Source organism: Rhinopithecus roxellana, chromosome 2 (genome assembly GCF_007565055.1).
Source record: "Rhinopithecus roxellana isolate Shanxi Qingling chromosome 2, ASM756505v1, whole genome shotgun sequence".
In the NCBI taxonomy this organism is placed as follows: Eukaryota; Metazoa; Chordata; class Mammalia; order Primates; family Cercopithecidae; genus Rhinopithecus; species Rhinopithecus roxellana.
The window spans coordinates 34,509,656-34,581,744 of NC_044550.1; the positions used below are offsets into that span (position 1 = coordinate 34,509,656).

The following is a 72,089-nucleotide window of genomic DNA, read 5'->3' on the forward strand; positions in this document are numbered from 1 at the left end:
TCGCCTTTTGAGATATCTTTTCAGGTTTTTGCATCTCTGAAGGCTGATGGCTCCACTGCTCCTGCTAACTGGCTCTCTGGCCACACCCGGAAGTGGACTCAGCAGGCTCAAGGACACTTTCCACACTGCTAGGGTTGCATCCTCAACCAATCAGTGGCACCCATTTCCTGGCCCCGCAAACTGTCCTTGAAAATCCCTAACCTCCAAATTTTCAGGGAAACCTGCTTTGAGTAATAAACCTCCAGTCTCCTGTTAGGCAGGCTCTGCGTGAATTAAACTCTTTCTCTATTGCAATTCCCCTGTCTTCATAAATTGGCTGTATCTGAGCAGTGGGCAACATGAACCCACTGGCTGGTTACAATAGTACAATGAAAACCTGTATACCCATCATCCAGATTTAACCATTGTTAAGATTTTGCCTTTTTCTCTCTTTCATTCTGTGGCTTTTTCCCTCTATTTCAATTGGACTGTATCTGGGTTTTTTTCATGGATAATTTATCATCTGTTGTTTTTAATTGAACAATTTTCATATTTCATCCCTAAATACAAGCATGTAAGAACAAAGTCATTGTCTGCATAACTACAATATCATCATCACATCTAGTAAAATACCATTGATTTAATATCATAAAATATATTGTCAAGGGCCAAGGGAAAACTTCCCCTTTGCTTTCTGAAGTTTCACTGAAAATCACTGACCAGAGATAGATTAATAAAAGAAAGGGCATACACATTTATTTGATCATAGTTTTATGTGACACAGGAACCTTCAGAATGAAGACCCAAAGATATAGAGGAAATTGTCCATTTTAATGCTTATGTTCGACAAAGTATGGAATGCTGTGTAGAAACATGGTTGGACAAAAAGGGAAAATCCAATGCTAATAGACTGAGTGGGAAAACCCAGCAAGGCCTGTGTGTTCATATTCTTGACCTCTCTGAGAATACATTCCTTCCTTCTGAGTATGGGGCCAGACCCCCTCTGGAATAGAGGTCTTATGACTACAGTCAAACAAAGTTGGTCACACAGTTTCTTAATGACCAGTTTTTACAAAGAAAAGTTGGGGGGAGCGTTAAGTAACATTTTAGGTTTTATGACTGACTTTGGAGAAAAGGGGTTCTGGTTTCTATGACCTTCTTTGGGGAACAGGGATTCTCATTTCTGTAACTAGCCTCAAGGAAGAATGGACTGAGGACAGGAGAGCAGGAAAAGGTCAGATAAATACTTTTCCTTCTGAGGCTGCTTCTGAGGTCTTCATTTGGGGGTATTGTTTTCTAATCCCAATAATATTATATTCAATTAGATCATATTCAAACACCTCAATTGTCCCACAGATTTTTTTCAACGTTTTATTTTCTTTTTTGATCCAAGATCCAAACAGCTTCATGCATTATATTTGCTTGTACAGTCTCTTAAATTCCTTTTCATTTAGATTAGAACATTCCCCCTGCTTTTCCACCTCATTCCTCATCACATTTTCTTTTAAACATCTAAGGGCAGGCTGGGTGTGGTGGCTCACACCTGTAATCCCAGTATTTTGGGAGGCTGAGATGGTGAATTGCTTGAGCTCAGGAGTTCAAGACCAGCCTGGACAACATGACAAAACTCCATCTCTATGAAAAATACAAAAATTAGCCATGTGTGGTGGTGTATGCCTGTAGTACCAGCTACTTGGGAGGCTGAGATGGGGTGATTATTTGAGTCTGGGAGGTCAAAGCTGCAGTGAGCTGTGATCATGCCACTGCACTCCAGCCTGGGTGACAGAGTGAGACCTTGACTCAAAAACAAGCAACCAAAAATCCCAAAAAACATCTAGCACAGTTATCTTGTAGAATATAGCACAATCTAGATTTTACTGATTTTTTAAAATCATAGTTCGTTTCAGATTTATGTTTATTTAAACTTGAAGCTATTAAACGTTGCTACCGTGAGCCAAAAATCTTGGAGCTAAACTGCATTATAAACTTTCTTTCTTTCTTTCTTTCTTTTCCTTTGTTTTTTTTTTTTTGTTTGTTTGTTTTTGTTTTTTTTTTTTTTGAGACGGAGTCTTGCTCTGTCGCCAGGCTGGCTTGCAGTGGCGCGGTCTTGGCTCACTGCAACTTCTACCTCCTGGGTTCAAGCGATTCTCCTGCCTCAGCCTCCCAAGTAGCTGGGATTATAGGTAAGCACCACCATGCCCAGCTAATTTTTGCATTTTTAGGAGAGATGTGGTTTCACAATGTTGGCCAGGCTGGTCTTGAACTCCTGACTTCGTGATCCACTCGCCTCGGCCTCCTAAAGTACTGGGATTACAGGCGTGAGCCACCGCGCCCAGACCATTATAAACGTTCAATTAGACTAAATGAAATTATCTAGAACCAAGGTGGGCAAACTGCTGCTTCCCATGGGCCAAATGTGACCCAAACAAATCTTGTGAATAACGTTCTATTGGATCTCAGCTACGCCATTTCTATGTAAAGTATGTAAAAGATACGGCTGCTTTCTACTTTCCTGCTACGAAGGCAGATTTGAATAGGTATAACAGAGACTATGTGGCCTGTAAAGCCTAAATTATTTACTATATGGCCTGCCAAAAAACAAAATTACAACATATTCAGTTTAAAGATCTAATTTGTTTTATTTGTGATTCTAGAATCACATAAAACCTCATTCTGTAAAATAGAATAAGTGCTCCAATGAGCTAAGCAGAGGAGCTTGGCTTTATGGACAGAAAAGGGCTGAAGAAAGCAGAAACAGAGCGAAAAGTGGAATGGTCATTTCAACGTTACTTTCCTTGTAAAGGTTAAAGTTTAGGGGATTTCTTTATCATGCAGCTAAAACTGACCTATTTGGAAAATTGGCTATTATCTCTTTCTCTTTCCTGATTTCTCAGATAAACATGTTGGTTTCAGCTTGGTAGCTTGGAACTTCAGCATGAATGACTGCATTTTGTTTTGGTCTATTGGGCCTAGTGCAAAAGCTCAGTCCAAACCAATGGCCTTCTATAAATTGTATTTAATAGGCCTTTAATAGAATATGTTTGCTGATTTCTGATCTAGAACAATAAATACAAATATTACTTTCTCCTTTGACATTTAGTCAAAGCATCATTCAAATACCATCAGATAAATCACACAGATACCCTCGATGGTTCTAACAGCTGAGAAGTAGGAAGAACTGCATTTATCAAGACCATTGATCTTGAGTTTTAAAATTTCTTCCCTTCAAAAACTCCTCTAATGGTCTTATATTGCCCACTTGGATTTAATCCAAACTCTTCAGGATGAAATTCAAGGAAATAATCTTCATAACCTGATCCTAGGCACCATTTTCTGTGTCACGTTGGTTCTCCTACATTCTAGTTCAGTGGTTGTCACATGTAAACCTGTAACTAAAACAAAACAACAGCCACAACAACAACACAAAACAAAGAACCACTCATGGAGCGTGTTTGAAATGCAGATTATCAAATCCTACTCCTGAGACTCCTGCCTCACTCTCATAATACCTTCGCTCGAGCCTGATCTCATGGAACTGTATACATATTTATTATCATTTATCTCTGTACATTATTGTAACTTATTGCCTGCCAACTTCATGGAGTCCAGTGAATTCCTTGAGGGCAAGAAAAGTCTCAGCCATTTTTGCATGCAAGGCACAGTACCTTGCACATGATTAAGTTGAAATGAACATTGAATTATATGCGTGAATGAATAAAAGAATTATTTGAAATAGGTTTTGTTTGAAATAGATTTTATGTGAAACTATTCACATACATTTTATTACATTGTACATGTTACTAACTGAACTAGATAAGCTCTTTTACATTTGTTATACAAAATATATTTAGTCCTAAAAAAGATTTAGTGTCAAAAGACACCATTAAAATAGTGAAAAGAGAAATCACAGACTATGAAAATCTATCCCTGATTACATGTATCTGACAAAGGATTCATAATAAGGATGTATTAAGAGTTCCTACAATTCAATAAGAAAAAGATAAACCACCTAATTAACATAATAAGCAGATTTAAACATGCACTTCACAAAAGAGGACATCCATATGGCCCACAAAAATATTAAAAGGCACTTGACATCCTCAGCCATTAGGGAAATGCAAATTAAACCCATGATAAGATATCACTACAAATCCACTAGAATGATAGAGTTGGCAGGAATGTGGAGCAACTGGAACCCTCATGCATTGCTAGTGGGAGTATAAATGGGCATAACTCTTTTAGAAAACTGGCAATATCTATGAATTCTAACACACATCTACTCTATAATCCAGTAATCCCACTTCTAGGTATACACCAAAGAGCAATGAAAACATTTGTTCTTTAAGATACATGTAAAATAATTTGCATAACAGCTTCATAATAACCCCAAAATGGAAACAACCCAAAAGTCTATCAACAGGAGAATGGATAAATAAATTTGGAATAGTCATACAAATGGAATACTACACAGCAATGAAAAGAATAAATTTTGAATATATACAACAACAGGAATGAATCTCACGAGTATGTTGAGTAAAAGAAGCCAGAAATAGCGAGGCGTGGTGGCTCAAGCCTGCAATTCCAGCACTTTGTGAGGCTGAAGTGGGTGGATCACTTGAGGTCAGGAGTTCAAGATCAGTCTGCCCAACATGGTGAAACCCCTTCTGTACTAAAAATATTTTTAAAATTAGCTGCGTGTGGTAGTGCACGACTGTAATCCCAGGTACTTTGGAGGCTGAGGCAGGAGAATCGCTTGAAGCCAGGAGGTGGAGGTTGCTGTGAGCCAAGATCATGCCACTGCACTCTAGCCTAGGTGACAGAGTGAAACTCTGTCTCAAAAAACAACTACTACAACAACAAAAAACAAAACAAAACAAACAAGCAAACAAAACCCAACCCAACAGCAACAAAAAAAAAAGAAGCCAGAAATGAGTACATACTGTGTGATTGCATTTTAGGAAGACAAATGTCAGAATAATTATTACTTTTGGGGAGGTATTGACTAAGAAGGGACTGAAAGAAACCTTTGAGGATGCTGGAAATATTTTATATTTTGATTTGGGTGATTTCCCAGTGGATACACACATAAAAATTTATCAAGTCATATACTTAAGATTGGTGCACTTTATTATACATATGTTAAATTTCAATTAAGAAAGTTAAGAAAAATGGGCCAGGTGTAGTGGTTCACACCTGTAATCCCAGGACTTTGGGAGGCTGAAGTGGGAGGATCACTTGAGCCCAGGAGTTTGAGATTAGCTTGAGCAACATAGCAAGACCCCATCTCTAAAATAAAAAAAATACATGTATTAAAAGAAAGTTAAAAAGAATCTGGGACCTCTCACATCACATCTCTATGTTACCAACTGAAGGGCTCTGGATGGCATAACCCTAGGACTTGTTGATCACTGAAATCAACTTCTCCCCAGTCAGTGTCGGTTTATCTGTAAATAAGGATTATAATAGCACTTTCTTCATCTGGTTGCTGTAAAGATAAATAAATAAACACAGAACAACAAACTCAGAACAGTGCTTTGGACATAGTGATATGTAAGTATTAGTTATTGTTATGACTTGCCCATGCTAAAATTTATATAGTACCATAAAATATAGCTAGCTGGTAGTTATATTTTTAAACAATTTTTTTTTTTTTTTTGAGACAGAGTCTCGCTCTATCGTCCAGGCTGGCGTGCGGTGGCACAAGCTCGGCTCACTGTAGTCTCCACCTCCCAGGTTGAGGCCATTCTCCTGCCTCAGCCTCTCGAGTAGCTGGGACTACAGGCGCCCGCCACCTCGCCTGGCTAGTTTTTTGTATTTTTGTTAGTAGAGAAGGGGTTTCACCATGTTAGCCAGGATGGTCTCGATCTCCTGACCTCGTGATCCGCCCGTCTCGGCCTCCCAAAGTGCTGGGATGACAGGCTTGAGCCACCGCGCCTGGCCAACAATTTTTAACCTAATGGCCAACCAACATTTTTTTTAACATGGTATGGCTTCCCCCTGCAACGTGATTTTCTTTTCTTTCCTCTTCTTTTTTATTTGTTTGTTTTTTTAGAGACAGGGTCTCGCTCTGTTGCCCAGGCTGGTGTATGCAGTGGCACAATCATAGCTCATTGCAGGCTTGCACTCCTGGGCTCAAGCAATCCTCCTGCCTCAGCCTCTGGAGTAGCTAGAACTACAAGTGTGGGCCACCACCCTGCCTGACTACTTTTTAAATTTTTTGGTAGAGATAGAGCCTTGCTATGTTGCCCAGGCTAGTCTTAAACTCCTGGCCTCAAGTTATCCTTCTGCCTTGGTCTCCCAAAGTGCTGAAATTATAGGCATGAGCCACAGTGCCCAGTGATTTTCTTTTTTAAAAAAGTATATATACATGCTTTCATATATATATAAAATATCAAATAAAAAAAGTTAAAAGAGCATTACTCATAATCCACTACTTTTAAATTTCAACAAAATAGCACCTATAAAACTATCAAATGGAACCAAAAAAGCAAGCCAACTAAACAAATTTCACCTCTTTTTAGACTTTGTATAAGTATCACTTCTCAGCCTTTTGGCTAAGATCAAGTGTAAAATAATAAGTAAATGGGTTGTTGGGGGCAGTGGCTTTTGTGCCTGTAATCCCAGCATTTTGGGAGGGCGAGGCATTGTTTGAGACATTGTTGGAATTGTTTGAGCTCAGTAGTTTGAGACCAGCCTGGGCAACATGGTGAGAACTTGTCTCTACAAAATATGTAAATAAATTAGGCAGGTGTGGTGGTGCATGCCTATAGTCTCAGCTACTCGGGAGGCTGAGGCAGAGGAATTGCTTAAGCCTGGGAGATTGAGGTTGCAGTGAGCCATGATCATACCACTGCACTCCAGCCTGGGCAACAGAGTGAGACCCTGTCTCATAAAACTAAAACTAAAACTAAAATAATAAAATAATAGGTAAATGTCCCTCACTTTCCCCTTTACTCTTCAGAAGTAACTACTCTTACCAGATAAATCTGTGTTTGAATTTAGTTTTCAGAAAAGAAACATTCTGCTCTGTGTACATACTGTTGATCTGAAGATGATAAATAGCAGGCAATCAGTACACACAAGCTAAGGACAAATTAAATATAGGTCTCTAATGGAGAAGACTCTTTGTGATGTATTCTTTTCTTGATTGAGTCACAAGTGCTCCTTTATCCTTTGCCTAAACCAACACCTTTAGCATCACTGCTGCTGGCACCAAGATATTTGGTAAAAAGAAGTACTAGGGGGTGCACAACCACAGACTCACAGCTGGGGCTTTGTCTTTTCTCAAATAAACATAATCTAAACAATGAGACACTGTCTGAGGGTCAAGGGGGTGGGAGGAAGAACAGGAGGAGGAGGAAGAGGAGGGGTTAGTCAAATTCTCCTTTTGGACTACGTAGTTGCTAGATTTATAAAGCTCCCCCCTTTACTGTTTTTTCTTTCTTTTCTTGAACAGCTTCTAAGTAACACTTGAGGCTCCTCCTTCTAGTGTGACTTTACATTGAGGATCCAGTGAACCCCAAAGCAAGGAAACTTGCCCAAGGCCTCTTTCTGCAGCTGGGGGTGGGAAGAGTTAGAGGGTTTCTGGAGCCTGCGGGCCTATCAAGGGTCCCAGTTTTTCTCTTTGAGAATTATTTGATTCTTTCATCTAATGCTCATAAATAATGTTTCTAGGCTATTTAGATTGGATTTTGGGTGTGCTTACGATCTCATGTATCTTCTGAAATTTTGAGATACATGATTAAAGTTTTTACTTTTATTTGATTTTTTTACTTTTACTTTATTTTGATGTCTTCTTCCCCATCTTTATTCATCATACCTCTGTTCCAGGCCCTTGTACTAGCATTCTATCTTATCCCTTTCTCAAATCCCTTCATTGGTTTCATTCATTTATTCAACAAATACGTTGTCAAATACTTGCTATTGCCAGGTACTGCTCTAGGTTTGGGGATAAGCAGTGAACAAGAACAGGTTCCTGGCATAATGGGTCTTATATTCTAATTGAAAACAGAAGATAAACAAGCATATTCATGACAAAAAAATCATGTCATGGAGTAAAAAGCATCATGAAGAAAATGACAGTAGTGCAAATGGATGAAGAATGCTATGCTAGGGTTAGGGGAGTTATTTTAAGTACATTGGTGCAGTAAGGCTTTTCCAGGGGGGTGACATTCCTTTTAACTCCTTTACTTTCTTCTCAAGTCTTTCAAGGTGTTGGTGACTTGTTTCTGAGCCTGTCATCTTATACTACCCTTCTTACCTATACCTTATGTCAACACATCCCGCACTGCCTCCCTTTGCATGCCCATCCTACTTTCTTATGCTAGCCCACACTCTGGACTTCTTCCTGATGATCCCATATTCTCTCCCAAATCACTTCCAAAGTTTCTTTAAACAACTTAGCCTGGCCACAGAAAAATTTGCATGTGGGTCCTTAGCACATCCTTTTCAGTGATTTTTAATATTATTCATCTTCCTTGGAAATTACTATTTTAGAAATAATTCTACTATAACCCAGAGGTTTTCAGACTTCTGGTATTCAGGGGATAACATACCCTACAAGAGTATATTAAAAGGCTGTAAGGCCTTTTAAGGGTCTTTTAAAGGCTTTGAGACCAGTCCCTCTCCCAGCTCCTTCAACTCAGCCATGAAAATGCAGCTTACACTTATAAAAAATCAATTCAATAGAGCTTTGCCTTAATACACAGCCATTGTTGTGGCTATGAAATACCCACTTTATTCTGAGTAACGTACATTGAAATCTGGAGTGGAAATGACCCTTAAAAAAAAAATCCCATCTATTTTTAGTGTGACTCACATTTTGAATGAAACCCAGATCACTTGTTGTTTATTCTCTACCATTTGGAACTCTACCTTCTTTTCTGGGTTTCTTCCAGACGACATGGAACAGAGATTTGCACATAGTCTTCCATTAAATAAATAAATCCAATAGTGGAGTGGGTCCTGGGAGTTTCATTAAACTACATGCAAAGGCTGAATTTCTGCATTTCTTGGCCAGGCCTTTGGGACTGTACACCATCTATAGTGTGTGACCAGGCTTAGCACAATACCTGGACTATAATTGTGAGTGAATGTATCAGTAGATAAAAAGGGAAGGGCAATATCTGATAATCAAATATTCACAAGCTCTTCAAAACAATTTGATTCTGTTACATACATCATTTGGAAACTGTCTATGTCAGCTTTTAAGGCGCTTTTAATAATGCAAAGTAGTTTTTATTAGAACAGTAAACAGGAAACTATATTATCTACACAGACTCAGTGGCCTACAAAAAGAGGGCTTTGCACTCTAATTAAGAACAAAGCACCCAATTACATCAGATTGAACTTCAGAATCACCTCTTTGTTTTTGTTTCATCTTGTAATGCTGAACAAGGAATCAGAGGGAGTGGGTTAGGCAAAGGAGCTATTTGAGGATTTAATTAAAGAATTGCGTCTCATGTCTGCTTTAGCGGCTGCTCAGGTTAAACAGAAGGATGGTAGCAATGAGGAGGTTGAGAAGCTAGGTGCCAGTTTTGCAGGCTGTGAGATTTCATTCTGTCAGTTTGCCAAGAAATGAGCTGTCAGGCTCTGTCTACTTCACAGCTTCTCCCCTGGGTCTGTGCCTTCTGATTCTAGCTTCAGGCTTAGCCTCACCCAGACTCTATGGCGCATCTAGCCTCATCGTTTGAGAACTTGTTAGAAATGCAGAATCTCAAGCCCCACCCAAACTTTCTGAGTCAGAATCTACATTTTAGCAAGATCACATGTCTGCATATTAAGCTTTGACGAGCATGATTCCATGGGGCTATAGCCCAGCACAAAACAGCATGATTATCAAACCTTAGTGAGCTTCAAAACCATTGACAATATAAGAAAATTAAAATACCTGGTCTCCTACTCCAGGGATTTTGATCCAGAGAGTCTAAGATGGGGCCTTGGAATCTGCCCTTTCTTGGGTATATGCTGCTGGTCTAGTTCCAACAGTCGGGTTTCTGCATGCTTTTGTGTCTTTACCCTGGTTCTATTACTTGGCACCATTGTGTCTTGTTCTCTGCTTAAAAAACTGTTTCCAGTGTTGGTTTCAGAATTTCCCTACATAAAGATCTTAGTACAGTAATCTAGTTTGATAAAAGAAGCTTGAAGCTGTTTTTGTCTAACGCTTATTTATTTATTTACTTCACTCTATCACCCAGGTCTCACTCTGTCACCCAGGCTGTCACCCAGGTCTCACTATTTATTTGTATGTTTGTTTATTTATTTATTTATTTATTTCACTCTGTCACCCAGGTCTCACTCTGTCACCCAGGCTGTCACCCAGGTCTCACTATTTATTTATTTATTTATTTATTTATTTATTTCACTCTGTCACCCAAGTCTCACTGTCACCCAGGCTGGAATGCAGTAGGACAATCTTGGCTCACTGCAACCTCCACCTCCTAGGTTCAAGGAATCTTCCCACCTTGGCCTCCCAAGTACTTAGAAATGCAGGTGCACACCACCACAGCAGGCTAATTTTGTATTTTTTTTTTTTTTTGTAGAGACAGGGTTTCACCATGTTGCCCAGGCTGGTCTCACAGTCCAGGACTCAAGCAATCCTCTAGCCTCAGCCTCCCAAAGTGGTGAGTTTGTGGACCACTGCACCTGGCCTTGAGTAAAAGTCTTAATGGAATGTATCCATTAGGGAGAGTAATTTCCCAGTGGAACTGGGGGTGCTAGAATAGATGCCTGGAAGCCAAAAAGCAATTAATGTCTGCCACACTAGTTAGGTGGGTAAAGTCTTGCTACCCAATGGTGCACTTCTATTGCTTTTCAGATTTTATGGAAATGCCTTTGCAAAAATTATAACAGTGAGAAAATTATGACAGTGAGAGAAATCTGACCCAACTAACTTTATCTTGCCTTTAGCCTTCAGACTTCTCTTGGTCATTCCTGGGCGTGGGCCAGGCTAACTGAGGGAGAAATTTAGTTTATTATTTAACCTAAAGCAAGGATGATAATAGCCCTTCCTCAAACTACCCCCTCCTTATCTGGGGACAAAACTGCCTTTGTAAAAGTAATGGAAGGCCACAATATTAGGATTATGAGAGGGATCTGATTCTGCTAAGATGTAGGCATAGTTAAATGAGAATCAGCCATTGTTCTGGAGGTCACAAGATTTATAACTTCCTCAATTACTCCTATAAAGCATCACTCTTATAGAACCTAAGATGGCCTTTGAGACGTCTTTTCAGACTTTTGCATTTCTGAGGATCGGATGATTCTACCTGAACCTGCAACTCTTAACTGGTCACATGGCCCCCACCCGGAAGAAGACTCAGCACACAAGTACTGTTTTCCACACCCTTATGGTTGCATCCCCAACCAATCAGCAGCACTGATTCCCTAGCCACTTGCCTGCCAAATATTATCCTTAAAAACCCAAATTTGGGGGAAGGCTGATTTGAGTAATAATGAAACTCAACTCTCCCATTTAGCTGACACTATGTGTATTAAACTCTTTCTCTATTGCAATTCACCTGTCTTGATAAATTGGCTCTATCAGAGTAGCAGACAAAATAAACCCATTGGGCAGCTATAAATTTGGGGGCTTGTCCATGATAGCCTTTGTAGGTACTTGCCTGTGGTTCAGCAGCACCTCCCTGGCAATGGTTCAGAGGCCAGCCCAAATAGCCACTTAGTTTTCTTGGACTAAGGACTACCTCTGGCACCATCTCTTCTAGTAGGGTGCCGTTTACCCATAATGCATGGATTTAATTGCAATGGAGAACTAGTTCCTGAAAGACATCCAGTATTTCAGGTGCTGCCAACATCCCCTTCCTTCTCCTGATCTGTTGACCTCGCTAGAGACACTGTTGCGCCATCATGGGGACTATCCAGCTCTCCCTAGATTGTCGGAATAGTCTCGGTTTCAGGAGATCTCTCCCCTGTTGGATGGAGAAGAGGAGACCTGTTTGGAGGAATGCTCTTCTGGTTTGAGGAATGAATCTGGTCTGGAATCTTGGTTTGAAAATTCTTCTGTTTGTCTTTACTTCACTGTGTGTGTTTATATATATGCAGAAAATTTCTAAAGGAATGGCTGGTGGAAGTCCAGCCAACTCGCCTGTTTTGTCTGACCAGTCACATTCAGTAAGCCCTGGAGGAGTGTTAGTAGGAGCTCAGCAGGTCTAACTTAGGGTGACTGTCTGCCCTTCCATCCTGCCCTGAGACCACCTGTTAAAATTCCCAGCCAGAGGTGATCCCTCCCCATCTTGAGTGGATCAAAGGGCACAAATTTAAGCCTTGTCAGGTCCATACTTGGGCGCTGAGTGGGATATCTAGTGTCCGTGCTGTGTTCTATCATATGTATTTCACTCTGGGCAGAATGGGAAATGTTAATTTGGTTCCCCCATGTAGCCTGTGGGGTGGCAACTTGCAAAACTGAGAAGCCTTTGCCTGTGGTTCCATGAAATGACAAAGGACAATTTTTTATTTTTTTTGAGACAGAGTCTCACTCTGTCACCCAGGCTGGAGTGCAGTGGTACAATCTCAGCTCACTGCAACATCTGCCTTTCAGGTTCAAGTGATTCTCCTGCCTCAGCCTCCTTAGTAGCTGAGATTACAGGCACCTGCCATTACGCTCAGCTAATTTTTGAGTTTTTAGTAGAGACAGGGTGTCTACATGTTGGCCAGGCTGGTCTCAAACTCCCAACCTTCAGTGATCCACCTGTCTTGGCCTCCCAAAGTGCTGGGATTATAGACATGAGCTACCATGCCTGGCCCGGATGATTTTCTTTCGTAATGCGGCCCCCATAGTTACGGTGCAGTAAGCAGGATCATCAAAAGCCATTTCACTCCTCTGGAAGTTACAGAGAGAGGAAACCCAGAAACCTGACAAGCTGGCAAAAGGGTAAGAGTTTCTTATCAGCCAGGCTTCCGGTCTCTCCGTTTGTGTAAACTGGTTGAGTGAATGGTGAAAGTTACTGTTTTTCTCCTCTGCAAAGTTATGATTAATAGGAAAAAGGATTTCTGTGACTAGTCATTTCATTTTTTCTGTGTTATTCTGTCATGGAGAGGGGTACCATAGTGTAGAATATGGGCTTAGAACCCCTATAAGCCTGCTGTTGGAGCCAGCCCTGCAGACTGGTCAGTTACAAACTTTGCTGTGGATCTCCAAAACAAACAAAAAAAACCAGATGAGGTTTTCCTTTCACCTTGTTTTACGTCCTTGAGAACCTGACTTCGTGACCATGTAGGGGTACCCTCTCTTGGTCTCTGCCATCCAGAGGGTGGGAATTTTTGGTTTTATAACATGTAGCAATTCTAAAAGGACACATGATAATGTCATGGCTAGCCTTAAAAATACCCTTGAACAGTTAAAATCTTTGCAAACTCAAGAGTACCTGCTCTAGATTGCTTCTGGGAAAAATAATAGCAACTGCCTCATGGCTGTAGCTCAGTAACTAAGGTTTTGCCCTTTTACTACAGCAGCCTGGGTTCAATTCTCAGATCGGGAAATAAGCCCTTTCTGGTTTGATATTTGTGTGACTTTTGCCATGTGTTGATTCTTTTCCCTTCCATGAACAACTTCTAACTTCCTGTCTTGAATTTTCTTTTCTCAGAGCCACCTTTGGAGGGATTCTAATTCTTGTGAAAACTACTTGCCACCTCTTTAAGAATACCTTCCGACACCCATGGTGAAGTCATAACCCTAGTTAAGGCTTATCAGTTTCACATGGGAGGTTACTTTTGGTAAAAAAATACAAGTATTGGCTGTTTGTCCTGGCTAGAATCTAATGATGAGAGATTTAAAAGTGTTTTCTATTGAGAGTCCTAGAGTTGAAAATTGGCTTAATAAAGGCTAATATTTGGGCTACATGTGTCTAGATATTGTTTGAAAGCACCTGCTCTCCCTCTATAAAAACTTCTCAGTCAACAGAATTCTGATTGTTTGTCGTTTACTCCTGTCTGTACCCCCTTCCTCTTATATCTAATCTTTTTGAATACATATATATATATATATCTTTTTTTTTTTTTGAGATGGAGTGTCGCTCTGTCACCAAGGTTGGAGTGCAGTGGTGCAATCTCAGCTCACTGCAACCTCTGCCTCCCAGGTTCAAGCAATTCTCTTGCCTTAGCCTCCTGAGTAGCTGAGACTACAGGTGTGTGCCACCACACCTAGCTAATTTTTTGTATTTTTAGTAGAGACAGGGTTTCACCGTGTTAGCCAGGATGGCCTTGATCTCCTGATCTTGTGATCCACCTGCTTCAGCCTCCCAAAGTGCTGGAATTACAGGTGTGAGCCACCATGCCCAGCCATCTTTTTGAATTTTGGGGGGAACTAGAAATTACTTTGAATTATAAAAAATTTAACCTAGATATGTAATAGCTAGATAAGAGCCATACTTTTTTAAATGGCTAATGGTAATTGCTTACAATGAATAATTATTACTATAGGGTGATACTCCTTTCTTTGCATATTTAAATAAGAAAAGTATGCTGTTACACAGCAAAAAGGTATAGAATAGAAAATGGGCTGATTACAGAGTGGGTTAATTGGTACTGGATTGTCCAGCAGCCTTGGGAAAATGTCCTTATCATAAAATTCACTATGGAAGTATTGCAGTCTCATCCTATAGTATTTCCCTGTTTTAGGGACCCAGGATTCAGTGAAAAATGAGATCCTTGAATTTGAGGATCTATTTTGCCTTACAGCTATGCCTGCTTATTAGGCCCTAGGAACTGCATGCTTTCCTATCCCTGTTCCTTAAGAGTCTCCACCCTAAAGCCAAAATCCAATGAAGAAATTTACATCTCTAAGGAAATCTCCATATGTTAGACTGTCTACTTTTCCTGGATATCTTGAGTAAACTTTGCCCACACAATTTTCCCTTGGTTTAAATAAAATATTAATTCACTATTTTGTTTCACATAAGAATTATCCCTTTAAAAATATAAATTTGGAACTGCCTGGCTGACAATGATTAGGGCAGCGAACAGGTAATCAAGAGACTGATGGTTTAAAATTAAGACAAAAAAAGTAGAAACTTTAAAATCTCATAACTTATAGGCAGTATGGACACATGCGCTTCTGTCTGTGTATCTATATGTGTCATGTGAGTGATGTTTCACTGCAAAAACATAAAAGAACTCTAAGTAATTAGCTTTAAAAAATAAACACTTAGGGCCGGGCACGGTGGCTGATGCCTGTAATCCCAGCACTTTGGGAGGTGGAGGTTGGCAGATCACGAGGTCAGGAGTTCAAGACCAGCCTGGCCAACATGGTCAAACCCCATCTCTACTAAAAATACAAAAATTAGCCAGGCATGGTGGTGCATGCCTGTAATCCCAGCTACTTGGGAGGCTGAGGCAGGAGAACCGCTTGAACCCAGGAGGTGGAGGTTGCAGTGAGCCAAGACGGTGCCTACTGCACTCCAGCTTGGGTGACAGAGTGAGATGCTGTCTCAAAAATAAATAAATAAATAAATAAAAATAAAAAATAAAATAAAAAGCACAAATCAGATGTGTTGTCAAAAAAAATCTTTAATGTGTTTTTGTTCATGTGACTCTAATAATCCTTTAAAAATACAGTTTTTAAAAAGTCTTCAAAATTTAGACATTTGTTCATTAGTTCTGTCCTGTGTCCCAGTCTCTACACCTGGTACATAATTAAAATTGCTTTCACTAAAAACAAAAGTCATGTGTTCTTAATAAAGAGGCATGGAAACTGGGCATGATGGCTCATGCCTGTAATCCTGACACTTTGGGAGGCAAAGGCAAGAGGATCACTTGAACCCAGGAGTTCAAGACCAGCCTGAGTAACACAGTGAGACCATGTTTCTACAAAATAACACAAAATTAGCCAGGCCTGGTGGCTCAGGCCTATAGCCCCAGCTACTCAGGAGGCTGAGGCAGGAGGATCGCTTGAGCCAGGGTGGTCAAGGCTGCAGTGAACTATGATCAGGTCACTGTTCTGCAGCCTGAGCAATAGAATGAGACCCGTCTCTCTCTCTCTCTCTCTCACACACACACACACACACACACACACACACACACACACACATACCACCACCACCACCAACAACCACGACAAAACAAAAATAAAAAGACATGGAAATGTGATTATTTATTTTTTAATTTTTCATCAGCTAGGCTGGAGTGCAGTGGCACTGTCTTGGTTCACTGCAACCTCCACCTCCCAAGTTCAAGTGATTCTTGTGCCTCAGTCTCCTGAGTAGCTGGAATTACAGGCACATGCCACCATGCTCAGCTAATTTTTGTATTTTTAGTAGAGGCAGGGTTTCACCATAATCCCCAGGCTGTTCTCAAACTCCTGACATCAGGTAATCTACTCACCTTAGCCTTCAAAAGTGCTGGGATTACAGGCTTGAGACACCGCGCCTGGCCAAAATGTGATTTTTTTTTTTTAACAAAAAAAATTTTGACTAGTTTAAAGGGTTTAAGGATTAAGTTTTAAAAAGATAAAACTAAATTTTTTAAATGTATTATAAGAGGCTTATAATAATTGATCTCATAAAAATATTCTGTCAGTGTGAGCAAAGTGGCAAAAATTTAAAGGGGCTTATTTAATTTTTCTATAAATTAAACATTAATATAAAAAACACACAGATGTGGGGCCAGAATCTGCACTCCTGTGTCTAAATAACAGAATTTTCATTAAGCATTAATCTCCTCCTTAATAAAATAATTATAAAGGATTACAAGGATTTATAGATACCTTATGGTCAAACTAATTAAAATTAGATTTGTTTATATGATTTTTATTTAAAAATAGCTTTAATATTAATGATACACAAATCCAAAAATGAAATTTGGTTTACTCTTTTTAAAAAAATTTTTTGTGTAATATTGAGCAACAGTGAAAATTTTTATTTGCCTTGTAGATAAACTGCAGGAAAAAAAGGAGAGAAGAAAATAGAGAGAGGCCGGGCGCGGTGGCTCAAGCCTGTAATCCCAGCACTTTGGGAGGCCGAGACGGGCGGATCACGAGGTCAGGAGATCGAGACCATCCTGGCTAATACGGTGAAACCCCGTCTCTACTAAAAAAAAAAAAAAAAAAAAATACAAAAAACCAGCCGGGCGACGAGGCGGGCGCCTGTAGTCCCAGCTACTCGGGAGGCTGAGACAGGAGAATGGCGTCAACCCGGGAGGCGGAGCTTGCCAAGTGAGCTGAGAGCCGGCCACTGCACTCCAGCCTGGGCGGCAGAGCAAGACTCCGTCTCAAAAAAAAAAAAAAAAAAAAAAGAAAATAGAGAGAGATTCACTTGGCTTCATACTGTCTTCATTGTGTCTTGTTTGGAAACCTGAGCTTCCTATTAAAGATTCTTGCCTTTAAAAGTTTTTTGAGCCAGGTGTGGTGCCTCATGCCTTTAATCCTTGCACTTTGGGAGGCTAAGGTAGGCAGATTGCCTGAGCTCAGGAGTTTGAGAGCAGTCTGGCCAATATGGTAAAATCCTGTCTTTACTAAAACACATACACACACACACACACACACACACACACACACACACACACACACACACGGATTAGCTGGGTGTGGTGGCCTGCACCTGTAATCCCAGCTACTTGGGAGGTGGAGACAAGGTGGAGGTTGCAGTGAGCTGAGATTGTGCCATTCCCCTCCAGCCTGGGTGACAGAGCAATACTCTGCTTCCAAAAATAAATAAATAAATAAATAAATAAATAAATAAATAAATAAATAAATAAATAGTTTTTCAGTTATCACTTTGACTAAATAAATGACCTATGATCTTATTTTGTGATATATAGTGTTTTAAACATTTAGTATTTGATGACTTTTCCAAAATCAAATAACAAATTAAGGCTTTTTTTTTTTTTTTTTTTTGAGACGGAGTCTTGCTCTGCCGCCCAGGCTGGAGTGCAGTGGCCGGATCTCAGCTCACTGCAAGCTCCGCCTCCCGGGTTCACGCCATTCTCCTGTCTCAGCCTCCCGAGTAGCTGGGACTACAGGCGCCCGCCTCGTCGCCCGGCTAGTTTTTTGTATTTTTTAGTAGAGACGGGGTTTCACCGTATTAGCCAGGATGGTCTAGATCTCCTGACCTTGTGATCCGCCCGTCTCGGCCTCCCAAAGTGCTGGGATTACAGGCTTGAGCCACCGCGCCCGGCCAAGGCTTTTTTTTTTTTAACCTCATTAACCTTTTAAATATTAGGTCCCCTCAAGTCCAAAAGAGACATTTGGCTTATTGTATATCAAAATCATATAGAAAGCATTGCCACATACAAAATAGTGTTTAACTTTCTTTAAATTATGTTGATATAAATGTATTATTCCAAATTTGTATAATTCCTATAATTCTGATATGTCTCAGTATATGTTATCAGCAATAATTATGATTGTTATACTAAACTGTTGTGCGTCACAGAGATGGCCAGATATTTTTGAGGATTACATCTTTTCTTTTCCTTTCTTTCTTTCTTTTTTTTTTTTTTTTTTTTTGAGACAGAGTTTTGCTCTAGTTGCCCAGGCTGGAGTGCAATGGCACGATCTCAGCTCACCACAACCTCCGCCTCCCAGGTTCAAGTGATTCTCCTGCCTCAGCCTCCCAAGTAGCTGGGATTACAGGCATGCACCACCACGCCCAGCTAATTTTTTTTATTTTTAGTAGAGACAGGGTTTCTCCATGTTGGTCAGGCTGGTCATGAACTCCTGACCTCAGGTGATCTGCCCACCTCAGCCTTCAAAAGTGCTGGGAATAGAGGCATGAACCACTGTGCCTGGCCCGTGGATTACATTTTTAACTGTGGCTGTTCTAATACAATTGTTGTCTTGTTTTGATGCTTTTGAATGGCAGTCGATAATCAGTTTTAAGACTCTGAAGGGTGCTCTTGAATGCAGGTTTCTGATAATGTTAGGACTTGAGCCATTAAAATTTAAAAAAGCAAAAGTGAAAACTTCCAGGACTTTTGTTGAGAGCTGATGTGTTCATGAGGACTGCTGGTCCTGTATCAGGCAGAACAGGAACTAATTACATGGACTGAATTTAAAAAAATTAAAATAATCTTTTTATGACTTTTTTTGTTTAAAACATTGCTAACTCTTTTGTTTTTCAGAGCCCCCAAAACCCCTTTATTGAACTATTTACAGAATATATCCTTATGAACAAAATTTAAAGCTTATTTCTTTCTCTTTATGTGATTTCTCCAGGATTTAAAAACTATTTGTAAGTATACTTAATTTATGGCAATACAATTGTTCACATAAATTTAATAAACATCTGTTTTCTTTGATACCAGGACACCATTAGAGACATTGGTTATTTTATCAAGGTTTTGGTTGAAATAGCATAATTTCACATATAAATGAACTGCTTTAAGGAATCAAAGTTGACTTATAGAGGGAATAAAAGCCCCTTGAGTAAACTGGCCTCATACTTTGTCTCTGCAGTCTCTTTCCAGGGTTCCTGACCTGTGATAAATAAACAGAGTCACTTTCTGACAGGCCCAGGAAGCCCACATTATCTTGGAACCTCAAGGGGAAAGAAATTTGCCCAATTAATACAGATGTTTGCAGGCACAGATAAATCCATGTTAAAGCTCAAGGCTTTAAGAAGTCTAATCTGAGATTCTTTATTTAAAAAAAGTTAAAGCCAATTTAAAAAAAAGCTTATATGGCAAATAATCATTCTTGGTGCACTTTATGCAAATAATCAGACCAAATATAATCAGACTAAAACCTACTTTGCCAATAAATTTGTCCTACTATGATTTGTTTTTAATAAAAATGGTGACCAGAAAAAAATTATGCATCAGAAAAAAACTCATAATACACCTGTTGTTAGATTCTAGTCCTCTCCATTGTTTTTGAGGTTTTCATTATTTTATGCAATTTAAAGTATTCTGAATTCAACTGGGTGCAGTGGCTCACACCTGTAATCCTAACACTTTGGGAGGCTGAGGTGGGTGGATCACCTGAGGTCAGAAGTTCGAGACCAGCCTGACCAACATGGAGAAACCCTGTCTCTACTAAAATACAAAATAAATGAGCCGGGCATGGTAGCACATCCCTATAATCCCAGCTACTCGGGTGGCTGAGGCAGGAAAATCGCTTAAACCTGGGAGGCGGAGATTGTGGTGAACCAAGATCTTGCCATTGCACTCCAGCCTGGGCAACAAGAGTGAAATTCTGTCACAAAAAAAAAAAAAAAAAAAAAAAAAAAAAAAAATCCTGAATTCTTTCCAAGCTACAAGTTCCCAAACTAGTGCTTTAAAATTTTTTTATCTTCCATTTTTTCTTTTTTTAAATTCCTTTAAAATTTGTTTTCTTTTTCAGTCTTACTCCTTCTGTGTCTTCCATTTTGCAGACATAGACCCAATAAAATTGCTACTACCTTTTTCCTGAAGCCCTACAAGCTAAAGCTCATTCCTTGTCATATAGGCAAGAAAAGCCTGCATTGCCACGTCCTTCCTTCTCTCTAACTAGAGATGCTTTGAGTCTAACATCTGAATAGATTGTGTCCAACATTAACTTTTAGTTTTTTTCTGTTGCCATAAAAATATCTCATTTAAAATTTGGGCTCGGCATACTGACTCATGCCTGTTATCCCAGCACTTTGGGAGGCCGAGGTGGGATGAACTCCTGAGACCAGGAGTTCAAGACCATCCTGGGAAGCATAGCAAGACTCTGTGTCTACAAAATTTAAAAAACAGTAATAAATAACTGAGTGCGGTGACATGTTCCTGTAGTCCCAGCTACTCAGGAGGCTGAGATTGGAAGATCACTTGAGTCCAGCAGGTCAAGGCTGCAGTGAGCCATGATCATGACACTGCACTCCAGTATGGGTGACAGGGTAAGCCTCTGTCTCAAAAAATATATAAACATGTGTTTGCCTTCATCACATATAGAGGCCCTACCCCATCTACAAGGCCACCTCCTGGAATAGAACATAGCTGTTTAACTAAACTGATCTATTCTCAGGCCAAACAATGACTACATAATATATGGACCGGAATAATTAAATTTGCTCTTTCCTATTTATCCCAATTCATCTTTCTAACAACCCCATATATAATTGGTTCTCAGGGCTATTCACTTGGGTCACTCAGGGCTTCAGATCAATTGTACGAGAATGTCTAAAGCTAGGACTTTCACTCCATATATTGGGACTGATTATCTTACAGTCTGCTGTTCACTTAAATGTTATGCTAAAACTATGGATGAGAATACTAACCTCTTTGTCATACAAGCCTTAAAACCCCAATAAGGCCCCCATGAATACATATAGACAGCTGTAAAGTGGCTTCATTCCTCCTACCTTGGAATAAGGCCAAGCCCTATTCCAACTTTGCCCTCTATCAGCATAAAAAAGGTAGAGCAGTCATCAGACTTTTTCCATCTCATAGATTACACCTTAAAAATAAGGCATGGTAAAACCCAAAGGGAGGATTGAAACTGTCTTTGTAAAAATTGTAACAGTAAGAAAATTATGACAGTGAAAATTATGAAAATTTGACTTAACCAACTCCATCTTACCTTTAACCTCCAAACTGACCCTTGGTCATTCCTGGGCATGGGCCAAGCTAACTTTGGGAGAAATTTAGATTGTAGTTTAATCTTAAATCAAGGATGATAATAGCCCTTCCCAAAACTAAACCACCTTTAGAAAACTAATAAAAGTTTGCAAGTTCAGGATCATGAGAAGAACTTGAATTCTGCTAAGATGTAAGCATAGTTAAACAACAACCATTCATTGTTCAGGAATCACAAGATTTATAACTTCCCCAATTACTCCTGTAAATAACATCACTATTATAAAACCTACGATTGGCCTTTTTATTGCTTGAGCCCAGAAGGTCAAGGCTGCAGTGAGCCAAGATTGCACCATTGCACTCCAGCATGAGCAACAGTGTGAGACTCTGTCTCAAGAGAAAAAAAAAAAAAAGCCTTTTAAAGTGTCTTTTCAGACTTTTACATTGCTGTGGCCTGAACAACTCTGCCTTGACCTGAGATCTTGACTCACCTGGCCTTGTGACCCCCACATAGAAGAGGACTCAGCACACAAGGGCTGTTTTCCACTCCCCTATGATTGCACACTCAACAACTCAGCAGTATCCATTGCTTAACCCTCTGCCTGCTAACCTATCATTAAAAAACCCTAGCCTCTGAATTTTCTGGGAGGCTGATTTGAGTAATAATATAACTGCTATTTAGCCAGCTCTACATATATTAATCTCTTTCTCTATTGCAATCTCCCTGTCTTGATAAATCAGCTCTATCTGAGCAGCAGGCAAAATAAACCCCTGGGGTGGTTACATTCAATAGAATTCAAATTTTGTGAGACCAGGAATTTTTGTCTGTTTTGGTCCCTGCTCTATCCCATATGCATAGAATAGTGTCTGGCACATGGTAGGCTCTCCATATATACTTTTGAATGAATGAATGACTAGACAGGATCTGTGGCACGATGGTTAAGATACAGTCTCTGGTGTCACGCTATCTGGGATCAAAGCCAAACTCTGTTCCTAGTAGTGCTGGCCCGTGTGGGTACTTAACTTCTCTGTACTCATGTACTAGGTTTCTCATAGTTAAAGTGGCATTGGTAATAACAGATCTTATTTCATAAGGATGTCGTTAGAATGTGCTTAGAAACATGCCTATTATGTTGACTATTGTTTCATTTATCTATTGTTGTGTAACCAACTATTCCAAAACATCTTGACTTAAATCAATATCTTATTTACTTGCTCATGATTCTTCCATTTGGGCAGGGCTCAGCAGGGACAACTTGTCCCTGCTCTCTGTGATGACTGTGCATGCTGAAACATCCATGATAGCTTCTTGGCTCATGTCTGTCACCTCAGCAAAGATGGCTCAAATGGTTTGAGACAGGCCGAAGAGCTTGCCTGGAATGGTACATCTGGCACCTTGGTTCTTTCCGTCGGCTGTGTTCTCAGCACTCCTGCATGTACCCAGCCTTAAGACTGCTCCCTTTCCACGTGGCCTCTCATGTGGTGTCTCCATGCAACCCTGAGCTGCCATGTAAAAAGTCTGGCTATCCTCCTTTCAGGAGAGCAAAAGTGGAAACTTCTAGGCTTTTTAAAGCTTAGTCCTTTTAAGGGCATAAGGTCTTAAAGTTTAGGCTGCATTCTATTGACTTTTCAACCTTGACACTATTGACATTTTTGGCAAGATAATTTTGTTGTTGTTGTGGGGGACTGTCCTGTGCATTGTAGAATGTTTAGTAGCATCCCTGGCTGCTACCCACTAGTAGGGTAGGAATGCTAGTAGCATCCTTTCTCCACGTTCCCCATTTGGGGCAAATAAAAGTGTTTCTCAACATTGCCAAATGTCCCCTGGAGAACAAAATCTCCCCTAGTTGAGAACCACTGGGTTAAAGTAAGTCACAGGTTCAGACCAGATTCCAGGGAGAGGCTTGGCAAGGGCATGAATACCAGAAAAAATGGTTCACTGAGGGCTGTCAGTGTAACAGAGTATTATTGTCTCTGAACTTTGCATCTCCAAAGAATTCATGTTCTTGAATTCTGCTCATATGTTGAGCCATCTTTCCTTCTTCCTAATGGGCTTCTCATCCTAATTGCTTATCTGAGTGTCCCTGCTTGTCACTTGCAGTGCTCTGCAGTTTCCAGCAGTTTCCATATCTGTGTGCTGCTGTTGGCTTCCTCTCTTGCACCACTCTAGAGGTAGTCTGACGTCAGACTTGCCTCTAGGGTGATTCTTTCCTCTCCCTCCCATCCCCTGCGGTTCAGTGAGTTATCTCTAGTGCTCATGTCATAGCACATGACCAGGTTCTGGGGACAGATAAGGCTAATCTTGCAGCCTCCTAATATGTCATACTCTGTCATATCCACATGTATACTCCATTGCTCTCTCCCTAAGAGGTACTTGCCTTGCCACCCCTCCCTTCCCACTCCCAATTAACTCTTTTTTTTCCTTCAAGCTTCAGTTCCAGGCCTGCTTCTTCTAGGAAACCTTCCTGGAAAGCCAGTTCTCTAGTCCAATTTAGCAGTTTATTGAGGGCAGAGGCCATTTCATGTTCATCTTCAAGTTTCCAATACAGTGTCTATTGCATGGAAGGTATTTCTTAGATCAACACAAGAAAGATTTAAAATGAAAAACGAAAAGTTTAAAATTTGAGGAGAGACTGAGAATGTGTAGAAGTGAGTCATATCATTCTCTGGGGGAGAAGCTTCTGGGCAGGAGGAACAGTCAGTGCTTGGTCCCTGAGGGTGGAGTTCGCTGAGCGGGGAGTGGCTGTGTGTTTAAGGAAGACCAAGGGGACCAGCTTGGCTGGGGGAGTGAAGGAGGAGGGAGGAAGCCAGAGATGGGATCAGACAGGTAACAGAACAAAGCATCTGGCTGTGTAGGTCAAGGTAGGGGCTCTGGATTTGACTCTGAATGAGATGAGAAGCCTAGTGGAAGTTTTGTGCAGAACAGTGACTTACTCTGACCTGTATTCTTAGAGGATTGCTGTGGTTTCTGTGTTGGGAATAGAACATGGCAGGGCCAGGGAGGAAGCAGCAAGACCAGTCAGAAAGCTATAGCAGTAATCTGGTGAGAGATGATAATTGCCTTTCCTGGTGGATTGGCTGTGGAATATGGGAACAAGAGAGGTATCAGGGATGACCCCATGGCTTCAGCTCCGAGCAGGAAGGAGGGTGAAACGTTTTCTGACAGAGAAGTCTACTCAGGGGAGGAAATGACAAGTTTAGTATTTACATGTTAAGTGTGAGATGCGTACTGCACATTCCATTGGTTGCTCAGTAGACAGTTGGCAGTACAAGTGTGAAGTGGAGGGAGGCATACACATTAAAGATACATAAATATGGTTGTTCTTAGTTCTACTACTTAAGCTAAGATTGACTTCTGTGATGCAAACAGTAACAACAAAATACAATGGTTTATTACAATAGAAGTTTATTTCTCATAATTCCATAGTCTAGGAAAATTCCAGATCATTGGCAAATTGTGACAAGACCTATTTCTGTGGGGAGTTGAGAATAAAAACCTGATTGAAGTAGTTCAACAAGTAATGAGAAAAGGGGAATTGGAAGTGTAGACTGTGTATAGACAATTCATTTAAGGAGTTTTATTATAAAGGGGAGCCAAGAACTGGGGTGGTAGCTTGAAGGAGATGTAGGCTTGGGACATTTTGTTATTGTTTTTATTTTTTTATTATTATTATTTTTTATCTGTGTCTGGAAACAAGTTCAGATGTTTTTAATTTTTTTTTTAATTATACTTTAAGTTCTAGGGTACATGTGCACAACGTGCAGGTTTGTTACATATGTATACTTGTGCCATGTTGGTGTGCTGCACCCATTAACTCTTCATTTACATTAGGTATATCTCCTAATGCTATCCCTCCCTCCTCCCCCCTCCCCACAGTAGGCCCTGATGTGTGATGTTCCACTTCCTGTGTCCAAGTGTTCTCATTGTTCAGTTCCCATCTATGAGTAAGAACCTGTGGTGTTTGGTTTTCTGTTCTTGCGATAGTTTGCTGAGAATGATGGTTTCCAGCTGCATCCATGTCCCGAACTCATCCTTTTTTATGGCTGCATAGTATTCCATGGTGTATATGTGCCACATTTTCTTAATCCAGTCTGTCACAGATGGACATTTGGGTTGATTCCCAGTCTTTGCTATTGTGAATAGTGCCGCAATAAACATACATGTGCTTGTGTCTTTATAGCAGCATGACTTATAATCCTTTGGGTATATACCCAGTAATGGGATGGTCGGGTCAAATGGTATTTCTAGTTCTAGATCCTTGAGGAATTGCCACACTGTTTTCCACAATGATTGAACTACTTTACAGTCTCACCAACAGCGTAAAAGTGTTCCTATTTCTCCACATCCTCTCCAACACCTGTTGTTTCCTGACTTTTTATTGATTACCATTCTAACTGGTGTGAGATGGTATCTCATTGTGGTTTTGATTTGCATTTCTCTGATGGCGAGTGATGATGAGCATTTTTTCATGTTTCTGTTGGCTGTATGAAAGTCTTCTTTCGAGAAGTATCTGTTCATATCCTTTGCCCACTTTTTGATGGGGTTGTTTTTTTCTTGCGAATTTGTTTGAGTTCTTTGTAGTTTCTGGATATTAGCCCTTTGTCAGATGAGTAGATTGCAAAAATTTTCTCCCATTCTGTAGGTTGCCTGTTCACTCTGATGGTAGTTTCTTTTGCTGTGCGGAAGCTCTTTAGTTGAATTAGATCCCATTTGTCAATTTTGGCTTTTGTTGCCGTTGCTTTTGGTGTTTTAGACATGAAGTCCTTGCCCATGCCTATGTCCTGAATGGTATTACCTAGGTTTTCTTCTAGAGTTTTATGGTTTTAGGTCTAACATTTAAGTCTCTAATCCATCTTGAATTAATTTTCATATAAGGAGTAAGGAAAGGATCCAGTTTCAGCTTTCTACTTATGGCTAGCCAATTTTCCCAGCACCATTTATTAAATAGGGAATCCTTTCCCCATTTCTTGTTTTTGTCAGGTTTGTCAGGAAACAACTTCAGATGTTTTTAATTTTTAAGGCTTTTTATTATTTATTTATTTATTTTTTTTTTTGGTGAGGCTCTGTAGCTCAGTCTAGAGTATAGTGGTGTGATCTCAGCTCACTGCAAGTCCTGCCTCCCAGGCTCAAGCCATCCTCCCACCTTAGCCTTCTGAGTAGCTGGGACTGTAGGTATGAGCCACCATACTTGGCTATTTTTTTTTTTTATTGAGACAGAGTCACACTTTATTGCCTAGGCTGGTCTTGAACTCGTGAGCTCAAGAGATCTGTCCAACTCAGTCTCCCAAAGTGCTGGGATTACAGGCGTGAGCCAACATACCAGGCCTCTTAAAGCGTTTTTTAATAGGAAAAAGTTATAGCGTGTTTACATGCTAATGGAAATGGTTCAGTAGAAGGAAAAATATTGATGATGCAGGAAAGAGGGAGGAGAATTTCAAGAGCCCGGTACTTGAGTAAGTAGAGAAAATGCCAACCAGAACGAAGTCTTAGCTTTAGATAGGAGCAAGGATGATTCATCAATAAAAACAACAAGCGGCCAGGTGTGGTGGCTCACGCCTGTAATCCCAACACTTTGGGAGGCAGAGGTGTGTGGATCACTTGAGGTAAGGAGTTCAAGACCAGTCTGACCAACATGATGAAACCCTGTCTCTACTAAAAATACAAAAATTAGCTAGGTGTGTTGGCAGGTGCCTGTATTCCCAGCTACTCAGGAGGCTGAGGCAGGAGAATCACTTGAACCTGGGAGGCGGAGGTTGCAGTGAGCCAAGATCGCTCCATTGCACTGCAGCCTGGGCAACAAGAGCAAAACTCCATCTCAAACAAACAAACAAACAAATGAACAAACAAACAAACAAGCTAGCCTGAGCGTATGGACACAGAGGCAGGTAGGGAGATGAACAGGTCTGGTTTGTCTAGGACTGAGAGGTTTCCAGAATCATGGGACTTTCAGTGCCAAAACTAGGACAGCCCTTCATGAACTAGAATGGTGGTCACCCTGGAGGTAAGAGAATTCACAGGGGGAGTTTATAAAAGTTATCTCTGGTTTGCTTTGAGCATTGCCAAATGAGAAAGGGCAAGCCTTCCTCAGTGGATTCAACTCATTAATAAAATGAGATTATAACCCATCTATGTAGCCTAAAACCCAGTGTTATGCTGTGTGAGGAATATTACAATGAATAAGTTGTAGCTCCTGTTCTGGAGGAGTTTAAGCTAGTGTATGAGAAAAAAAGAACATGACTACATGTGAGGCAAGCCAACGTGAGATGTCTGTAATGAGTTTATTCACTGTAAGTTCTCTGAGTCCTGTTCCATATTCTTCAGGAAGCTATTATATGCTAGAGTAGATAGTACTCAATAATAATAGGAAACATTTCCTGAGATTTTACTGATTTCCAGCAGCTGTACATCCATTATCTCTTTTCATCTCCATAACAGCTTATTACATAGGTCCAGCTATTATCACCTTCATTTTACAACTGAGGAAACAAATCCATAGTGATTAAGCAATTTGCTCCAGGTCACACAGCAAGTGATGGAAGAAGGTCTTGAACCCTGCTTGAACTCTGCAGCCCAAGCTTTTGAACACAGCATTGCACTGCTTTCTAGAAATTATTATAATGCATGGAAATAAACTATGAGTAGCACAGACAAATGTCCTCAAAATTTAGAATAAGGCAAGGTAATTTTTGTTTGAGAAGAAGTCGTCACTCATGGAACTTGAAGGAGGTTAGTATTTCATTAGGCAGAGGTGAGGGGAGGACAGGCCAGGCAAAGGAACCTCAATAAGCACAAAAGTTCTTTTTTACCACCTCCTATTCTCATGGAGTCCCCAGCTCTGTGATCTGCTTGGTTTTCCTTCCTCTGCCTCCGAGAAGGAAGTCTGAATTTTCAGAAGGTGGAATCACAGCATAGAATGATGACTTTGACTTTCTTACATGCCTAGCTTACCTTTAGAGTTCTAGAATAGAGAACTCTGTTTGTCTTCAGGAGAATTAATACATGAGTGAATGAATGGATGAATGAGTTCATTGCTTAAATATATTTTTTTAAAGTGTGACTCATACAGAAAAGTATGCGGAGAGTAAGTATTTTTATTAAGTGAACATCTGTATAACTGGCATTCAGATTACAAAACAGAGCATTACCAATACCTTGGGAGCCCTTGTTATGCCGCTTTCTAATCATTACCCCCCATTCTCTGCCAGGGATAATGACTCTCCTGACTCCTAAAATAAAACATTCACTTTCCCTGGTTTTAAACTGTGTACAAATAGAATTCTACATTTTGTTGTTTTTTGTATTTGACTTTTTTTACTCATTACAACGTTTGTGAGATTCATCCATATTACTGGATATAGCAGTAGGTATTTCATTCTCACCACTGAATGGTATTTCACAGCATGAATAGTCCAGAAAATCCCACTGTTTATTAAAGAATTCTACTCTCGATTTGTGTTGGAATAATGTCTAGTTTTTGGCTAACAATAGTTCTATCACGAACATTCTGAACTTGCCTTTTGGAAACATACTCATATCTTTTGAGCATAAACCTACATGTACGTTTAGACAGATGACAGATTTTTTCTAGTGCTTTCATATTCTAGCACCTTGCTGGGCTTCCAGTACTATCCATCGTGTACAGGAAAGGTTATAGGGTTAAAGTGGCCACTTATCAGTGCTCTTGGGTTTGCTGTAGAGCTTCTTAGCAGATTACAAAATGCACCAGGTAACTAGGCCTCCAGGATGTATTACTGAGATGAAAATCAAGTATTGCAAATTGGCTGTTTACCAAAGACCAAATAAAAGCCAATTTTGCCTTCTTCCTGAGTAGCTCTGAACCAAAGCTATGAACATGGCCAATTTTTTTTTTTTTTTTTTTTTTTTTTTTTTCTTGAGCTGGAATCTCACTCTTGTCCCCCAGGCTGGGGTGCAATGGCATGATCTCAGCTCACTGCAACTTTCACCTCCCTGCTTCAAGCGATTTTCCTGCCTCAGCCTCCCGAGTAGCTACATGTGCCCACCACCATGCCTGGCTAATTTCTGTATTTTTTTTAGTACAGACGCGTTTTCACCATGTTGGTCAGGCCAGTCTCGAACTCCTGACCTCAGCTGATCCACCTGCCTCGGCCTCCCAAAGTGCTGAGATTACAGGCGTGAGCCACTGCACCTGGAGCATGGCCAATTCTTATTCTTTCCATGTAACTCCAATTGCAAAGTCCTTATAGCTAACTGGTCCTGGCCAAGGGTGTTGTAGCTGCCACTATATCTACTACATGCAACAGGTGAGAGACATTCAATATTTACCTATTGGTTGACTGGTTTGATTCTTGATGGTATACTGAATCACATCCTCGCACCTTTTCATAGGAAAAATTTTCTATACTCTTCAATATGATAGCCACCGGCCTTGTAAAACTATTGAGCATTTGAAATATGACTAGTGAGACTGAGGAACTAATTTTTTAATATTAAATTTTAATATTTTTAAATTTTAAAAATGATATTTGATGCAGTTATAGAAAGTTTTAAGTGTGCTTGGACTAACTTGGCTGTGTGAATCTACTTTTTCAGCTGTAAATCGTATGAAATCTAAATTCACATCAAGTTTTTTTTTTGAGATGGACTCTCGCTCGGTTGCCCAGGCTGGAGTGCAGTGGTATGATCTCTGCTCACTGCTACCACTGCCTCCATGGTGCAAGTAATTTTCCTGCCTCAGCCTCCCAAGTAGCTGGAATTACAGGAATGTGCCACCATGCTTGGCTAATTTTTGTATTTTTAATATAGATGAGGTTTCATGTTGGCCAGGCTGGTCTCCAACTCCTGATCTCAAGTAATCTGCCTACCTCCCAAAGTGCTGTGAGCCACCACACCTGGCAATATTTTTGATAAATATTTCACAACCAAATTGAGACATGCTACAAGTATAAAGGACACAAAAATAATTGTATAAAAAAATTTTACATTTTAAAACATTGATTGATTATATGTTGAAATAATAATATTTTGGATATGTTGGGTAAAATAAAATATATTATTGAATTTAATTTATCTTATTTATTTCCCTTTTAATTGATAGCACTAGTAAATTTTAAATTACACAAGTAGCTTGCATTACATTGATTTTAGGCAGTGTTTTTCTAGCGATCCCCAAATATTATGTTTCACTACAATTCCTAATAGAATCTTCTGCCTCAGGAATCTAGGTAATAATGTCTATTTATATAAATAAAGAATATGTTCCTGAATATATAACTGATGGTCAGGAAAGGGAGGTACATTTGGTAGAGAAGAGTGGGCATGAACTGTGGAGTCAACCTGTCTGGGTTTGTATCAAAGCTCTGTCCCTTAAATAGTTACCTTTAATGAAGTACTTGACCTCTCTGAATGTCAGATTTTCTCCTATGTAAATTGGGGATATGAATGCTGTAGAGCACGGGTAGCGCTCTGCCCTGATTCCCTGGGCCTCCTTTATCGTTTCTGTGCAGGAAGCTCCTCTGTCATTTGCTCGCCCAGCCCATATCTGTGGCCATCTTTGGGGAACTGCCCTTGGGCTGCTGGAGCTGCTTGGGGTCATAGCCAGTGAGTGACTGGTGCAGAAGTTTGAAAGCCTAATTCCCTAACCTCAAACAAGGACAAACTTCTACGTGTAATTTACACATTACCTTAGAATCCACCAGCCCAGGCAGAGACTTTACCTGGAAAAGGGACTTTTCCCCAACTTACACTTGTCTTTCCTGTGTCTAAGGTTCAGCTTCTGAAGAATCCAACTTGAGGCAGCCACCTACTGCCTATGTTTTTTGTTTTTTAGGGATTAAATGAGAAATGCCTGGCACAGAGACTTTTTTTTCCTTCCTTCCTTCCTTCCTTCCTTCCTTCCTTCCTTCCTTCCTTCCTTCCTTCCTTCCTTCCTTCCTTCCTTCCTTCCTTCCTTTCTTCCTTTCTTCCTTTCTTTCTTCTTTCTTTTTTTGAGTGGATATTGCTCCATCACCCAGGCTTGAGTGCAGTGGTGTGATCTTGGCTCACTGCAGCCTCAACCTCCTGGGCTCAAGCAATCCTCCCACCTCAGCCTCCTTAGTAGCTGGGACCACAGACGTGCGCCACCAGGCTCTGCTAATTTTTTTGTAGAGATAGGGGTCTTTCTATGTTGCCCAAGATGGTCTCAGACTCCTGGGTTCAAGTGATTCTCCCACCTAAGCCTCCCAATGTGTTGAGATTACAGGCGTGAACCACTGTGCCCAGCCACAGAGGCCATTCTTAACCCTCTTCAGGTGCTTATACCATCCAATACACTCCAGTTATTTTACTACCACACCGGGAAGATGTGACTTGTCAGATATTTTTTACAATCCTGGAATGTTTTTGTGTTGAGACATCCATAGTCTCTTTCTCAGTTCCTTACCCCTGGCTATTTCTTCATTAGCTCAGATGTAACAAACATGTAAGAACTCAGAGGTTCGGCCGGGCGCGGTGGCTCAAGCCTGTAATCCCAGCACTTTGGGAGGCCGAGACGGGCGGATCACGAGGTCAGGAGATCAAGACCATCCTGGCTAACACCGTGAAACCCCGTCTCTACTAAAAAACACAAAAAACTAGCCGGGCGAGGTGGCGGGCGCCTGTAGTCCCAGCTACTCGGGAGGCTGAGGCAGGAGAATGGCGTAAACCCGGGAGGCGGAGCTTGCAGTGAGCTGAGATCTGGCCACTGCACTCCAGCCTGGGTGACAGAGCAAGACTCCGTCTCAAAAAAAAAAAAAAAAAAAAAAAAAAAGAACTCAGAGGTTCTTGAGACCTTAGAGAACATTGAATCTACTTATGAACAACCAATGTTGCATACGTTTCTGCGATTTCTGAGTACAATGTTAAACAGATGCTGTGGGTAATTAAATCACTCTCAAGGTATAAATGAGACTACTTAAAAGGAACATTAACTATTTCAGAACCAAAATAGGAGATTCCTTCAGTTAAAAAATAACTTACTCAAATAAAATGTATTATACATGTAATATGCTTTCTCACTATACAAATACATATAAATGTTGCAACTATAGCATTTTATATGTGAAAGACAACCTGCTTGTATTTTTGGTTCATTTTTTGACAAGTTTTTATAAATAGAATACTTATCATTTATGACATTTATTGCATGCCAGACGTGATTGTAAGACATTCACAGACACTATCTCATTTAGTTTACTCAAAAACTCAGTTCAGATATGATCGCTTCAGAGAGTCCCTTCCTGGCCTTTCTGAATTAATCACCTTCAGTTGCTCTGCCATGACCTTTATCGCTACCTGTAATTTTTGTTTGTTTGGCTTATGTGTTTACTGTGACCCTCCCCACCAACTCTTTCCACACCCCAATTAGACTGTGTGCTTCAGATAGCAAGTACTATTCTGCCTTGCATACTTCTGTATCCACAGTTGCTAGACTAGTGGCACATGCTAAGCATTCCATACATATTTATTGAATGACAGAATGAATTAAAAACTTAATGTAGATGAGAACCCTGAAGCCCAGAGAGGCTAAAAAGTTAAGATCCCAGAACTGGTATGGTAAATGGCAAAACTCATATGTAAACTTTTGTCTTTTATCCAATAGGCGATATTGTCCTTTATTTTATGTGTGCTATAGAAGGTTGACATATCTTGCCTGTAAGGAAATCACTCCCTAGTAAGGGAAGGAAGTCATTCCCTTCCAGTCAACAAGTACTTATTAACCCTTGCTAGGTGTTTTACTAAGCACTAGGAACACAGACGTAAACAATACAAACACAGCCGAGGCTGGCGTGGAGCTTTTTGTCTAGACTCATGAGTAAAGAAGATGGACATTATAGGTAATAACAAGTGAGATAAGTATTTTGAAAAGGAATGTAGAAAGATAGAAAAGAATAGCAAGGTAATCTAACCAAGTGAAAGGGGTCAGGGAAGCCTTCGCTGTGGAAGGGAATGGAGCTTGTCCAAAAAAACTGAGAGAAATAAAATGTGAAGGTCATGTAGAGGTGAGAACAAAAATGGCAGGTGGTAAATAGAGAACAGCCTTGAAGATGATATCTGCAAATAATAATCACACATGATGAAGAGTTATGTGTCCTAACAGAGGTGGATTACAGTGCTACTGGAGTTAGGAGAATGGTAAGATTCTCATTATAGGGGAAGCTTGATGAAGTTATTATAATGACATTTATAATGACTTTGAGGGCTGAAAGAATATAGATACATTGAAATGGGAAGGAATCTCCAAATAGTTTCTTGCATCTTTGTTAATTTCACTTTTTGAGTAGGTAATACACTCCCATGTTTTTATATATGTATAATGCCTAAAACTGTACAATATCGCATTTCCACTACTGTTTCTCACCCATCCAATCCCCAAGCCCCACACTACCATAGGTAATCTCTTTTGTTAGTTTTTTTGTATCCTTTCAGAATTACTTTATGTAAATACAAACAATTATAAATATAAATGCAAATCCCTAAACATTTTACCATACTATATAGCATACTGTATACACCATTCTATACTTAACAACATGTCTTGGAAGTCTTCCCATATCAGCACATAAATTACTTTCTCATTTTTTTTTTACAGCTGCTCAGTGTTCATATGGATGTATCATAATTAATTTAATCTTTTATTGATGAGCTCTTGGAGTGTTTTCAACTTTTGTCTATCAAATAGTTTTATAGATATGGCAGCTTACAACTGTACAAATATATATATAATTTTAAAAGCTATAGCCAAATTGTCCTCAATGGAGGTTATATGAAAATACCTCCAAATGGTTAGATTTAACTGCATAACTAACGATGAAGCTAGAGAAGCAAATAAAGTAAATTTTTGAAAAAGACACCACTCATGTACTTGATCCTTTCCAATAAAACACTAGGTACAACTAAAAGTTAGAAATGGAAAATTGTATTGTATGTTGACTCAGGTATGGATCCAAATTTTGTGAGGCTTGAAGCTTATGCAATTGGAGGAGCATTCTTTAAGGAAAAATAATAAGAAATTACAAAATGTAAAATCAGCAGACAGAACTTTGGAAGGGGCTCATGTGAGAGACGGACCCAAAGTGTAATCTTCATTTGTTTTGTGGCAAATCTGCTGTGTGTAAGACCTACATACACACACATGAAGGAGAACAAATTACTCATCCTTTTCACCTGGGAGAAACCATGTTCAAAACATGTGGACCACTGCCTTCAACTACGTGTCACTGAGAATAACTCCACAGGCCTTAGTGCTTTCAGCTCCATGATGTACGTAATATTCCCTGTAGTTGCCTTCTGTCTCTCTAAGTGAATTCATTCAACTATGTGACACCTTTCATCTTAGAAATCCCAAAGACCTTACAGGTACTTTTTTTTTTCCTTTTTTCTTTTTGAGACAGGGTCTCACTCTGTCACTAGGCTGGTGTGCCGTGGCAGTCTCAACCTCCCAAGCTCAAGCAATCCTCCCACCTTAGTTTCCCAAGTAGTGAGAACTACAGACATGTGCCACCATGCCCAGCTAATCTTTTTATTTATTTATTTAATTTTTTTTGTAGCGATAAGGTTCCAGGACTATGCTTCCAGGACTGGTTTTGAGCACCTGGGCTCAAGTGATCCTCCCACCTCGGCCTCCCAAAGTGCTGGTATTACAGCTGTGAGCCACCAATACTAACCATATGACCTTATAACCAATATTAACAATATGATCATGCTATAGAGAAAACTGTAGCATTATAAAGATAATTCCCTGGGAAGAGTTCAAAGGGTCCCCATCAATCTAATCTAACTTCGTAATATGCATCAAAGTTGCAGCTGGCAAGTGGTGACCATTGGGAAATGACTTCTTATATAAAGTCTGAAAAAGATAAGCTGATGAATTGCATGTAATGGTCTGAACTTAATTATCTATCTCTGTAATAGGCAGCGGCTTGTTTGTCTGTTCCCACGTTCTATGGGTTCCGTAGGCCGGCACCTTCATGGTCCCTCTGAAAAGAGAAGACAGTCAACTGATGAGGAGACAAGACATTTCTTGGAAAAGCAGTACAAGAGAAAACAGGAGCGGAGTAAGGAAAAGAAAAGAGGAAGAGGGTACAGAACCAGGGTTAAGAGACAACAGAATCAACTGGTGTAATGCTAATTAAAAACAAAGAGAGAGCTAACAGAGCGATGGGAGGAAGACTTGGAAGGACGGCTGTTGTCCCACCACCAGCAGCCCACAAACCCGTCCTTCTAACCAGGGCACTTTGTTTCACAACAAAGATAAACTTACAGGAAAAAAGAAAAACAAAAGTGAAAATCAAGTCTAAAAGAATATACAGCATGGAATAAAAATTAAGAAATATGGAGTGCCTGCCAAACAAGATTAGGGTTTTAGTGGAACTGACTTCATTTAACAGAGAAAGACTCACTTCTGATACTTAAAACATAGACATTATCCAATCAAATGAGACTTGGAAGGAGTCCCTATCCAGCCACCTGCTTTGCAAATTGTAAAGGTCCTATGATGAACTTTAAGTCACCTTGACCTTTAGCCAAATGTGCCTCATAAGCTGAGTTTCATGTTCATTGCCGGTGTCCAAATGTCCACAGCTGAATTCTCAGGTTTGTGGTGAACAGATTTGGTAACTTCTTGTTAGGAAGCATCTGTTGCTGCTCTTGCTTCTTTACTTTACTTAAAGATGACTCATTAGGTAAGGAGAAGAAAGTCACTGAGGCCTGTGTATAAGGTAATCAATTTACCATCACAAACTGATATGCTGGAAATATCACCTTTCATCTTTTCTGATTTTGTTGTTTCAAAAATGCATTTTCTTTTTCAATTTGTTTTCTTTAAAAATTTATTCTACTCCCATGGTGTCTCACTGCGTGATGGAAATTGAATCTGTTTCCTTATTGAGGTTTGTTCTCCCTCTGATCACATAGGAATCAAGGATACTTAAGCAGTGCCCAGAAAACTGGGTGTAGAAGTCACTATTGTTTTGGCTAACCCAGCAGACGTTCTCAAATACCTTCTACTTTGCCACTTTCCTTGCAGCTAGGAGTGGACAAGTGGTCAAGTGATGGTGCCAGCCAATGAGAGGTAAGCAGGTTTCGGGGCTGTCTGGAAAGGCTTTGCTTTTCCTGACAAAATGAATGCAGTATTCCAGTGCTCCCTCTTCCTCTCTTCCTCCTGACGTTAACATGGACACGAAGTCTGAAATTGCAGCAGTCATCTTATAATCGTGAAGAACAGGTCGGGAGAATTGCAGACTTGGTGGTCCCAACATCACCGAGCCACTGACCCATTCCCAGAGTCACTTTCCTCCAGAATTCTGTTGTGAGAGAAAAAGAAACATCCCCTTTGTTTAAGCCACTGTATGTTGGTTTTACAATTTTTTTTATTATTTGCAGTTAAAAACATTTCTACCTGATTTAAAGAGTAAACAACTCTATTCTCCAGTCCATGGAGGTTGTTGCAGATATACTTATTGTTGAATGGTTCCTAGAGATCCAGTTGCAAACTGACCTTGGGCCTCTCACTGGAAATGAAAGTGACCAGGGTTGGGATCCTGGCACTTAGGGCTCCAAAGTCATGCAGCCATTCTCTCAGAGACCTTGCCTAGAGACCAGAAGTGGGTCCCTGCTTCTCTAAAACTCTATAGACTGCCCAGACTGGAGAAATTAACCCTTTTCCCATCTTGCCACTTTCAAAGGCACTCTCCTTCATTCAGATCATTTATTGCCATCTCTTCTATGAGGTGAGGTTTTTACAAATCAAATGGAGTGCCTTTCTTCAGGAAGCTCCTACTTTCTGCTCAGCTACAAATTACCTCTGAGACAAGGAGACAAAAACTGACTTATCTCCCCAAAATTGAGGAGGTTAAAACTATAGAGAGAACCAACACAAATTCATGTTTTAATGAATTACCTTGCCACGCCTACCAGTCTAGAAAAGTAACATCTGTGGCAGGAAGCACTGTGTGTTTCCTAATGATAATCAATTAACTAGGACAACTTTTGATCCCTATACGTGGATAAAATCATTTGGCATGATTCTACATCTACACAGAAGGCTTTCCAATGCATGGAGCATGGGTGATATACAGATGCTGCTGCTGCTTCTTTTTCTTAAGAAAAAAGGTCTTGCTCTATCACCCAGGCTGGAGTGCAGTGGCACAATCTTAGCTCACGGTAGCCTCAAACTCCTGGGCTCAAGCGATTCTTTCCCATTAGGTTCCCGAGTAACTAAGACTATAGGCACATGCTACCACATCCAGCTAATTGAAAAAAAAAAAAAGAAAGGGTTTTGGAGACAAGGTCTTGCTATGTTGCTCAGGCTAGTCTCCAATTCCTGGCCTCAAGTGACTCTCCAACCTCAGATCCTTTCGTCTTGGGCCCCGAAAGTGCTGGGATTACAGACATGAGCTACTGCATCTGGTCTGAATGCTTCTTCATACTTAAGTAAGACAGCTGGAGCCCCAGAAGCATGCATTTGGATTATGGTGTGGGAATGGGAAAGAGAGTGAGAATGTCAACTATTCATCCTGGACTTGATCACATTGTTTTTTTTTTAATTTTTGATACAGTCTTGCTCTGTTGCCCAGGTTGAAGTGCAATGGTGTGATCTCAGCTCACTACAACCTCTGCCTCCTAGGTTAAAGCAATTCTCCTGCCTCAGCCTCCCAAGTACCTGGGACTACAGGCGCAAGCCACCACACCTGGCTAATTTTTGTGTTTTTAGTAGAGATTGGGTTTCGCCATATTGGCCAGGGTGGTCTTGAACTCCTTACGTCAAATGATCCGCCCACCTCGGCCTCCCAAAGTGCTGGGATTACGGGTTTGAGCCACCATGCCTGGCCTTGGACTTGGCCATGTCTAAGACTTCCACTGTTTATATTGTTTATATTTTAATTAATTAATTAACTTATATATATATATAATATATATATATTTTAACAGATGGAGTCTCACTATGTTGCCCAGGCTGGTCTCAAACTCCTGGGTTCAAGTGATTCTCTGGCCTCGGCTTCCCAAAGTGTTGGGATTACAGGTGTGAGCCACAGCATCCAGGCAATATCATTCATATTTTCACCCCTACTGTCTATACTTAAGTGAGAGTTTTCATTTGAAAGTATTTGCTTTTTATCTCTGGATTTGTTGTTATTGTTGTTGTTGTTACTGAAAGTTTTACTTATGTTTAAAATTCAATTTTCTGAAGAGGTAACCTTTACATGATTAACTGCAGGATTGGTTATACTAGCAAATGACTGGAAACAACCTAAATATTATCAACAGAAGTCTGAATTAAACAAATTATAGCACAACCATATCATGGATTGCTGTAGCTGTAAAATCAAACAAGGAAGTGCTCTGGACAATCAGTGTGCAAATTCAATCTCCCATTTTGGTCTCTTATTTACTAATTCCCCACACCCCCCACAGGTAATTTCTTATATATTTTCCCAGAGTTTCTTTATACATGAGTAAATAAAAATGTAGATTCTTACTTTCTCCTTGTTTTTATATGAAAAGTAGGATACTTTACATAGTGTTCTGTCCCTTATTTCACTTAATAATGTATTGGATCTCTTTCCAAGATAGAACCTTTCATTTGTCCAAAATCTTCTTTCACATCTTGTAGTAACATTTTAAAGTTTTTTTCCTGTAGGTCTTGTACATTTCTTGTTATGTTTATTCCCAGATATTATGCTGTTTTTATGGCTTTGGTAGTCTTTCTATTCTATCTTTTAATTGTTGTCATTTCATATGTCTTAATAGCTGCTTATTAACTGTCTGTCCTTTTATTTTTCTCTTGATTTTTAAATATTTTTGCAAACTCTGATTAGGTTTAACAAATCATACTCCTTTTGGTCCAGGTTTATCTTCGCACTGCAAAGCTCTATGTTCTGAAGTTTTTGGTGCCCTAATTGCTGTAAGCCACAGTGTGCTCAGGACTTCTTACAATAAGATATTCTTCCTGACAGTCAAAGAATAATTCTAAGTCAGAGGCTTAGTGTAAGGGCACTGCTGGACGGGAGCTCAATCAAAACTATGACATAATTTCACAAAAACTATTCTATTAATTTGCTACAACACAGCTAGTGTGTATCTTTCACAGATGTTTGCTTTGTCAGTTGAAACTAGTCTTTGATTCCTTGGTGCTCACAGCCCACTGTACTTCACATTTTCAGGAACCCAAAGGAAAACCTTTTCATGTATTGAGTTTGGGGCCAGCTCAGCATCTATCTGTAACATCTTCCTGCACCATTATCTGAACTGCCTACTCTCATAATGACACACAATTTTAATGCAATATAATTACCAAAAATGTTTTCCATTCCTGTATTGCTTGTAGGCAGTCATAATTGGCCAGAAGGGACAAATATGATCAGATCTATTACATAATTTCTACTGCACTGAAGCTGTAAGTAGGTGGCTTTTAAATGGGTCAATCTTAGTTTCCAAAAATTTGGAGACAAAAGGCCATTCAATCAAAACCCAAATATTGGTGACCAACTATCATTCCCTTTCAATAAAAAGCCCTACATTTTCATAATAGGCTATAATAACTGCTCCCCAATTACAGCAACATTATTTTCAAAGTCAGGTTTCCATTATTTAGGGGAAAATTATAAGGTGTGTGACTCTTCCTAGGCCACACTTCTCTCTCAATGCCGATATCCCAGTTATTTCGGGTTTCATTGGCAGCTTCATCAGAGCCCATTAGGGAGAGATGAAAATCATGAGATTTGGAGAGTTGGTTGAAGAATCACAGAGTGTTAGAACTCATTTAATCCAATCTCATTTCACAGGTAAAGTAACCGAGGAAGAGAATGGTTAAATGACTTGCCCAACAACATGCAAGGACTTCCAAGAGACCAGGATTGCAGGCCGTCTCCTGCTTTCCAGTCCATCATTCCTTCTACCACATCATGATGCACCTTCCTAGGCATGAATGAGAAAACATGCCAATAATTATTTCGACAAAGTTGTGACAGCTACCAATGAAACTCTATACGTACATGCAATACTTCTTCAGCATTTCCTTTTCCTATTGGGCAATCTCATTCACTCTCATAGTTGTCATTACCACTGTGTAATCAATGACTTCAATTAGTATAGCCAGCCCTGGCCTCTTCTACGTACACCATTGCCTGTACTATAGCTCTACCCACCTAATTCACTGACAATTCAAATGACATCTTGTTGAAACTGAGCTTATATTTAATATTTCCACTAAATGCATTCTTTCTGTATCTCCTCTTTTGGTGTTTGGCTTGATGATCACCCAGTTGTCTACGTCCTCACATTACCCTTCACATCCAATTTATTTTAATTTCTGTGGTTCCATTACCTAGATATTTCTCACCTATTTTCTCATCTTTTCATTTCTATTTACATGTCTTTGTTAATTCTCACCTATACTCTGTATCTTTTCTCTTCCAAATTTTTCTCCACACTACCCTCAGAGTCATTTTTCCAACAGGGAAATATTCTCTTGCTATACGCTTTCATCTAAAATTCTTTGCTATCTTTTTCATGTCCATTAAATCATGTCCATATAGTATGATTATTTTCTTTCTTTCTTTTTTTTTTTTTTGAGACGGAGTCTCGCTCTGTCACCCAGCCTGGAGTGCAGTGGCGTGATCTCGGCTCACTGCAACCTCTACCTCCTGGGTTCAAGTGATTCTCCTACCTTACCCTACTGAGTGGCTGGGACTACAGGCGCCCGCCACTATGCCTGGCTAGTTTTTGTATTTTTAGTAGAGACAGGGTTTCACCATATGGGCCAGGCTGGTCTTGAACTCCTGACCTTGTGATCCACCCGCCTCGGCCTCCCAACATGCTGGGATTACAAGCATGAGCCACCGTGCCTGGCCTCTTTCTTTCTTTTTTATTTTAGACTTGGGGGTACGTGTGCAGATTTCTTATATGGGTATATTGCGTGATGCTGAGATTTGGGCATCTAATGATCCTAGTGCCCAAGTAGTGAATGTAGTACTGGATAGATAGTTTTTCAACCCTTGTCTTTCCCTATTCCTCCCCACTTTTGGAATCGCCAGTGTTTATTTTCCCTTCTTTGTGTCCTTGTGTACCCAATGTTTAGCTCTCATTTGTAAGTGAGAATATACAGTATTTGGTTTTCTGTTCCTGAGTTAATTTGCTTAGAATTTTTGCACCCATGTTGCTACAAAGAACACGACTGTGTTCTTTTCTATGGTATAATACTCCATGGTGTAGATATACCACATTTTCTGTATCCGATTCATTGTTCATGGGCACTTGGGTTGGTTTTATGTATTTGCTACTGTGACTAGCACTGCAGTGCACATAACAAGTGCAGGTGTCTTTTTTTTGGTAGAATGATTTATTTTCCTTTGGGTATATACCCAAAGGACTTATAGGATTATATACCAATGGGACTTATACGATTATTGAAGATCCTTCATTATCTGTCCCCTGTTTGCCTAGCCTCATCTCCCACCATAACTTTTCAACGTTAGGTCCTATAAACACAAAAATACTTGCAATTCTGTTAACTTAAGCTATTTCATGCCTCCATGTCTTTACACGTGCAGCTCCCTCTGTCTAAACTATTATCCTCTGCTCACCCTTCCTACATGTCCACTGTTATCCTTATGTTTATCCTTCAAGATGCAGTTTAAGAAAGAATCAACACCTCAGTGAAGACTATAGGCCGGGTTTATTTTTTGATCCTTCCTTGTGCCTTGTACGTACTTCTATTGTTACATATCACAACATAATTCCTTATTTACACATCACTGTGGTATTTAGTATTATTATTATTAACTTTTTTAGAGACAAAGTCTCACTCCGTCACCTAGGCTGGAGTGCATGGCTCACTGTAGCCTCGACCTCCTGCGCTCAAGGGATCTTCCCTCCTCAGCGTCCCTCCTGAGTAGCTGAGACTACAGGCACACACCACCACACCTGATTAATTTTAAAACAATGTTTTGTATTGACAGGGGTCTCACTATATTGCCTAGGCTGTCCTCAAACTTCTGGCCTCAAGTAATCCTCTTACCTCAACCTCCCAAAGTGCTAGGATTACAGGTGTGAGCCACCATGCCCAGCCTGTGGTATTTATCTTTGCCTCGAGAGTCAGCATAGTTCCTGAATGAAGAGTAGAACAAATAAATGGGCACATGTAATAGAGAAACATTTTATGGTCAGATGTAACCTGGTATACTTAGAACATCCTGAAAATAATACTATTTGGTCAATGCTGCTTGGAATGGACTCATTGCCCAAGCTTTATAAAACTAAAGTGTTTTAAATTTATAGAATTTTAATAACTATAATTTAAGTGATTATGATTCACATCTACCTTACCCTTCCATTGAATCATAAGTTTGTTTCCTCACTGTGAAATCATTGCATATAATTCTCTCCAGATGACAAAATAGTCATTTCAGCATAACATGCAGATATGGAAAAGACATCTTAGATTTAATCCCTTTTCCAGTAAGGTATTTAACAGAGTATTTTATATATTTGTAGTAGCATTAGTTAGTATTCATAGCCCTACCAATCTTTAGTCAAATTTTGTTGCACAATTGTTAAGATGGTCTGGACTTCCAGGCTTCAAGAACATAAATGGATGAGGCTATTACATACAAACTCATAAATCAGATATGTGGGGTTAAATATGGGGTTTACTAAATTAAATGGGGATATTTAGCTAATTGCAACACTAGCCTAAGGATTGGCTAATGTTTCATTTCAGGACTTCTCATATGTTTTTACCAAGGTACACATTACAAAGATTAATGATTTTGTATTCCTGGGGAATCTAGATGCTCACCTCCTAAAAAGGTAAAATTTATTTAAATTACTAATTATACCTAGATCTTGCATTTTACTCCATTTTATATTGTTTTAAATAACTTAATTTTAATAATACTTCTACATAACTTTAGAGCCTGTGCCAAGTGTAAGCAATAGCTTCTAGCCCTTCCCTTCATTTTGCTATATATGCCAGGAATTAGGAGCTACCAAGTTTGGTAAGCAAGTAGGGAGTGTAAAGAGTACTGAGTCCATCACAAAGTTTTGGTTGGATCCAAACCTGTGTGTTCCACTTACTAGCTTTTGCTCTTAAGCAAGTAACCTAACCTTGTAGTTTCATTTCCCTCATCTTAATGAAAATAATAACACCTGTCTTACTTCCTCAGAGGATTATTTTAAAGGTACGATGAAAATAAACTAGAGATCTGAAGACTCGGGCTCAGAAAATGGGCAAGAGCAAAGGAAGTTCAGGTAACCAGAATCAGAGTCAAATACAACATGTTGAACCACTGCATCAAAGACACTGCTGCTGCCACCAGCAGCCCCTGGATATACTTACCTTGGGCTGCCATCACTGCTGGCCCTGAGTCAGGCCTGTAGAGCATTATTGCTGCTGTTGCCTCTGCCAACACTGCCAGAATGAATTGTAATATCATCTTATTAAGTCTTAACTCAAGCTGCAAGCAAGCCTAGAAATGTTTGTACCAGGGCTTTTTGTCTTTTATAGTAGGAGATTGGCCTATGGTCCTAGTCATAGGCCAGGGGAAAGGAGACTCTCAGATTCAGGAGAGGATTAAGGCACTAGGCTCACAACATCTGTTTCTTGAACTACTGACATGGTCTCCTAACTGGTATCACTGTTTCCAACCTTGCTCCCCTCCAACCACTCTCCCTACCAGCATCAGAGTTTCCTTTTCAAAGGAAAATGTAATTTTGCTACTGTTCTGTGTAAAGCCTTCAATGACCCTGGTCTCCTCAATGCCTAGATAAATACAAAATTATTCTAATACCCTACAAACCCTTCTAATGAGGTGTACATCCCCCCAGCCATATTCTTCTGAACTTCCCATCCTCCAGTGAACCCTTCTGTCTGGCTGAAGTGCTAGTTTTCCCAGTGAGTCACGCTGTTTAACGCCTCTTTGCCTTCCCTTTTATAAAAAGGAGAACTATGAAGGAATTAAAAAAAAAAGATGAGCATCTTTCTTCAGAAAAGGCCAGCATTGTGGGATCTTCCAGACAGTGAGGGAAGTAAGGAAAGGTTCTTTCCAGGTTAAGGCTGAAGCTATGAGACCAGTGGAAGAGAATTCTATGGCGTGCTGCTGCAGATGGAGGCACAGTCAGCCTGTGATCAGTAGAGAGGACCGCTGAGCCTACCCAGGGCACACAGTCCACATGGAAGAGGACAGGGACCTGTGTCAGGGAGCAGCAAGTAGCCATTTAAGCAAACTCACACCTCTATCCTATTTTTGGGGATGAGCATAATCCTGGGATGCTTGTTTTGACCCATGGAGGAGAGAAAGCTCCTCAAATGAATACAATGGAATATTTTGCTAATGGACAATGTGATTTCAGGCCAAATTATACTAATTTGAAGACTGTATACTTGTGGACTAGAAATCAATCATCATGACAGTGCGTGCTCATGTTGTTCCTCCACTTGTAGAAACAACCTGTCAACTTTATGTAATGAGATTCAGAACATATGATTAAGTATAGAGCTTATTCAAGCACAAAGCTTGCCACCAGGAAACACTTACTCCAAACAAATGGGGTCAGTGTTTCAAAGAGGAAAAGTTAATGTTTCACTTATATAGGCAGAGACAGAAATTTTAGCAGAATCACAACATTTTCCATACAAGCCAAGTGCATACATTGCAGGGATTTGATTGGTTACAAAATGCTACATTTGCTTCATTCTATGAGGAGAGGTAGTGATCTTGGGGGTGGGGGGGGTCTTACCTCTGGTGCCATCTGGTCTTCTTAATGATTTATAGGGGAAAAAGGCAGAAGTTGCAGCTGCACATCAAGTGACTCAGGCCACATAGCCACATTCCTCTCAAGGCTGGAATACTTGAAAATTCTAACAGCTTTAAATTTGAATTATTTAATTTCACATTTCTCCACTTTCATTAAGATATTTTGAGTAAAGCATAGTAGATGTACTCAACAGGTTCTGGGCTCTTTCCATATTCAGGAGTTTAGTTCTGCATCACTAGGAAGCCTCATTCCTACAGTGTCGAGTCCCACAGCAGGGGAAATAAGTCAAGCTATAAAGCTGATGGGATACTGGCCAATTTTTTTTTGAGACAGAGTCTTGCTCTGTCACCCAGGCTGGAGTGCAGTGGCACTATCTCAGCTTACTGCAACCTCTGCCTCCTGGGTTTAAGCAATTCTTCTGCCTCAGCCTCCCAAGTAGCTGGGAGTACAGATGAGCACTACCACGCCTACTTTTTGTATTTTTAGAGAGACGGAGTTTCACCATGTTGACCAGGCTGGTCTCAAGCTCCTGACCTCGTGATCCACCCCCCTCAGTCTCCCAAAGTGCTGGGATTACAGGCGTGAGCCACCGCACCTGGCCTGGCCAAATTTAATGTAACATGAAGGAAGTGACTCTGTGACCTGAGTCAGGCTACGTGGCTGCAGTTAATGCAATTCTGTGACGAACCGTTATTTCAGTGTTTTCAGCTCTGCATTGACTTCATTGTGAACAGATGCCACAGCAGCAATAAAGACAAAAACAGGACAAAACCGAACAAATGATTATGTTTCCAAGAACAAGTAGCAATTTCTGCCACCAAATTCCCCATGATCCAAACCAGTGGCTTAGCTGATCATTTAGAGTGTTGGATCTGAAAGGTTAGTTGAGTTTTTATATCAACCATTAATTTAGTAATGTTATCTGGATGATAGACACTCAGTTTTTATGATAGCATAGGTTCCCCCTTGGGCGGCAGTGAGTACGTCTAAAGCCATATGGTTTTATAATGCAGCCTTTCTCATTGGAGCAGTTTCATTGTTTAATAACAAGATATCCATGAAGCTATTATTTAGGACCTTTTGGTTAGGGCCTCTACCTGCCAAATGAACATCCTCAATACCCAGTTGTGATAGAGAGATGGAAGCAAAATGATTATAACAATGGAACAAAGAACAAACACAAGCTTGTAAGTGAGGAAGATTTGTGGGTTTTGAAAGGGTACCAGCTATTTGACCTTGGGCCCAGCTATAAACCAAAAAACACCATCCTAACTGTCCTCAGGGTAAGCTTGGCCATTGTATTTGTCCATCCTCGCACTGTTATAAGAAATACCTGACACTGGGTAATTTATTTATTTATTTTTTGACACTGGGTAATTTATAAAGAGGTTTAATTGGCCCACGTTCCACAGGCTGTATAGGAAGCAGGGCGGCATCTGCTCAGGCCTCAGGAAAACTACAATCATGGCGGAAGGTGAAGGGGGAACCAGCACTTCACGCCAGAAGCAGCAGGAAGCAGGAGACGTGCTACACACTTTTAAACAGCCAGATCTCATGAGAACGCACTATCTCCACAACAGCACCAAGGGGGATGATGTTAAACCATGAGAAACCAGCTCCGTGATCCTATCACCTCCTACCAGGCTCCATCTTCAACAATGGGAATTACAGTTCGACATGAAATTTGGGCAAAGACACAGATTCAAACCATAGCACCCACAGATGGGTGCTGCACAGCCAAGGCTTTCCGTTTGGAGCTGGCCATTAAATACCCAGTTGCTGTGCCCATTCACTGGCATGCCAATTAATACTTTCTAATATAATTTAATAAACCCTTCCCTTTGTGAGTGGCCAAATGGCTACTACTACTCAGTTTTCAAGACTCAGTTCCAATATACAGATAATTTGTGAAAGAATTGAGAAAACTGTTAAGATTAGTTGTCTCTGGGCAAGGAGAGTAGGCGTGACCATGAGAGGGACTTTTCGCTATATAGCCTTCTATGCTATTTGAATATCTCACAATATTAGTGTATTATTTTTATAATTGGATTTCCAAAAGTTAGAGAAATGAGGGTGTCGTCTTTGTTTTTTGGTTTAAAAATGACCTAAAATGTCTTGTAAAGAAGGCACAAAAGGCATGTGGGAAATAAAAAGTAAAAATACCTCAAGTGGTTTTTAAAAATTATTGTCTTAAACATCATTGAGAGCTGTCGTCTCATATAAAATGTACTCATTAACACGCCAAAGGATAAAATAAATAAGTAAATAAGGAGTGTGTTGTATGTCCTTTGTATATGCAAAGCAGGTCTCTCATCCACCATTAGTGTGCCATCAGCCTTCCTCTTCAGTTCCTCCCTGACTGTGGGACGTGCCCAGGCTTCTGAACTGGGTACACTCAGGTGTCCTGTTAGTCTTCCTACCACATGTACCCTGGTATCCTACCACAGTACCATATACTGTACTCTTCTTTTCAAATATGAATCAGGTGTATTTGATCATTTGATTTTCATTATAACCCTGGAGAAGTAATGAAAGACAGGTATTACCTCTTTGCTGATGAGGAAAACCTCTACAGTTTTTCATGGAGCTAGGATGAGGATCCTGGTCTCCTAACCAGAAGGACGTTTTCTCTATTTCTTCCATGCTGCCTCATCTCTCAGATTGTTAGACCTGGACTCCCAAACCACCATGCATGCATTCCGTTTTTTTAAATGTGATTATTCTAGTGATACTGTAAGCATAGCTCCCTAATTCTCTTCTAATGCTATTTCACAGTACTCTACTCTTTTCCTGATAACATAAAAAATTGAATATATATACATATATTCCAATTGAGTGTGTGTGTGTGTGTGTGTGATATTTTTTTCCCTAACCAAGCTGTAAGCTCAATGAGGGCAAGGACTGTATGTTGCACATCACGACTCTATGCCTGTTTAGTGCCTGGAATATAGTAGGCATGCAATAAATATTTGCTGAATGAATGAATGAACACCAGCTACTTTGTTAGTTCCTCCTGTTTCCATTGCAGTATTCTTAAAACTAATTTGCATGGAGAAGGAAATTGGTTGAGTCAGGTATCTGGGAAGTTCAGGAATCAGTTGGCTTCAATCATAGCTCTGTGGAGGTTAGATTACACTTCTTTCCTTCTTCCTACCCCTTCCGCTCTTCCCCTTCTTTTTCCTCTTTCCTTCCTCCCCATTCTCCCTCTCTTCCTCTTCCTCTTCCTTCTCCTTTTGCTCCTCTGTCTCTGCCATTTTCTCCTTCTGTGGCTGGACCTGCTCTACCTCCTCCATGCAGGGTGATGAAGATGGCAGCTGGTAGCTCTGGGATCTCTTGCCCTAGCTTATCATTCCCGGGGAAAGAAATACATCTATCTCAACATTAGTATTTTAATTTTAGGAACACATAATTTTCGGGTTGGGCAGGCCTGTGTCCTATGCTCCCAGTGTGGCTGGAGTGGGGGTAGGGTACAGTGATTGGCAGCCCCTCTGAAACCATGTGGAAGCAGGGAATAGTGGTTTCCCCAAGGAAGGAATGATGAAAATAACATATGTCTGCCATAAATATTTTCATAGGGAATTTTATTAAGAAGTAAAGAAGAGGCTACTTTTAATATGAAGCAACTTCCTGACTCTTTGAATTAAAGCTCCTTAAATGCAGCTAAATTAGGACCTTTTGAATTGTTTGACTTAGATCATAAACTTTTACAAGATGAAGTACACTTTATTCTTCGAGTCTCAAGGTGTTAATAAGTCAAGTACAGCAATAAAGAGAAGCCCACCTACAACCTTTTACATCTATCTGTTCAGCAAAGTGAGGACAGCAAAACAGTTTTGGTTTATTTTGGCTTCCAGCCAAATAGGAACTTTAGAAATTTGTTTGCAGATAAACTATTTCAATGTTGGAGAGGAAACGTACTGCTCAGTAACTACTGTGGGATGCAGATCCCCATTTCATGGGGAAAAAGTTGCAAGCAGCGTGCTCATTTGCTGTGCATATGGAAAAACATAGAATGCTCACCATTCACATGACTGCTAAAGCATTGAAAGTACTGCTATTTCTGTACCCTCCAGTCTTAAAGGGGGAAGTGGGTTTTCAGTTTTGAGCATTCGTTGATTTGCTTAATTTCCTATGTTTGAAAGTTGTCTTCTGGGAAAGAAGTAATAATCAAAAAAAATTTTTTTAAAAAAAGACCAAACTTTTCTTATCCATTGCTGCTTCAAGGTATTTTACTTTTATATCCTTCCCATATTGGTATGAACTGTCTGAGAATGCAACCTTTTTGTTGTTGTTGTTGCTGTTGTTGTTGTTAATTTTCAAACAAATATTTTTGTAGAGATGGGGTCTTACTCTGTTGTCCAGACTGGTCTCTAACTTCTGGCCTCAAGCAATCGTCCCACCTCGGCCTCCCAAATTGCTGGGATTACAGATGTGAGTCATTGTGCCTGGTCTGCAACATTTTTTAGAAATAGAGAATGAGTGTGACAAGTATTCTATTCAGTTGCCCAATAATGTAGTCATATCAGATACTTAATTGCAGCTGGAAAGTATAATATGGAAAGTATTAAGTGGGGTTTTTTTGGTCACAGGTTTTTTTTTATATATATAGACTTGATCTTAAGGAGAAGAAATAGTGAACTTCTATGCTTTTTAAAGTTATAAATATATATGAATAAGAAAATACTGACAGAAATGAAAACAGCCTCATATCCTGTACTTCCTGACATCCTCTTTTAATTTTGTAAAGTTTCCTGTCATTATTTTCCAGTGTATTTATTTTTAAGGAAGTGTCTTTAGCAAGAAGAAAGAGACAAGCACCGCTTCCCTCCCCCATCCCCCCTTCTCTCGCCCTCTCTCTCTCTCTCTCACACACACACACACATGCACACACACACCCCTCAGAGATTTAGCAATTTTGCTGTATTATTATTCTACGATTCAGCAACCATGACCCATTTCTAGGTGGACACATAGATTTGGGAAGCAGTGGAGTGAAGCTTCATCACCAAAGGGAAAGCAAGAGGTACCATGTCCTAGATCTCTACATTTATTCACAGTGAAGGTGTGATGAAATAAACATGTCACAATTATCATTAGTTATTGTTGTTAAACTACCGTTCATTAAGCTATTGCTAGGTATTATGTGCTAAATGCTAAGTGTGCTGTGCTAAGTCCTAAGTACTTTACACACACATACATTGAAGGTTTGTAATATGCCCACAATGTTTTTTTTTTTTTTTTTTTTTTTTTTTTTTTTTTTTTTTTTTTTTTGAGACGGAGTCTCACTCTGTCCACCAGGCTGGAGTGCAGTGGCACGATCTCAGCTCACTGCAAGCTCCGCCTCCTGGGTTCACGCCATTCTCCTGCCTTAGCCTCCCTAGTAGCTGGGACTACAGGCGCCCGCCACTGCGCCCGGCTAATTTTTTGTATTTTTAGTAGAGACGGGGTTTCACCGTGGTCTCGATCTCCTGACCTTGTGATCCGCCCGCCTCGGCCTCCCAAAGTGCTGGGATTACAGGCGTGAGCCACCGCGCCCGGCTGCCCACAATGTTTTAAATCAGCTTTGTTTCTTTTCCTTTTTCTTTTTTTAGAGACAGGGTCTCGCTCTGTTGCCCAGGCTGGAGTGCAGTGGCACAATCATTACTCACTGCAGCCTCCACCTCCTGGGCTCAAGCGATCCTCCTGCCGTAGTCTCCTGAGTATCTGGAAATACAGACATGCACCACTGCACCTGGCTCCATGATTCTTAATGTCAGAATTTCTTCTGGGGGTTAAGCCTGTGTTTTTGGTGGTCATGACCCATTAGTAAATGATGAAATAAATTTAATGAGTAGAGATAAATTCAATTCTATAACATCTTTGTGAGGTGAATTATATTATCCCCATCTGACAGATGAGGAACATCAGAGCTTAGAAGGTTAAGTAACTCACCCAAATTCACAGAGCTTGTTAAATGTAAAATTGCATTTGGAGTCTTTCTGTCTCCAAAACCTTGCCTTAACTACTAAAGCTACACTGTACCATTTAACATATCTCATAATAATTCTGGGCACATCACACCACGACTATAACTATATAGAGAAGAAAACCTACTTCCACATATATCTTATAAAAGAGAAAATGGGGTTTGTAAATTAGCAACCAGCCTGTATTATATTGAATATAGGCTTTAAAGTCTAATGTGTATGTGCATACATGTGTGTGTGTGCATGTGTGTGTGTGTGTGTGTGCATGCGTGTGTATCAATTAGAGGGTGGGGAAAAACATTTATAGAACTCAGTACCATTAGTAAAAACATTAAAATTCATTGGCTTTCAAAATTCATGAAGGCCTTCGTCAATTTTCTGCTGTTATAGTAGAATACCAGAGACAGGTAATTTATTTAAAAAAGAAATTTATTCTGTTCATGGTTCTGAAGACCAGGAAGGCTGAGAGCATAGTACTGGCATCTGGCAGGAGTCATTCCATGGCAAAAGAATGGATGGCAGAAAGGCGCACATGAGGCAGAAAGGAGAAGGGGGCTCACTACAGCTAACCCATTCCCACGATAACAACATTAGTCCATTCATGAGGACAAAGCCCTCATGACCTAATCACTTCTTAAAGGCCCCACTTGTTAATATTGTTACGATGGCAATTAAGTTTCCAACACATGAACTTTGGGAGACATGTTCTAACCATGGGGATGACTGACTTCTTAGGCAAGAGTTTATTACTTTAAAAAAATGCATAAAAATAATATTTTGTGTTTACATAATGCTTTCCAGTTTATACAGGGCTTTTCTAGATATCATGTAACTTTCAAACATGCTATGGACTTTATATGTGCAGCCTTCGTATGGTACAGGCTGTAAAAGTGGTTCTAGCTGATAACAAGTAGTTATCAACAAGAAAGCTAACACATTTTTACCACAATCCATAGTATAAAAATGGTTCTTACAGATAATCTGCCATTCCCAGCTCACAAAGAAGTAGCATGGCTGCCAAATGAATAACCAAATAGATACATTTAATGGGCTCTAAAAAGTCAAACTTAAAACCAATCAATAAATTGGCTCTGGGACTCAAATAGCTTTTGCAGGAAACATCTTTACTTTCAGAAGTAACTATAATGATGTTTCTTAAGCACTTTTGTCATTTCAGAAAGATCCCCTAAAATCACCAGGGACACATCAGGTGTCAGCATTCATATATTCTCAGTCACTCTTCATTTTTTCGGGGAAAAAATGTATACAAATTGACAAAGACAGAACCTCTTTTAGATGGTGTTGGCTGTCATTTTATTCAGGTTTAAGTATGACTCTAATTACCCTCAAGGACTTTTTGACACGTTTATCACACGACCACCAGAGTTTCTGCTGTGGGTGAAGGAAGTGTTTTTGGTGGTCACAACAACTATCCATGATATCAATTTAGTGAGTACAGACAAACGCTTTTTAAAAATGAAATAGAGGCCGGGCGCGGTGGCTCAAGCCTGTAATCCCAGCACTTTGGGAGGCCGAGACGGGCGGATCACGAGGTCAGGAGATCGAGACCATCCTGGCTAACAAGGTGAAACCCCGTCTCTACTAAAAATACAAAAAACTAGCCGGGCGAGGTGGCGGGCGCCTGTATTCCCAGCTACTCGGAGGCTGAGGCAGGAGAATGGCATAAACCCGGGAGGCGGAGCTTGCAGTGAGCTGAGAACCGGCCACTGCACTCCAGCCCGGGCGACAGAGCGAGACTCCGTCTCAAAAAAAAAAAAAAAAAAAAAAAAAAAAAAAAAAAAAAAAAACTAGCCGGGCGAGGTGGCGGGCGCCTGTAGTCCCAGCTACTGCGGAGGCTGAGGCAGGAGAATGGCGTAAACCCGGGAGGCGGAGTTTGCAGTGAGCTGAGATCTGGCCACTGCACTCCAGCCTGGGTGACAGAGTGAGACTCCTTCTCAAAAAAAAAAAAAAAAAAAAAAAAAATGAAATAGAACAGAATACATAATATCAGAATGTATCACTGGTAGTAAAGGTAAGTGTGTTTCATAAAACTTTTTCTGCAGTGTTGTGTTAGTCCCTTCTTGCCTTACTACTGTGAACCCCGAAAATCTGAGACAAGTCTCAGTTAATTTAGAAAGTTTATTTTGCCAAGGTTGAAGATGAGCCTGTGGAACAGCCTCAGGAAGTCCTGATGACATGTGGCCAAAGTGGCTGGGGCACAGCTTAGTTTTACACATTTTAGGGAGACATAAAGCATCAGTCAGTATATGTAAGAAGTACATTGGTTCTGTCTGGAAAGGCGGGACAACTAGAAGCAAAGTCAGGAAGCGGAAGGGACTTCCCCGTCACAGATAGGTGAGAGACAAACGAATGGTTGCATTCTTTTGAGTTTCTGATTAGCCTTTCCAAAGGAGGCAATCAGATATACATCTATCTCAGTGACCATAGGGGTGACTTTGAATAGAACGGGAGGCAGGTTTGCTCTAAGCAGTTCCCAGCTTGACTTTTCCATTTAGCTTTAGTGATTTGGGGCCTCAAGGTTTATTTTCCTTTCGCATTATAAAGAAATACCTGAGACTGGATAATTCATAAAGAAAAGAGGTTCACAGCTCTGCAGGCTTTACAGGAAGCAACCATGCTAGCATCAGCTTGACTTCTGGGAAGTCCTCAGGAAGTTTACGATCATGGCAGAAGGCAAAAGGAAAGCAGGAAAGCAGGCATGTCACGTGGCTAGAGCAGAAGCAAGGAGAGGGGGAAGGTGTCACACACTTTCAAATGACCAGATCTCTCAAGAACTCACTATTGTGAAGACAGCAGGAAACCATGAGGGATCCAAACACCCTCCCACCAAGCCCCACCTCTAGCATTGGGGATTACAATTCAACATGAGATTTGGGTGGGGACAAATATCCAAACTATATCAAGTGCCTATGTGTATATTATGTGTATACTGAGTGAGGATACTTAATGTGGGTTTTGGTTTAAAAAAGCTTTGGAAGCCACTATGTTAAGGCATTATCACCAAAGGAATTTTAGTGAAAATAGAGTTTTTCGGTGGATGTTTCAGAGCACACAAGACTTTTTGTTATATGGAGTGGGGCACAGTGTAGAGAATTGCTGGGAGGTGACGGATGTTGATGTCCAAAGTACAAAGGAGGGCAAAGGAGCAAAACTCCCTCCACCTAATCCAGTTATACCTAGTGGTGGTCCTAGTCTTTGGTCATGGCTATGGCTAATAAGATTTAAGATATACCTGTGGGTAGCACTGGCAGAAAGAAGGGCAAAAGGGAGAGGAACAGACAGAAGAGGCAAAGAGGGCAAGAGGGAAAGGTCAGAGTGTTGACAGTGTGAGTTGGAATAAAGATTGGGATTTATGTGTGAAAAAGAAGAAAAGGAGAGATGAGAGCAAAACTAAGAGATGTACAAGATGAGGATTGGCAGACAGAATAACTTTCAGCTTTCAGCTGCCAGTAACGTAAGCTCAACTACAATGGCTCAAACCATAAATAAATGTATTGATTGATTCACTGGCTTGGTTATGTCACAAGGATCCACAGTGTTGGCCTCAATTGCTTTCCCCTTGTGGATATATGATGGCTATAGGATGGCTAAAGCGGGGCTGTGGGTCTGGGATGACTGGAAGAGCAACTGGGATTATGTGCTTCCTTACTCCCATTCAAGGAGCAAAAGGCTGGATTCCTGTGGATCTCTGAATGACAAGGGATAAATTTCCAGAATACCCAGCACTCTTCTGCATACATCTCATTGGCCAGACTTGAATCACATGCCCATTTCTGAATCTATTACTGACAGATAGATGGCATTACTTAGACCATTCAGATGCCTTTCTGGAGCTGGGATCAATCCATCCCAGGCACATGACTAGAAGGGAGGAAAGCAAAATTGAGGTTCATTAGGAACAAGGGAGAAGATTTTTTGCTGAGTAGGCAATCAACAAAGTTCACTGCACATAAGAATTTTTAAAAACTTTGGTAACCTATCCTAGTGGCTATAGTGGATTTGATATTGAACATTTCCATCACTAAAACGGTTTCATTTTTAGAGGCCTATTATGTTATGTTCCTTCTCATAGAAGAATGCCTTTGAAGGTATTTAAATAAACTCAAAGAAATCAAGTACAAAGAGCTTCTACTTTCTGTATATTTTACCACCAAAAGAAATCTCAATTTCTACCCCAAAATAATATGCTGTAGTCACTCCCTAGAGACAATGCACAATGATTGACCTCCGTTGGAACACACATCATAATAGAGAAGCACTAGCCATTGTGTAGAGCTTTACTTCTCTGCCTGATTCCCTTCTCAGCTCAGAAGTTGTACTTCAGCACTATCCTCCTATGTCCTAGCCAACTTTCTGCATCATGACACAAAGACATTGACGGTTAGGATCATTCTAGCCCGAAGAAAGCCAGGGCAAAGTCAGCCAGGCTTAGATGAAACGCACACTGTTTGCTGAATGGCCGCGGTGTTTTGAGGTTTCTCTTTATGAAAGGCTAGCATAAAGTCAACAGCCCACAGTTGCTCAAATCTGTGCTTTAGTTTCATTACCACCACCAAACACTTCTCCACCCAGGAGAATCACAGCTAAGTGTTGTTTTAACTATATCCCCAGGGGAGTATTGAGTAAGACAAAAAGCGTGCTAGGTCAACAACAGATCTTTTCTGTAAAAAGGAACATTTCAGGAAAATTAAACAAAGTGTAGAAAAGCCTTAGCTTGCAATCTGTTATTGCAAAGTTCAAACAATGGCTTTCCTCCCTGCTTAGACAAACACCAAGCAGGAAGCTCTGAACAGACAAAAAAAAAAAAAAAAAAAAAAAAAAGACCGTCCAGAATCATAGAAGAGAATAGCTCATGATGATGGTCATTGTTACTTCATTCCTATTTAGACACAATTAAGGCCATTAGTTTTTTAATTTCAATTCATCTGATTATTTTCAGAAGTTCTAGAGTGAGGACCTTACAATCCTAGAAATCCTACGTGATAAACTCTAAAAATCGAAGCTCAGTTTTTCAGTTATTTCAAAGCTCAGCTAAATCCCCAAATAGTTTGATTCGCCTTCCCTTGTTCCCTGGCAAAATGTGCAGGTAAATTGCTCTCCCTGGGATCTCTACTGATGGTAGGGCCTATGGGAAAACAAGATTCATAGCTTGCTCACTGTTGTTTGCAAATACCTTCTGGAGTTTGAAAACTATACTTTTCCTATGCGGATTTCGTGATTTTCTGTTTGGCAAATTTTGTTATTGTCCTCCTGCTTTTCTCTTCCTCTGCTGTACAATTTCAACATTCAGTTTTCCGTTAATTGATGTCATAGTACCATCCCACAACAATGTCGGCTGAGCTCACTGCTGGCTGCCTTCATAGCAACCAACTGAAAATATAGGTCTTTTCCCCATGGGCCCACACTGAACAAAAGCACCTTGCCACTTTTTTCTGTTTTAACATTTATCTACCCCAAGAGGAGCTGGGCAGAATTCAGAAAATATTTGCCATCTGGGAACAGAAATAAACAAACAGGTCATATGAGAGGCCTTATTTTTTCAGATGCTCTTCTGATTATCTCACTCTGTTGACTGATTAATGCCATTCCCCTTGAATAAGTCATGTATATTACCTCAGTTTCTATTCTGTGCTTCCTATAGTTGACATTGCCAGGATGAGTAAATTCTTATAATAGGTGGGGATTTGGTGAGCACTAATATATTTGACAAAAAAACTTCTTTTATAAAGTGTTTTAAAAATAATTTAAAATTTCAAAAACTCCTTAGGACATTACCTAGCATTTGAAGGGAAGTCTAAGGCACTGATTTTCATTCCCTTCTGAGTCCTTCCAGCTTTAAAATGCTATGAATTTATGAATAGAATAGTTCTCCCTTATCCTTGAAGGACATGTTCCAAGACCCCTAGTAGATGCCTGAAACTATGGATAGCACTGAACCCTAGACTGTCTATACTATGTTTTTTCAGTCTGATAATCTAGATGATTGCAGCTACAGTGCAGATAACTGGACCAAGAGATGATTCCCCTTTGGAAGGGACGGAGTGGAATGTTGTGAGATTTCACCACACTACTCAGAATGGAGTACAATTTAAAACTTATGAGTTGTTAATTTCCAAAATATTTCCCTTAAATATCTTCAGATCGTGGTTGACTGCAGGTAGCTGAAATTATGGAGAGCAAAACCGTGGATAAGGGGGGAACTACTGTATACACTACCTAAGACCCAGTATGAGATTCTGAATTTTTTTTTTTTACAAAGGTTAAATAAATCAGTTAAATATTGACTAGGTAATGCAAACCTATGCATAAAGCAAAATAATAGCATAATTCTGTGATCATGTAATAATACCATACACACAATAGATACTAAAAAACTATTTCTTGATTCTTGCCAACTTTCACATTTTCACATACCAGTTTTCTAACTATACAAACTCTATGTAGTGGGATTTTCAAATAGATGAGTCATTTTATAGCAACATATTTTACAGCTTATATAACTGTAATATGTTTGGAAGGAAATTTATTCCTTTAGTAGGGAGGGCTGTGTCCCTACTACGAGATGTGTCATTCCTAGCATCCTTCACAGGGTCTTCTTGTTTCACTTCATATGTGTATGGCATTATAAAGGTCTACTGGAGTGCTATTTTTTCTCTTCCATTAAACAGAAGTGAGATATTAGAAGAGCAAAATCCATAAAATTCCTTTCCAGGAATATCCCAAACCAGACAAATAAACAGAAAACCAAAACACTTTTGCCTCATTTGACCTTAACTATGCTAGTGGGGTTCAACATCTTCTCTAAGGTTCAGGCCCTTGTCTAGTTGGATACAGACTAGGTAATGTCCTCTTCGCTCCAATAAGAGAAAAAGGCATCCTTATTCCTCCTGGTTTTACCAGCATTCTCTGTATCTTTCTTAACAATCCCTGCCAATTTGCCCTGCCAATCACCTTCTAAAGTTGCTGCTTGATTCACATTTGTGACTCTTGACTTCCAGTAACCCACTGAGTCTCTCCAGGTACATTCAGACTGGTCTCTCCCTGGACACCCATCATCATCATCACAGTAATAATATCTCCCACCTATTACTGTGTGCCAGGTAGGCAGCATGCATTATGTGGACTATCTTAATTAAACCTTACAACAACTCTATGAGGTGAGTACTGTTATTCGTTGCTTCAGGTTACTAAGAAAGCACATAGCAAATAAGTGGTAGAGGCAGGACTTGAACCCAGGATGTCTTCCAAATACTATTCTCCATCTCCTCTCAACTCTTGCCCAAATGGAGAACTGAATAGGAGCCACTTGGGTAACAGCCAAGCTCCCTAACCATATGGCATTGTTCCCATCTGTGGAAGGGCAGGGGTCCAGCTGCATAGAATGATGTTGCCTGAGAAGACCAAGAGTCTTCTCTTAATTATCTTAGTGGCAAGAGGCTTTATTCATCTTCTTTGTACTCAAAATTAGCTTTTACTTTTTATCCACATACAGCGTCACAGAAAGCCCAGATTGAATTCATTATGGGCTATCATGTCCCTTGTCATTTGTTTATAAGAAGGGCTCTGGCCTGGCCTTAGCAACTTTCAGGTGAAGCCATCTTTAAAAAAAAAGTCAAGAGCCACAGAAATAGAGTTCCAAAAATGACAAACATTGCAAGCATTCATTTTATACCCACACAATCTTTATTTTCCAATTTCTGTTAGTTGAAAACAAGAACAGTAAGAGAGCTCAGAAGAGAGTGGATCTTTCGAAATATTTCCAACCATTTATAGCCAAAAGCCAAACATACTCACTCCTACATCCTTATTTCATGCAAACTAGATAATATTAAAAAGACTTGGAAAATGCTTTATAGCTGTATGTAAACTAAAAACCCTACTTAATCACACACAAATGAATGGGAGATATGAGTAGCAAATATAGGGCCTATGTTCTTCTTTACCATAGAAATCAAAAGGATAAAAGACTAAAGTGTGGATTCAATTAAGAACTTACTGGTGGCTTTTAAGAGGTGGCATTTTCCAGTATATCTCTCAGGCAGTCTAAAGAGTGATACCACAGAGCAAATGAAAGTCTCTCAGGGGAACTATTCTGTCTTGTGGTGACAGTCAAGGCAAGATGAGAGACAGAAGTAGATTTGTGGGCCAGGTGCAGTGGCTCACGCCTGTAATCCCAGCACTTTGGGAGGCCGAGGTGGGCAGATCACCTGAGGACAAGAGTTTGAGACCAGCCTGGCCAACATGGTAAAATCCCATCTTTACTAAAAATACTGAAATTAGCTAGGCATGGTGGCAGGCGCCTGTAATCCCAGCTACTCAGGAGGCTGAGGCAGGAGAATCACTTGAACCCGGGAGAGGGAGGTGGCAGTAAGCTGAGATGGCGCCACTGCACTCCAGCCTGGAGGACAAGAGCAAGACTTTGTCTCAAATAAACAAAAACAACAACAACAACAAAAGTAGATTTCTGGTTGCCAGGGTTCAGGTCAGAAATACTGTAAGGTAAGAGGGACCCTCTCACTTGATGAGAGCAAAAGTCTTAGCTTGGTAGGAAAGGAACTATCTAGCTCCTGTCTGAGTGACAGAAACGGGAAGAGTGAGCAATACCCCTCTCTGTGTTGCATTTGGCCTGTTAGGAAACCACAAGATGGGGCATGTGATAAACCCAGTCTGCTCCTGTCTCAGTGTTCTCCTCTGGAATCTTGAACCACACAGGAGTTTTCTCAAATGAGCAGACTGTCTGATTCTGGAAACTGATCACTCACCCAAGTACGAGGTTCCAGATGGCAGGAATCTGGTCTGTTTTGTACACAGATGTATTATGAGGACCTGGGACGTAGTAGGTGCTCAGTGAATATTTGTTGAATGAACATTCAAATGCACATGCCACAGAGCCCAATAATTTGAGAGCAATCTGAGAAATACTTGGGACTTGTTTTGCTTTTCACCTAAACAATGATGGCAAAACAAGAAAAAGGAGGAGGAGAAGGAGGAAGAGGTAGTTTGTCATCTGCTGAGTTACTTTATTCATATCCAGTTTGTATTTGTTGTTTCCTTGCAGAAAAGATGCCAGAAAATTGTAAAGGAATAGTTGTGTGTTTTTGTTTATGTATGTGCGTGACTATTCTTATTGATGTACGTATATCAAATCATGTTGCTATATCTACGTCTGTGGTTGACTTTAACCTTTTTTCAATCCTGCTGAAATGAAAGACTTTCCTAATTCTCCTGATTTAGTAGGAATTATTTAGAATTATAAGAAGCATGATTAACTCATAAATACAAGAGCCCATCTCTGCTAATAATAGTGCTAATAAGAGAAAGGTAATCCGGTAAGGCCAGTCTTCTACTCCAGAAATCTCAGGACATCTAAAATTGGGAGTTGGTGGCCATGTAAACAAATTCAAATTACCTTCCAGCAAAAACCTCAAACTACTTGTTTGAGATGGTTTTGGCTGGAAGACATGAATCCAGATCAAAATCAAAAGCCACAGAAATACTGAAATAGCTGAAACAGAGACACAGTCATTACAGGAAGCTCATGAAAGTTCAAAGGAGGTTAAAAAAAGAAAAAGAAAGAAAAGGAAGAGCTGCAGCAAGAAATGCTCGTGGCATTGCCCATCCCTACTGGAAATGTTGATGATATCCTTTGAAGAGGAAGAGGAAGGAGTTTGAGGTGCAAAACAAGCAGCCTAGACAGTGACAAAACAGGAAACAGGAGTGCTGATGAAACTGAACTGTGAATTGGGAAGAGAGCAACGCATTAAAGCCACAGGGCTATGAAAGACACCCAAAAAGGACAATGTAAAAGTGGCGAGGGACTCAGAATTAACTATGGATTAAAGCATTGACAGATAGATAACGAAGTCTAAATTTTCTTATTGAAATGAACTAGAAACAAATTTAGTCATATTATTATCATTCTAGGAGTATTCTATTGTACTAGAATTGCACTGAATCAAATACTGTTTGAAATAAATGGGCCTTCAGAATTTGGGAGGATGCTGTTGTTAATATATAGAGATATCTCATAATGGTGTTGATTAATAGTAATAGGCAACATTTAATACATTGCCCACAATACTTTATAGGTAATATCATTTAATCCTGACAAATTTTTTTTGTTTGTTTTTTTGAGACAGGGTCTCCCTCTATCACCCAGGCTGGAGTGCAGTGACCTGATCATGGCTCGCTGCAGCCTTGATTTCCCAGGTTTAAGAGATCCTCCTGCTTCAGCCTCCTGAGTAGCTCAGACTACACGCATGCCCCACCATACCTGGTTAGTTTTTTTTATTTTTAGTAGAGACAGGGTCCCACTATGTTGCCCAGACTGGTTTCTAACTCCTGAGCTCAAGTGATCCTCCCGAAGTACTGGAATTACAGGTATAAGCCACTGCACCTGGCCAAAAAATCTTAAAATATATATGATATTAACACTTTCAATTTATAGATGAAGTCTCTGAGGTTGTATGATTTGTTAAGAGTCAAGTTAAGGGCCAATGTAGAATAGGTTATGACAATAGCTTCCCTCTCTTGATTCCAGAGCCTGGGTTCTCTGTGCCATTTGATCAATACATGACATGACATTCTACTGAGCACACCTCTGGCTCATTTCCATTTCCATTTGCTCTGCTTACCAGAATTGTTGCTATGTCCTTTTGCCAACCTTTAAAGAGAGAGATAACGGGCAGCAAAATGCCCAGAATTAAGGAACGACCCAAGGAAAAAGAAAGAATCTAAGCTAATAAGGCCCAACGTCAAGTAGGTTATTACAGATTGTAGAATTCAAGTCCCTCATTAGAGTGAGTAAATTGTTGACCTCTAATTAAAAGTCTTGCTAAAAGAATTTTAGCAGGTTAGTGACAAAATTCTTGCACTAGGTAGAGAATGACCAGTAAGTTATTTTATGTACACTTATTTAATAATATAATAATACTTTTTGAAGATTACTGTATCAAGAATTTAATGTAACAGCCTTGTTATAACTTAGAATATTGATTTGAACATCAGCATAAAATAAGGCATCCCTGAATTTTTCCCAACCAAGAAAAACGTCTTTGTACTGTGGCCACAGCACGTGTATCTTTCCCTTCCTTCCCTACCTCCCTCCCTCCCTTCCTTCCTTTCTTTCTTTTCTCTCTTTTTTTTGTTTTTTTGTTTTTTTTTTGGAGTCTTTCTCTGTCACCCAGGCTGGAGTGCCATGGAGTGATCTTGGCTCACTGCAACCTCCACCTCCCGGGTTCAAGCGATTCTTGTGACTCAGCCTCCCAAGTAGCTGGGATTACAGGTGCCCACCACCATGCCCAGCTGTTTTTTTATTTTTAGTAGAGACGGGGTTTCGCTATGTTGCCCAGGCTAGTCTTGAACTCCTGACCGTAGGTGATCCATCCACCTCAAAGTGCTGGGATAACAGGTGTGAGAGCCACCGCACCTGGCCAGCACGTGTGTCTTTCTAATGTAACTTACAATCTTGACACAGTAATCTTCAAAAAGACTGTCCATTCTTTTGACATTATTATTACTATTTGACACTATTGTTATTATTCATATAATAACAATAACTTGATGTGGTTAAGTTGTTTGTCTGAGGTCACATAACATAGTAGATATTTCAAATTTCTCCAAAATATTTCATCCAAAATTCATACTGTTTGCCAGGAAGGTCCAAATTGGATTAAGTTTAAGTTTGTCACTTTAATGTAGTTGTTTTTAAAGAAATAAAAACTTTGCATCAGAATCCAGAGCATATGTTTCTCATTTGGCTGCCATTCCAGCTTTGTGGCATGCAGAGTTCACTTCCCCAATCAGGACAGTTTTGGATGGCTGCTGTTCTTTCATAACCCAGTTGGTTTGTAATGCTCGTTAGGTTAGGGAATGAGTGCCTCAGACGCTATTGCTCAGAATTCTTTAAAGTCTTAAGGCAGATTCTGTCTGGGTGCAGTAACCGACACCGTGATGTGATCTAACACTCTGGGACAGTGGGGTGGGAGGATCACTTGAGCCTAGGAGTTTCAGACCAGCCTGGGAAATATAATGAGACCCTATCTCTAAAAAATAAAAAATTAGCTGGGCATAGTGGTGTGCACCAGTAGTTCCTGGGGGTTGGGGGTCAGGGGCTGAGGCTGAGCCAGGAAGATCTGTTTAGCCCAAGAAGTCAAGTCTGCAGTGAGCCACGATCGCACCAGTGCACTCCATCTAGCCTGGATGATAGAGTGAGACCCTGTTACACAAAAGAGCAAACTCTAAATGAACAGAAAGACCTACATATACTTATACGGATGAAGGCAACACAGAACACCAACAGGCTTCCACTCAGAGCACAATCATGTTGCTGGGAACTTGAGGGCAGATGTAGAAAGATACACATGCTGTGGCCACAGTGCAAGGACGTTTTTCTCTGTTGGGAAAAATTCAGGGATGCTTTATTTTATGCTGACATTCAAATAAATATGCTTACTAGTAAATGCTCTTGGGCTAAGGCTGTTAGAAGATGGAACGCTGTTAGCTTGGTTCCATACAGGATGGATTTCTAGACTTCTATAATTTTATTTGATTTGGATTAATGGGGCTCAAATGTATTCATGTGATAAAACAACTGAAAATCATGTTGCTCTTTGTAGGACAAAATGAAATATAAATACTTAGATTGTTAAAAATATCCAGTATATAATTTTGTTTTGAATCATATACTATTGTATACTATTATAGAATTATAATATTCTTAAAACCAAAGGAATATGTTAAATGTATGGAGAATAATGTGTAATTGAGAACATTCTATCCATTAACATCTTTTTTCCTTAATATTTCGTGTGGAAAAGGTAGCTAGTTGCCTAATCTTGATTCTTATCCCAGCAGAATATCTCTCAAGACAAAAACTACATTTCCCAGTCTCCCCTGTGGCTAACTGTAGCCGCGTGACTAATTTCCGTCAAAGATATGAAAGCATAATTCCTAGATGAAATGTCTAGTAGGGTGACTTAACAGAATTTTACTCAGCTGGGGGTGATACTTTCTGCATTTCCTTCTTATTTTGGCCTGCAATGCAGGTGTGATAACTGGACCTTCAGCAACCCAGAGATGACCTTAATAATAAAAGCCATGTGTTAAGATAATAGGGAAAAGAGCCTGGGGGTCCCAGATGATATTATGGAGTGGCTATAGCTAAATAGTTTCTCTTCCAACTCCTTTTATCCGAGAAAAGAAACCCCCAAATTCCAGCTTGCTTTAGCCTTTGGTAGTTTATTTATTTATTTTTTTAATGTGTGACAAAACCTAATCCTCACATATTAGCGATAAAATTCTCGACTCCCAGTCCTAGCGTTGAATTTCAGAACCCAAACACCTAAAAATACTGATAATCAGTATAAGAGTATAGTTTGAGAACCACAGGTTTGGTTCTTATCTGTGGATTTTTATTGAAAAAATTATAAAAATAATTATTGAAACTAACCTTTATTTTTATCTTTGTAAGTCTCGCTTTCACTGAAAAAAGTAAAGAATAGCTAAATGGCACTGGATCTCATTAGCATTTTCTTTCTCCGTCTCTGTCTGTCTCTCTCTATGTCTCTGTCTCTCTGTCTCTCTGTCTCTCTCTTTCTCTGTCTCTGTCTCTCTCTGCCTCTCTCCCCAGGTAATATTCAGCAACGATATAAGTTTCATCCTAGTCAAAGTATTTATTTTTTTGCATATGTATATAACACTTTACGTTCATTAAGTATACCCACATAATTATCTCTTATGATTCTCATAATAGATCCATGAAGTAGACAAGACAAACATATTTCCATTTCTACCAAAGTGGAAACTAGGTTTTCATCCTCATTACATCAATTTGAGGCAGATGGGACTATTATCTCTAACATATATAAAGCAGAATCATGAAATGATCACATCATTTGACCCAGTGCCTTGAATACAAGTTGGCATTCAATAAATACTTGCTGGATGCCTGGATGAGTGCCTGGGTAAGTGAGGAAAATGATGCAGGGAAGCTAAAGGAGGTATCAGAGTCACAACATTGGAATTAAAATGAGGGGGTTTTCACTTCTATTCTGTTTCTTTTTCCATTAATTACACCACGTTGCCTCTCCCTAGAAATTCATTCTTCAATTTGCTGAGTTGTCCATTTGAGTGTACTCTGGGTGGAAGGCAGTTTTCAGATGGTCATCAATGGTGAACTTCAGCTGATGCCCCAGCACAACATTGTACACACCACAAAAGAGTTTGCTTCCACTGGCAGCTCTCCCAATCCTCACATATTAATGCTCTGCCAACAGCTATTGTCTTTGACAAGTGACTGTGCTGGCAACATAGCATTTCCTTAAACAAAGCCCTTCACATGGATAGCCAGCAAGGAGTCCCATTTCTAGCTTTGCCTGACACCCTCACACAGCTAGAGTATTTGTTTTACTTGGGAAAATGTTCCAGGAGGCTCTGTGCTTGTGATAATTGTTGTGGTTTAACAACAGTTGAAAGATTTGAACTAGGAAGCATAACAGCCCCAGTGGATCCTAACATTTAGAACATTTTCTTTCTTCTGAAGGAGCTAAGAAATAAACAAGAGCCAGAAAAACCTGAAATTATCACCCTGGGTTATTATTCTAAGGTGTGTGTCTGAAGTGAATTTACATATTCTTTTTGGCAGACAACTGAGACAAATATTAAATGATTTCTCCTAAGTCACCTAATTTGTCAAGATATTAGCTATAAAGTCTAGGTTAGGGGCGTTCAAGGCTTCCCTGGGCCACATTGGAAGAAAAATGGTCTTGAGTCACACATAAAATACACTAACACTAATGACAGCTGATGAGCTAAAAAAAAAAAATCGCAAAAAAATCTCATAATGTTTAAGAATCTCATAATGTTTAAGAAAGTTTACAGATTTGTTTTAGGCCACATTCCTAGCTGTCCTGGGCTGCATGCAGTCTGTGGGCCGTGGGCTGGACAAGTTTGGTCTAGGTCCTGTACTATTCAATTACTTAGTGAATGGAATTCCAAGCCTGCCATTTGCTGGCTGTGCAAAATTGGTGAAATTAATAATTCTCTCTGAACCTCAGTTTGCTTTTTTCTTTTTTCTTTTTTTTTTTTTTTTTTTTTTTGACAGGGTCTTGCTCTGCTACCCAGGCTGGAATGCTGTGGCACAATCACGGCTCACTGCAGCCTTGACTTCTTAGGCTCAAGTGATCCTCCCAAATTAGCCTCTTGAGTAGCTGAGATTACAGATGTGTGTCACCATGACCAGATAAACTTTTAATTTTTTGTAGAGATAGGGTCTTGTTATGTTGCCTACGCTGGTCTCAAAATCCTGGGCTCAACCCCTCCCCTCGCCTTGGCCTCCCAAAGTGCTGAGATTACAGGCATGAGCCATTTCACCAGGCCCGAACCTCAGCTGGTATGTATTCATAATTGGAATAATATTTCTTGACTCAAAAGTTGTCAAAAGTGTAAATGAGATGTAAGGGTTCTAGAAATTTAGAAGTCACTCAATTCCATGTTCATTTCTTTCCTTCCCCTAGTAACTCTATTTCTAGAACCCCTTGACATATTCTGTGACCAAGGAGAAGGACTGAGAAATTCAAAATAAGCTTTATCAAAGCATTCTAATTTGCTTTAGTATAGAGAAGTTTAAAAATTCCTATAACATGCATAATTCACAAAAATACCTAAGAGGATCTAGAAGACAATTGGCCTGGTTTACTTCACCTGCGATAATTCTGATTCTTTGGTGTATTATATTTTTGGCCCGGATTCTGTAATAGGACTCAGAAAATTGAGTGAAAACATCTTGGTGCCAATGACCTTCTCACAATCCTGACCCCAAAGTCCTTACCTATCTAAGCCTTTTCATAGCATGCCCATACTTCATTCAGCAAGTGTATTTGAAGCACCAAATGTGTGCCAGACACTATCTAGGTTCTAAGTCTACAGCAATGCGCAAAACAGATAAAAGAGCTGTCTGTGAGTAGGGACAGACAATAAACCAAATAAGTATGGTCTGTTGGTGAGTGATAAGCATGACAGAGAAAAATGAGGTAGAAAGAGAGACATGGAGTGTTGGGGGCAGGAGTTTGCAATTAAACATGGTGGTCAGGAAAGTCGCATGACAAAATGAACAAGTAAAGACATAAAGGAGGTAGGGAATGAGCTCTGCAGAAATCTGGAAGAAGAGCAGAAAGCATGGGAAGAACATAGACTCTGAGGCAGGAGAGTGCCTGGCATATTTATAGAACAGTAAGAAGCCCAGTGTGGCTGCAGCAGAGACAAGCAAAGGAGAAAATAGCAGGACATGAAGTGAGATGGGTAAGGAGATGGGGAGGGGGCAGATTTGTGTATGGTCATTATAAGGGCTTTGTCTTTTACTCTAAGTGAAATGGAAGTATTTGGTAGGTTTGAGAAATGACATGATCTGACCTATGTTTTAAAAGAACTATTTCAACTGCTGGGTTGTGAAATAGACTGAAAAGCAGTGAGATCAGCAAGGAGATGGTTGCAGTAATCCAGTGAGACATGATGCAAATATTTGCTGATGGATGAGATGTGGAGTGTGAGAGACAGAGAGAGACTCCAAGTTTTTTGGCATGAGAAAGTAAAAGGATGGCGTTCCCCTTAACTTATATGCAGAAGACTACAGGAAAAACAGGTTTGGAGGCAGATCAGCAGTCTGCTACTGGACATACAAATTTGAGATGATTATTAGACATCCAAAGAGAGATATCATGTAGGAAATTAGATATCAAGTCAAGACATAGGGGAAAAATCTGGGCTGGAGATATAAATGTGAGTGTTGTCAACCTATACATGGTATTGAAAGAAAAGAAGACAGATATTTATGTGCATAGAGACAGGCAAGTGGGTAAGACGTGGTGGAGGGAGCTTCTGCAAGGTCTCTACTGCGTGCTCAATTTTCCCAGTGGAAAGAGAAACCAGGTTATCCATAGGGAGTTTCTAGTTAAGGGTCAGGAGGAATGGCACACGCCCAGCTGTAGAGTAAGAGTGATTCCCAGTAATAACTGCCAGACTACTAGCCTTTATCTGGCCTAAGTTTCCCAGACTCTGGAAGTCTAGGGCCCATTCTGTCAGTGTCTCTCTTTGGTCCACCATCCCAGGTCTCAGTTTTTCTCACCTGTATCTTTGTGGTGGGGTAAACATACAACGTGGCTCTTTCCTAAACAGGGACTTTATATCCTGGCTCAGAGAACCTGCTCTTCCAAGTCATTTGAATGCAGGGTGCCTGGAAAGAAGAAGAAGGAGCCATCGAGTTCAACAACTTCAAACCTCACTCCATTCTTTTACGTGAACCCTAGGGAAACAATTTTATTTTTGGTAAAAGATTTATATGTGCAGATGTTCGTGTTATTTATAATAAAAAAATAACGAGGAAACACTCTAAACATCCTAAGAAGGGGAATGGTTAAATAAATTGTCATACACCTGTAAGATAAAATATTATATAGGCATTAAAAGCAATATTTACAACAATGTTTAATAACATGGCAAATGACTACAATATAATATTAGATAAAAAGTAAGATAGACGTCAGTTGAATTGTGAGAGATTTTCTAACTCGAGAGAGATTCTTCAAGCAATCACTTTGTCAGCAGACACAGATGTTTCCCTTTCTTCCTATGATAAAGATCAGGGATCCAAACTTGTTCAAAAAGTTGAAGAGGCACCATTTGTTCTCATTGGAATGGCAGGCTTTCCAGCAATTGTCCCATATGGATTATACAAATGGAAGAGCAGAGGAAATGCTAAAATGTCCCTTCTCCTGATGCACATGTGTTGTAGAAGCAATGACTGTTGTTACGGGCTGTTCTGTGCATTAGGAATTCTGGGCAAAGCCTAAGCCTTGGAAGGAGGGTGCTGTCTTGATCTTGTGAGAGGACCTTACTTTAGTTAGACATCCATTATTGCATTTACATGTTTATGTTGGAAATAAATTATTTGAGTGGGTTCAGATGATAACATGGTATTTTGAATATTGGCCTCCTTTCTTGCAGGCTTGATTTGCCTGGTGACCAAATTACTAGTGACTAGTTCACTAACTAGGTCATTCAGGGGAAATCAAGTTAACATAAATGAAACATGTCACCTAATTCCACTTGATGGTGTTAAAACTTTAAAACCACCTTCTTAGACTGTAAAGATGAAATTAGGACCAGGTGTGGTGGCTCATTCCTGTAATCCCAGTACTTTCAGAGGCCAAGGCGGATGGATCACTTGAGGCCAGGAGTTTGAGACCAGCCTGGCCAACATAACAAAACCCTGTCTCTACTAAAAATACACACACACACACACACACACACACACACACACACAGACACACACACACACACACACAATTAGCTGGGTATGGTGGTGCATACCTATAATCCCAGCTCCTTGGGAGACTGAGCCATGAGAATCACTGGAACCTGGGAGGCAGAGGTTGCAGTTACTATACTCCAGCCTGAGTGAAAGAGAGAGACAGAAAAAAAAAAAAAAAAAGAAAGGGAAAGAAAGAAAGAGAGAGAGAAAGAGAGAAAGAAAAAAGGAAAAAGAAAAGAAGAAATTAGTTCTAAAGAAGATAGTTGGCCATCCCTGAAGTACTCCCAGTTTGCTGAAGAATTTCACATGCTTTGTATGTTATCTAGTAGTCCTATCTGCCTTACTTTTTAATTTAACTTTTCTTCTTCCTGTCTTGTGGACTGGCTGGCTCTTTTAGAACTCTTTCTGAAACGTGCATGGAATATATTAACAACTTTTAATGCCTCCTGCAACTCTTAAGTGTGTGTATGCATGTCTAAATCGAATCAAGAAAGCTTACAATAGAGCTTCATAGTAATAGGATTTTTTTCAGAATCATAATTGTAAACATGAGAATGACTTGTGAACTCCAGTTTAGCTCTTTTATAATTGCAGAATTATATTTTAGCTGCTGTTATATTAGATTAATTTTTAAATGTCATCTTGAAATAGAAATACATATTTTAAGCACTCATGCTAAGGTAAATGAAGAACACTTTTTAAATTTTCTCCAGAAGAATCATAAACAAGAGACTAAACAAATTACCTATAATGAAAGCCACTAATGAGCAAGCTGGTTTGGCCAGATACTGTACACAAACTTTGATAACAGACAAAATGCTTACTTTGTAAGCTTTTTTTTTTTTTTTTCGAGATGGGGTCTTGCTCTGTCACCCAGGCTCTAGAGTGCAGTGGCACGATCACAGCTCACTGAAGCCTTAACGTCCCAGGCTCAAGCAAGCCTACCACATCAGCCTCCAGACTAACTGGGACTACAGGTGCATACCACCACACCCAGTTAATTGGAATGCTTTATTACACTTGTGAAATTCTCTTGTCTAACCTGAATTTACATTCTATAGTGGTAACATAGCATATGTGTTGTTATTAAAGTGACTATGAAAAAAATATAAAACTGTATATACAGTATGATTCCAATTTTATACTTTCATATGTGCAGAGAACACGGAATGAAAAGAAGTATTCCTAATAATGGTTTGTCAGTGGTAGACTTGGGTTTTTTTCTATGTTATATAGTTCTGTGTTTTCTAAATTTTCAGTCAGAAGCAGATATTTTTCTTATAATTATATTTTTAAATTGTGACCGAGAATTTTCAGCAAACATTAAAATAAGGAACTCCTTGGGAGTGAACTGAGACTGCACTCCAGCCTGGGTGACAGAGTGAGACTCCGTCTCAAAGGAAAAAAAAAAAAAAAAAAGAAGACTACAAATTGGGCTCAGTGTACACTGCTCGGGTGATGGAGGCACCAAAATCTCACAAATCACCACTAAAGAACTTACTCATATAACCAAACACCACCTATTCCCCAAAAACCTATGATAATAAAAAATTTAAAAATATATATACTCATCTTCATCCCAACACAGTCGTAAAATTTTTAATTTTTTTAATGGAGGAAGGGGTCCATCGAGGCAAGAGTGTCTAAGGCCAATGAACATGCTAACGTAGCCCTGAAAACCATTCCTGCTGCTGCCTTTGTAACTAATTGCCTTCTCACGCCCATGAAACTGGTGACTAGATACTGGCATTTACTGCAGAAAAAGCTCATTGGGCAACAGAGAGCGAGACAAGCAGGAAGTGATTCTGCCTCATTTTCACCTTCCTGACTCATGCGAGAGCATCTAATCTAGCCATAGATGAGTTCTGGGGCTAGAAATCTAAATGGTTTTTAGATGAATGTTAGTGAAATGGCTTTTGAATGGACGCTGAGTGCCTGTCTCTCTGCATCCACCACACTTGTGTTAGTTAGTAGAACTACTACAGGACCACATACCAGAGGAAGGGAGAGACTACAGGTGCTGATATAAAATCAGTTAAACTTTGCTGAAAATGAAGGAAATGTTGCTTCACTCTCCAAGGAATATTTGTGTTTCTGTGCAGATCAGATCCTGATTCCATCCAAATCAGAACAGATGCTATTATCACACTGAGCCAGTATATTTCCCCCTGCCTAATTCAGGTAACAAAAAATCCACAAATACGGAGATGGGGACAATTCATATTCAAGTAAATAACAGCTTCCAGCTTCTTTTCCCATTTTTCCTTCCCTCTGATCTCATCTCCTACCACTCTTCCTCTTCCTCACTGTGCTCCAGCAACCCCTAAAACATGCCACATGCACTCCCACCTCAGGGCCTTTGCACTTGCTAGTCCAAAGCCATCTCACTCACAGCTCTCCTACATAAAAGGGCATCCTCAAGCACCCCCTCTTTCTCATTCTACTTTTCTACACAGGACTTGTCACCTTTGGACACACTCTGTTTTACATGTTTATTTGCTCATGGCATATCCACCCTTCTGGAAAATAAACTCTATGAAGACTGGATCTTTGATTTATTCACTGTTGTATCCTCAGC

At 40.0% G+C, this 72,089-nt stretch overlaps 2 long non-coding RNA genes and 1 pseudogene across 2 annotated transcripts; 2 read left to right on the top strand and 1 right to left on the bottom strand.

Annotated features, from left to right (window-relative positions):
• Nucleotides 1-24,212: 24,212 nt before the first annotated feature.
• On the top strand, nt 24,213-40,556 carry LOC115892345. The gene is made up of 3 exons (XR_004052234.1): nt 24,213-24,292; nt 36,489-36,533; nt 40,246-40,556. It is a non-coding gene; the product is annotated as an uncharacterized LOC115892345 (long non-coding RNA).
• On the bottom strand, nt 33,043-55,070 carry LOC104679088. Its single transcript, XR_004052235.1, has 2 exons — nt 55,011-55,070; nt 33,043-36,765 (listed from the first exon to the last, which is right to left on the bottom strand). It is a non-coding gene; the product is annotated as an uncharacterized LOC104679088 (long non-coding RNA).
• Nucleotides 55,071-60,159: 5,089 nt separating this feature from the next.
• On the top strand, nt 60,160-69,084 carry LOC115894859 (annotated as a pseudogene).
• The last annotated feature ends 3,005 nt before the right edge of the window (nt 69,085-72,089 follow it).